Consider the following 60453-nt stretch of genomic DNA (forward strand, 5'->3'; position numbering starts at 1 on the left):
TCGATTTTCATAAATTGCAAAAAACGCCGCTATAGGTCTATAAAACGTCACTATAGGGCTTAAAAACGCCACTATAGGACTCCTTAAGCCTGTACTTATAAAAAAAATTTTTTTTGCAGGAAAACGTCGCTATAGGGTTTTAAAACGTCACTGTAAGTCTTAAAAACGCCACTATAGGTTAAATTTTTTTTGCATGAAACTCGAGTTTTAAAGACTGGAGATATAAAGCGAGTCTTTAAGACTCGAGTTCTAATATGGATCTCGAGTTTCAAAAACTCGAGATGTTAGTTTTCTAAATTGTTTGAAAACGTGCCTAACTAACTAATTTGAATGGTTGAAGGAAGCTGATTTGCACAATACCTCCCTGCCCCTGTACTGAGTTTGTCATTTTCTTCAGGTGTTTTGTGAGGTGTTGAGCGTGAGATCGTCCTCGGCCGCATTCTTGGGCCTTTTTGGAGCTTTCATCATACGTCCTCGGCAATAGGGCTCCTCAGTCTGGGCTTTGGGCCCTGAATGTAAAGTGGGCTAGGATCTCAAATTTCCCGACCCCACAGTTAATAATATTGATCCAAATGAAGAAATAAAGCCTTACAATTCAAAGTTTGAAATCCCAAATAGCCAAATAAAAGTATAAACGTTTACCAAAAATAAAATAAAAATAAAATAAAATAAAAGTATAAACAATATTGTTTGGTACTTAAGATAAGACAAGGATAAAATAATTGTAGACAATCTACAATAAAGACTAAGACTATAAATAGTCCCTTTGAAGCACACCAAAAGTCACTCTAACAACGAAGCTTGGTCTCCTTTTATATTTCAATGTATTGTCTTAGTTTCTTGGAATACAATAAACCATATATTTGTGTTTGTGAAACTATATAGGCAAATCTTAGAGAATATAACAAATGGCTCTTGGAAAAAACATTTTATTGCTCCAAACTGAATTGTTGAGAGTAAATTTGTGTGAGATGATAATGATCATAGTCCACGAATTGTTGTTAAGTGTGCCAAATAGTTGTTGTAGGGTCCCGATTTGAGGCCCAAGCCCAAAGTATATGGAATCTCGGTTCAATGAGCCCAATACAATAGATTTGAAATGAGTCGATCAAAGAATTAGGCCTTAATGATTTGAACAACGGCTAATACAGATCTAAATGATAATCAGGTACAGACAGGATGTATTGATATCAAAAGACTTTCAGTCTGAGAATATTGTAATTATATGTATTGATCACGGTTGAATACAGAAACAATTTGGATTATTACAGTGTTCTCTCCCTCCTTCTTTCTCTTTTCTTTTTTTCTCCTTTTGTTATGAAGAGTTTCCCACCTTATATATCCTCCTTTGGATCATCTTCACCATCCACTTGTTGAATATCCGAACCCTTATTACTTGAGTACTTGTCTCATTAGACACCTTCTCTGGTTTTGTGTAAGTTGTGGTAGCCGAGGTACTACTGTCTAGAGGTCTTTTCCACATAAATGTAGCCAGAAAAGTAGCTGCAGTGTATTTAATGTGGTGGTGGCAGTTTTTCCTTAGATATTTTTAGGTTTCCTTCCTTCTCGTATGTACATGAAGCGTGTCTCTATCATTGGAGTTTCTTGGAGGATTACACTAACAGATGGAGTACATATTGTGAACTGTATTCATCATATCTGAGGAGTAGTTCTTCCTTGGACAACCTCTCATTTGTTCCCCATATTTGAGACTTTAATTGGGAATGTTTAACAACTACTCACTTCTCCTCGGACCTATAGATGTCCTCGAACAAGGCCCAAGGCCCAAAACCCAATATACTATTTCGGGCCCTTATCCCTACAGTTGTATTAGACTTCTAGAATTTTTCATTGTATTTTTTGGTGTCCCAAAAAGACTTTTTTTTTTTTTTTTTTTACAAAACATTTTAGTAATTAATCATGAAAAAAGAATAATTTTCACTAATATTTGAATAAATTAGTATATATTCATGAAATTTAAGAATCACATGCACATATTCAAAGTAAAAACTAAGTCTCAATTTAGTCATTACTCATTTTATCAAAAAAAAAAAAAAATGCTAAGTCTCAACAGATCATAAAATGCATAAAAAAATCTAATCAAATAACTAATTAAAATTAAAATTATTTTATTTTATCTATATGTTATATAATATTTATTTATTTAATAACAAATGCATAGTAGTTTAAAAATCATGATGTTTACCTAGGGAGTAATGGTTAAAAACCATACTCAGTTATTCTTTAGTCTTCACTCTCTTAGATTTGGAGGAAATAGCAAATTCTCTTGAAAATTGTAAAAAAAATATTGGAGATTAAGAAAATTGATGAAGTGAGAGAGAAAGAAAGAAGGGTTTAAAGACTCACCTGTGAGTTGGTGTTATGACTCCTTCTACAAAAGTTTCTCCAATCCGTAGGATTAGAACCCACCTTTTCAAGGTAAGTGTCCAAAATGATGACCAATGGGCTGAACACTTAATACCAATGGAAAACTATTATAACTAGTCGTTAACCTATGCGATGCACGAGATAGTTAAAAAAAATTTATACACATTCACCTTTATTGGTACAATCATTTGAAAACAATTCTAACTAATAACCAAATGTAAGAGACACATTGACTTACTATTTAAAGTAGACTTCTGAAGAATTTACACATATTGTGCAACTGAGCCTTAAAATTTAATTCCTGAACACCACAACTCCATAAAATTCATACTAATAATAATATTTTATGATTGCACAGACTATTTTTTTAGAGTGGTTGATCTCAACATTGGCGTACATTTAATCTTTCACTAAAAGCAAAGGGAAGTAGATCACGTGCATACATCTTTATGAGCAATTTTTTTTTTTCTTTTTTTTTTTCCCCAAAGAAATAAAAGGACTTTAAAGACATGTCCAATTTGTTAAAATGCAAGTGCTTCAAGCCATAGAACGATTTAATGAAAATTGCAACTCCATGAATTGAATTTGCAAATGGTATTAACTATTGGCTATTAATGCGATTATTAAGCCGTACCACATTGAACATGTTTCTCTATCAAAATATATAAACAAACTAACCTTACAAAAGCTGAACTTTATAAGCTAAAATCTATATCATGAGTTGTAGATCTTGAATGCTATACCGTGCATTTAGGGTTTCCTACATCTGGAGAGAGAGAGTTTGCAGAAACCAAAGAAAATCTCTCTATAGCTTAAGAAACACAATATACTAAAATCAAAGAGAAAATTTTTGGAAGACAAAATATTATAGATAATTTAAAAGAATTTTGGTTTAATTTTTGAACACCGCAACTCCATAAAATTCATACTAATAATAATATTTTATGATAGCGCAGTTAGAATTTTGGTTTAATTCTTGAACACTGAATTGGAAATTGATTATATGAGTATTCAATGGTGAACAAAGTACTATGTGTTAATTAATATATAAACAAAACTAACCTTACAAAAGCTGAACTTTATAACCTAAAATCTATACTGTGCGTTGTAGATCTTGAATGCTATAATGAATGCCAAATACATAAGAAGAATGAATTATATATATATATATATATATACATATAAAAATAAAAATAAAAAAAAATAAAAAATAAAAAATAAAGAGCCAAATGCATCTTACCTGCTCATCACTTGCTTGTTTGGTTGTTCCTTAGTACCTGCACTGTTGGCTTTGTCAGGTAAAACTATACTTTCTACGTAAGAATCAACAAAAGTTTATTGAAGAATGATAAATATTCATAATCATATCCAACTTATAATGAAAGCCAAATACATAAGAAGAACGAATTTTATATATATATATATATATATATATATATATAAATATATATATATATATATATATAAATAAAAATAAAAAAAATAAAAAATAAAGAGCCAAATGCATCTTACTTGCTCATCACTTGCTTGTTCGGTTGTTCCTTAGTACCTGCACTGTTGGCTTTGTCGGGTAAAACTATACTTTCTACATAAGAATCAACAAAAGTTTATTGATATCAGGAAATGTCAAGATCGTTAGAGAGCATGAGAGAAAATAAAATGTAGTCATTATATTTCTTAACTTGAGAGAGGGGTAAGGTTGCTAGGGTTTTGAGGAGTTATAATGTTTTTATTTTGAGAGTTTGTAGAAACCGTGGCTTTATATTTCTTAACTTGAGAGAGGGGTAAGGTTGCTAGGGTTTTGAGGAGTTATAATGTTTTTATTTTTATTTTTTATTTTTTAAATATTGTGATGACATGGAAATTTTTTTTTATTTTTTATTTTTTAAATATTGTGCTGACGTGGAAAATTGTGGTACCAGCAAAGGCTTCGGTTATATATATATATATATATATAGATTAAGTATAACGTAACTAATTTGATCAATTAAAATAGTTCATTACACCAACTAATTAATAAAAATTTAAAATACATAAGCTTATACATTACTTTTTTATTATAAATAATATATTTAGAATTAATCATTATGTTTTATAGATGAAAGATACTTAGTCATTCTCATTTGTACAACTTTTTTCCATTTTTGTATTTTTTTTAAAAAAAATTAGTGAGTATAGATTTCTTGTACTTGATCCCAAAACAGATTTGTTTTTTGCTTTGATGAATTCTAGCATGATTAGAGAAGCTCTGGACCATAAGTTTAAAGCTTTTGAGATTATCTTTTCAACAATCAACAATTGATCTTGTAATCCCATAACATCATTGCAAGACACAATATGTCAAAGTTTGAAGTTTTCAATTTTTGCGAAGCTAATTCCGTAACATCAATGAAGTGAGTTTTGGTTGGCAACTTCAAGGAATTCCAAACAGAATCTTGAAACCAAGCAGCTTGCGTAAAAAAGCAATACCACAATAGGTGAGAGGTGGATTCAACCTCGTCATTACATAGAACACAAGTCTAACTAGGAGAAATATTCTAATCTAATAGATTTGTTCAAATAGTTATGTTGTTAGTACAAGCTTAACAAACAAAATATAAACTTTTGAACCCCCCCCACCCCCCTCCAAAAAAAAAAAAATCATAATCTATTACTTGTCCAAACTAGAGAGTCTTGAGGTTTTTCTAACATTAATTCAAAGGGATAGACATGATTATTAAAAAAAAAAAAAAAAAAAAAAAAATCTTAAAACAGGGAGAAAATAGAATTAATGAGAAATTATTTCCCTCTTGGCGAATTGGAGGTTGAATCAATTAAATCAAATATTGTAGCTTCAGCAGGTAGAATCTAGGAAGTATGAATGCTTTATTAAGATGTCGTACCTATATCATATTAGGAAAAGGTTTCTCTCCAAAACTCTTCAAACTCTGCCAATATCTTTTTATTTGATTTGAGCTTTGAAAATCTAACTGTTAGATTGTATGTTCTTAATATATTCTCCATGCTTGTAAAATTCCAAAAAGATCAAAGATCAACAGCTATGTTATCAATCAAATATTTAAATTTTAAGTATTTGTGATTTAAAATTATGTATAGAAAATAAGTTTATTGATCGAATACTAAAAAAAATTAGATTTGAATGAAGTTTTACATGTCTATTAAGGACATAGAGAACATGAAATCCAATGGTTAGCTTTTCAAAATTCACATCCAATAAAAAGATATCAGCAAAGTTTGTAGGGCTTCTCTTTAAACTAGTCTGGAAGGAAACATTTTCCTTCATATTAGGTGTCATTCTAATGTCATACCTGCCGTATCATGTTATACTGCAAATGAAAATTTTAAGAATTCACTATGAGTATGATGATAGATAAATATTATTGTATGAATTTCATCATCAACTTTTATTCTATACTTTTTTAAGATATCAATTTTTTTTTTTTTTTTGGGCACATATCTAATATCAAACTAAACAACATTTATTTAATCATCATATTCTAAAAAATGATAAGTTCCCTTCAACGATATGTGTGTGTGTGTAATGTATCAGTATTATAACTCACTCCCCTAAAGGAAAATTACTAGTTCCACCCTTGTGTGTCATACTCATACCTGTGTCCATGCTTCCTAGGGTAGAATAGAACGTGGGGAGAATACTTTCTGACCATGAGAAAGTGGGAGCCAATTGTCTTCCTAAATATTGATTTCAGTAACTGTTCCAATCCACCACCATCTACACCTAGAGCTAATAGATCATGTCATGTTTGAACACTTATTACCTTGATCAGTGATTGACTACCACTAGATACAAATTGAAGTTCATTTCATGTTTGGACACTTATTACCTTGATCAGTTATTTACTAACACTAGACAAAAATCAATGTTCACCTACCACATGAGTTTCACTTATCAAAATTTGGGCCTAACCTTTAGGCCAATGTCAATGTTTGTAGTCTATTGTCAGTTAACTAAATTTGTTATATATATTAAATACATCTAGATCTCACCATGTTACACTTGGCCTCACTATGGTCGAAATTCATGGCAACAACTCAACAATAAGGACAATGGAGTTTGAATAGTGGAATTTTCCCACCTTCATATAATTATGTTATTATTTATTTTGTATAAGTAATTTTAATCAAAATAATAAAATTATCATACTATTATATTTTTATAATGGCCATCATAAATGGTTTTAATTTCAAAAAACCATAGTTGTACACTCATTTATTATTACCAAAATTGGTTATTCACTATTTAATTTTTTATAAGGTTAATTTAAAACAATATTTTGGAAAAATAATAATAAAAGGAGGTATAAAAAATAGATTTATATTACTCATATTATTAGGATTTTTTTTTAGTTTTTTATTTTTATTGTCAGGATTTTAGACTAATTGTTACGATTGTAGTTAATTCAAAGCTCAATTTTGTTCCATATGTTTTATAGTCTCGAGAGCTAAAATTATTTGCTTTTATCTACATTATCTATATAAAAAAGATAACTTATCTATTTCATGAATGGAAAGTGAAATTATATCATATTATATCATCACATCATATCATCACATCATATATATATATGTGTGTGTGTGTGTGTGTGTGTATAAGTTGGGATTAGAAGTCGTTGTTGCGCTAAGTGGCTACACCAAATTGTAGAATTTTTAAATTGGGCTTAAAACCGTGGTCGAGCCAAGTGGCTACATGCCTACACCAAATTACATAATTTGTTTTTTATAAAACATGAACTTAATTGTTATTATCCACTTTTCCTCTTACCCTTTAGCAATTTTTAGGATACACACAAAAACTTAATTAAAGATAAATAGATGATCCATTCACATATTTATCTTTAATTAAACTCTCATTTTTTTTAAAATTTTTTTTAAAAGCCAACTCCAATATTGTTTGTGTTGTGGAAAATCCATTCATCTTATGAATAGGAAATTAGAAGTGAGGCCTGATGAGGATAATTTTTTATCAATCAACATGGGATGCCAAACGATCCTTGCTTGGTTGTCGGCTTGTACCTATAGTCGATCCCAAGGGAGTTGTTGATCCCAAGGATCGTCGAGTTGGGTAAGATACCAATCCAACCCCATTCCCGACAGTCCAATGCCCTAGTGTTCCACATAGATTAGCGTGGGACCCACTCATATGTCCCTACATGTGGAAATAATTTGCACACCACGACCAAGAGGATCCCCAAGATCTTGGGATTCTTCTCTCTATTAGGAAATTCCCCTATATCAAGAGATTCAGGTCAGCCCTCCGCTACTATATAAACAGCAAACCCTAACCTTCTTGAGGTATGTGAATTCTCCCTAACTTTGGCACTCTTGAGTTCCTGGAGATTCTTCTATCACTGACTTAACCTTCGGAGGGTCTTTGGCCGGCACCCCACCAGTGCTCTCTGTTTGGTTCTTCTCTTTTGTTCTTCAAGTACACCCATTGGCGCGTGTGCGGATGATCAACTCAGTAATGATTTTTGTGCGTCATCAAGGCCAATATGTTGCAAACTGGGATCTATCCCTCCTCTTTTGTTAGTTATATATATATATATATACACCATTGTTATTCTTGACAAATCCTCCTAGTGTTGTGTGATATTGCTATACCATTACCAGTAAAATATTTTCTTTGTAGCAATATTATGTATTGTTGTCTTTTCTTTCTTTTTCTTTTTTATTTTTAGATTTAAAAAAAGAAAAAAGAAAAAAAAAGCCGCCTACTATGATGCTTTTGGGATGGAATACTTAGTGCACAATGCACTTATTAATGGCTTTGCTCATAGGGTTTGGATGCTTTGTTGGTAATTTTGGTTTGGATATGCCAATTAAGTAAATTATCCTTGATCTCCACCTCTTATCATCATCAGACAAAACCACTTCATTTTGATGTCTTATTATTTAGATTTGCATGTCTAACTCCATTGTCATTTTTTTTTGGGTACTGTTTATTTTTTTAATTAAAAACTAAAAAAACACATTATTTAATCCACATAGATTTCCTCATTTGTATACAATCCATGTGAATGATTTTTTCAGGGGTTTGCAATGGTGGAGTTTATACCATTTAGCAAAATTTTAAACATTTTAATATATATTAACTAAGTCATTTATATATTCTAGATGTAAGCATATTTATTGTACAATGACAAATGTGAAAGTGCAATCATTTTTAATAGTTGTTTGACACCCTATTAAGATTGTTGTGGCTTAAACATCTTCATAGTTTAAACCACTAGATAATAGTAGTAATACTATGGTTTGGGGGTATTTTTATCATTTAGTGATTGTAGGGATTTTTTTTTTTTTTGGGTTCATTTTAATCACTCCTAAGGTATTTTGGTAATTTTGAGGTCTTTTTTAGTTCTAGGGGTATTTTTGTCATTTTGAGTATTTAGGGTTATTTTGGTCATTAGGGTGTTAGTTTTCTACATTGGAGTAAAAAATAAAAAATAAAAAAAAAACAAAAAGGACTAAACCAAGTAATTTTGTATTTAGAAAACACCTATAGAAGCCAAAAAAATAAAGGGGGCAGTTGGGAAACCACTACCAAAAAAAAAAAAGAGTATATTGTAGTGGTTACAAAAAAATTGCTGCTACAAAAGGCTTATAGTAGCATTTGAAAATCCACTACAATAAACAAGTGTTACAAAAAAGACCACTGTTATAACTTATCTTTTTTGTAGTTATCTGATTGATTCAAATGAGAGTTCATTCAAAATAACTTTTAGTATGACAGGAGGAGAAAAATGGTAAATACATTTAACCTACTAATCATTCGAAACAACTTGCAAGCTAATATATATGTGTTTCCATAGATTAGATAGATAAAAACTTATACTTTATCCAATGCCTAAATTATATCATCTAAATATGATTTATTTGAGGAAACCAAACTAGAGCCATATTAAAAAAGGTAATTTCAAAACTACTTGCAAATATATTAGAATGGGAAGTAATATAAACTATTACTCATTAGTCTAATATGTACATAGCTTAGTCTAATATACGTCTGATATTTTTCTTACTAGAAAATATATTAGCATTGTCATTTAAAAATAAATAAAAAGTACTCAAAAATGATTTAGGTGGAATCAAGTATAAATGCACCACTAAAAATAAATAAATTCTCAAACTTTTAATTTGATCGAATAAAGAAGTTGTAGTGCCAAAACATATATAGATTAAGTGAAACAACCTTATCATTCCACACATGCCAGGAAGCCTACAAAATTGAACAAGCCGATCTCATAGACCCACATACAAAAAACCACAACTACAACTTTGAGCAATAATATCAATTGCTTATCAAATAAGAGAAAAGCCCAATCAAATTTTATGGCCAAACAAATGTCTATACAAGTTGTACTCATCAAACCAACACAGCTGGAGTTAACAATCATCATCATCGTTACCCAAGGTAGAAGAATAGAACTAAAATGGAAGTAAGGCAGAACTTTGCAAAGTAGTGGTTTGCAAAGTTGTTTTGCCTCTTCTTGATGGTGGGGTGGGAGATTTGGGTCCACACCAGCACTAGCATGCACCACAATAGCCCAACCACCCATATTCTAATAAATCTAAATCTCTCTTGCTCTCTCTCTATGTGAATCTCTCTCCTTGAGGCTTTGCTTTGAAGTTGTTTTCACTGACTACGAGACACTGTATTGACTTGGTGAATTAAATAGGCAAATGCAGACGCCAACTAATTTTAGTGTTGGATTTTAATTCTAATTTGGAATACAGCTCTATATATTTGTGCTCATCTATGATTCTCTATGCCTACTTATTGCGGACTCCTTTTGGGTATATGTGATTTGTGAATTACTTGACATAAACTATTTTATAATAATTTGTTTAAGTTATAAGTTGTAATTATTTTCATTCATTCCCCTCATATTTTTACTTACTAATAATCATTTATCATTAATTTTTTTTTAAAAAAATTATAAAATAGAGTAATATATTGCTTTAATATTACCATGACAAATGCAACAAATTTTCCAATCTATTGTCTTCGGCTAGATATGTAATTTTGTTATTGATAAGATTGTACTTGCCAAACTACTATTTTTTATGTTATTCTCCAATTTCCAGACTTGTTATAAAAATATAATAAAATAAGAAAGAAAAAGAAAAAGATTAAAGTAACCATTGCAGAAATTCGTAGTGGAGAAGAAAATAAAAGAGAAGATAGAAAAACATGAAAGTTTATGTGGTTTGGGTTTTGTGGCCTACATCCATGGGATAAGAGGGGTACAATAGAAAAAAAATGAATTTAAATTGCATATTGATTATCTCAAACCCACGATTTTCTATACCAATCAATCTCATGTTTCTCTTGAAATCAATGTCTTGATTTGCTCTTCAAAAACATGGAAAGTGAATTATACTTTCCAACACTCTTCCTCAAGCTGTGCACTAATCTCTAATGAAATGCAAAACTTGTAGAAATTGAATCCAAAGCTTGATATGTCTCCCAAATTTTCATACTTCCTTTATGTTTTTTTAGTACAAGAAATCAAAAGACAAAATTGAATCTTGGTATGAAAATTTAGGTGCTAATGGCATATGAAAATAATGCCATTAATATATATATATATATATATATATATGTGGGGGCCGGTCAGTCACTAAAGTTGTTAAAGTCAAGTTAATTGGGCCTGTGGCCCATCTGAGGAGGCAAACCTGCCCGAGGAGGCCCATATCAGATTAAAGGGGTAACCAAACGAAGGGAAGAGGGAATATCATGAAAAGGGAGTTCAGTATTCGTCCGAGGACAAAACCCTTCTTGGCAATACGAATCCGAGGACGATCAGGACGCCATCTGGTTACAAACATACCTCGGAGCTACGTCACCACTCAAGGTGGGATAAGGGGCCAAAGGTGGGAGAGAGAGAAGGCAAACAAATATCTACGGTAACAGCTGCCTCCGCATTAATTGCCTCTCAACCAACTCTTTGGCCGCATTAATGTGGAAGTGATGTCTGAACAGTGATGAAGCAGCCTTACAGCTACTAGAAAGAGGTTCTAGAAGGTGTTAGATGGGACAGAAAGAGATCCCCTGAACCCAACCTACACGTGTGTGGTGACGATGGAATAAAGAGGGCGGTATATAACAGGAAAGGAGGGCATGCAGAAGGGAGGCGGAACATAAAAAAGAAAACAAAGAGAACACTTAGGAAGAGAGCTTGAAAACCACAAAACTATATTTGATCCAAAGAAAAACAGATTATTATATCGGCTCTAATCCATCTATAAACGTGAGGTTGAATCTTTTTATTTTTAGAGAAGTTAATCTAGTTCTTGAACACCCACGCTCTACAAATTATATTGTTTGGGCCTTTTAACGTAGGAACCCAATATCATTTTGGGGCCGTTACGGATTGAGTCCTTACAATTGGCGCTGTCTGTGGGAAGAGCTTGTATTAACTTAAGAGACTTCCGGTGCAACGTTTACGATGGAGGAAGCAGGTCCACATCATTACGTGGCGGGACCGCATTAGGAGGATGCCAACCCGCACCAGGCAGAGTCAAGGGGCTCCCAGCATGGTGATCCCCATAGGAGTCCCGAACGGAGAGAAGGCCGTGAGGGGAGTGTACGCACAACTCGTACTACAAAAAGTCACTCTCGTGGGAAGAGTCATGTCTCCCACGCAAAGCATGACGGGAATCTGTAACGTGAGATTGCCGATTTGAAGAGTGAGTTGCGTCATGCCCGGCGGGAACGCTCTCCACCTTGCTCTGAACCATCATCCGAGGAGTCGGATGGAGTTAGTTATAGGCGGAGATCAAGAACTCCGCCAAGCGAGACTTTCTCCTATGAGGAGGAGCGCGGCCATCGACGTAGGCACAGAAGTCCACCTGGTAGGGGCTTGGGTAACGATGCCATGAACAAAGCCTTGAGCCAAATTTCCAAATCACCCTTTATGAGGAATATAGACGATGCAGTTCTTCCCCGGTGATTCTATCTGCCTACGTTCTCCCTATATGATGGCCGGTCGGACCCGGTTGAACATGTAAGCTATTTTAGCTAGAAAATGGCTATCTACTCCAGGGATGAGGCTTTGATGTGCAAGTTCTTTCCATTGAGTTTGGGTCCGGTGGCGATGAGATGGTTCAACGGCTTAAGGGCCAACTCTATTGAATCTTTCAAAACACTGACCCGGGCTTTTGGCGCTTGCTTTATTACATGCAGCAGGGTTCCTCGGCCTTTGGGATCTTTGTTGGCTATGTCTATGCGAGAGGGCGAGACTTTCAAGACTTATTCGGATAGATACTGGGAAATGTTTAATGAGATAGAAGGAAAGAACGATGGTGTGGCCATAACCACTTTCAAAGTTGGCCTCCCAGCCGATCACGATTTAAGGAAATCCCTGACGGGTAAACCTGTTACCAGTGTACACCAGTTGATGGACAGGATAGATAAGTATAGAAGGGTAGAGGAGGATCAACTTCAGGGAAAGGGGAAGGCCAAGGTAATCCCTCAGGAGAGGAGGGATTTTAGGTCGGACCGTTACAACAATAACCGACCCCGGAAGGACTTTGTTGGGCAGTCGGGTTCTGCGGACACCTAGGTGGTCCATGCGATATTTCGGGAGCCAGTGCAGCAGGTTTTGGAGAAGGTAGAGAATGAACCCTTTTTCAAATGGCTGAACAAGATGGCGAGAGAGCCTAGGAAACGCAACCCGAACTTATATTGCCACTATCATCAGGACCATGGGCACACGACGGAAAATTGCAAGAATTTATGGGACCACTTGGAACAGTTGGTCCGAGAGGGGAAATTAAAGCAACTCTTGCATCACTCCAGCGGTAGGGCAAGTCAAGCAGGCTCAGAGATGCGTGGGGACGCTTCTTCAAGACTTCCCCTGGGCACGATTAACGTTATTTTTGCAGCCCCAGGGAGGACTGGATCTTGCCCCTCCAGGGTACTGTCAGTGTTCCGACCCTCGGCCGAGGAGCATTCCCAAGCATCGAAGAGAGCCAGGGTGGGTGTCCCCCTGATTCTAGGCTTTTCGGAGGAGGACATGATTGGAACCATACAGCTCCATGATGATGCATTGGTGGTCACGCTGAGAATTGGTGGGTACGATGTCAGAAGGGTGATGGTAGACCAAGGTAGCGCTGTGGATATAATGTATCCAGACTTGTACAGGGGGCTAGGTCTGAAGCAAGAGGATTTAACAACCTACAACTCCCCTTTAGTAAGTTTTGAGGGAAGGATGGTCGCTCCCAAAGGATTGATCAGATTGCCCGTGCAAGCAGGTACAGATGTGGTGGAGGTGGACTTTATTGTTGTAGACGTTTTCTCTCCATACACGGCTATTATGGGCAGACCTTAGCTTCATACCCTTAAAGCGGTCTCGTCTACTTTGCATCAGAAAGTGAAGTATCCATCCGGAGGCCAAGTGTTGGAAATAGTAGGGAGCCAGGCGGCTGTTCGGCAATGCCTAGTAGCGGCTATACAGCATCGGCCAGAAGGAGAAACCTTGGCTACGGCCGACAATGAATTATAGCAATTAAAGCCCCCAGCATTACACTTGGATGTACCAGCCGATGAGGTAAAGTGTGAAGATTTGGAGAGGGTAATTGTTGCTGGTGACCTGAAAAAATTCTTCCAGGTTGGGGCTAAGTTGCCCTTGCAAGAGAAGGAGAGGTTGCTGGAATTCCTCCGAGCAAATGTAGACGTGTTTGCATGGAATCCGTATGAAGCCCTAGGGGTGGACCCAAATTTCATTTGTCATCGACTCAATGTGAATCCCGCCGTTATTCCCAGGAGGCAGCCTCCTCGACGACCATCGAAGGAGCACGCCGAGGCAGTTAGGAGTGAAGTGGCCAAGCTCAAACAGGCTGGGGCTATCAAGGAAGTTTTTTATTCTCAATGGTTGGCCAATACGGTGGTGGTAAAAAAGAAGACTGGAAAGTGGCGGGTGTGCGTGGACTTCACGGACCTCAATAAGGCTTGCCTAAAGGATCCATTTCCCATGCCGAAGATAGACCAGCTGGTGGATGCAACCGTGGGTCATCCTAGGATGAGTTTCTTGGATGCCTTCCAAGGATATCACCAAATACTTCTGGCCGCGGATGATCAGGAAAAGACTGCTTTTGTCACCCCAATTGGGAACTACCATTACAAGGTGATGCCTTTCGGTTTGAAAAATGCCGGATCTACCTACCAACACATGATGACGAAAATGTTTGAACCACAACTTGGTAGAAGTATTGAGGTTTATATCAACGACATGGTTGTGAAGAGTAAAGTGGTGTCTGAGCATGTGGAAGATCTCACGAGTATCTTTGCGATACTGAGAAAACGCAAGTTACGCTTGAATGCTTCAAAATGCTCCTTTGGTGTGGGTTCTGGAAAGTTCTTGGGGTACATGGTGACCCATAGAAGAATTGAAGTTAACCCAGATCAGATTAAGGCCATTAACGATTTACAAGCACCTCGGAATCCAAAAGAAGTGCAGAAACTGACTGGAATGACTGCTGCTTTGAACCGGTTCATCTCCAGGTCAGCTGAGAGGTGTCGTCCTTTTTTCCCCCTATTGCATAAGTGGCAAGGATTTGAATGGACCGAGGAGTGTGCTGTGGCATTCCAACAGTTGAAAGAATACCTGTTCCGGCCGCCTATCATGTCTAGTCCTGAGGTGGATGAGGTATTGTTTGCTTATCTGGCGGTTGCCCCTCATGCAGTTAGTTTCGTCTTGATACGAGAAGACAATGGCGTCCAAAAGCCAGTGTACTATGTAAGTAAATCCCTTCATGAGGCCGAGATGAGATACTTGTCATTAGAAAAGGTCATCTTGGTTGTGGTCCATGCAACGCGCAAACTTCCACATTACTTTCAAGCCCATACTGTGGTTATCTTGACCCAGCTACCCCTCAAGTCCATACTAAGAAGTGTGGACTACACCGGAAGAATTGCTAAGTGGGGCATGATTCTGGGTGCCTTCGATATCAAGTACCTGCCTCGTACCTCTGTGAAAGGCCAAGTCCTTGCCGATCTGGTGGTCGAGTTCACCGAGTACCCAGAAGAAGTTAACATGAAGCAAGACCACATGGATGAAAAATCGGTCAGCCTAATATCCACACAAGGCGGTTCCTCTTGGAGGGTGTACGTGGACGGGGCAGCGAGCCAACGGGGAGTAGGATTGGGATTAGTATTGATATCCCCCGAAGAGGTCATCATCGAGAAGTCATTAAGGTTAGGGTTCTCGGCAACTAACTACGAATCAGAATACGAAGCTTTGTTAATGGGAATGAGTATGGTCCAAAAAATGGGCGGAAAGGTAGTGGAATTATTCTCGGACTCGAGATTGGTAGTCGGCCAGGTGAGAGGAGAATTGGAGGCCCGGGATCCAAGGATGCAAAGGTATCTGAGCAGGGTTAGGCGTATGCAAACGAAGTTTGAGTCTTTCGACTTATCGCATATTCCCCGAGGTGAAAATACTCACGCTGATTCCTTGGCAACCCTTGCCACCTCCTCGGTACGGAATTTTCCTCGGGTGATCATTGTTGAAGACCTGTGTACCCCCACCTTACCAGAAAAGGATGTTTGCTAAGTCTATCAAACCAATCTACCGCCGAACTGGATGGATCCCATATTGAAATTCCTGGAAAGTGACATATTGCCCAAAGAGAAGGTAGAAGTTGAGAAAATACGCAGGAAAGCTCCTCGGTATTGGTTATCTGAGGATAAAAAGTTATACAAACGGTCCTTCTCTGGGCCATACCTGCTCTGTGTGCCTCCTGAGACTACAGAATCAATTCTAGAAGAATTGCATGAGGGCATTTGTGGAAGTCATACAGGGGGAAAGTCTCTATCATGCCGAGCCATCACACAAGGATATTGGTGGCCAAATATGCAGAAGGAAGCGCAGGAGTATGTAAAGAAATGTGATCAGTGCCAAAGATTCGCTCCAAATATCCATCAACTAGGAGGATTTCTTAACCCTCTATCCAGCCCTTGGCCTTTTGCTCAATGGGGGCTGGATATTGTCGGCCTTTTTCCTAAAGCCCTAGGAAACAAGAAGTATCTGTTGGTCGGCATAGATTACTTCACTAAATGGGTCGAAGCTGAGCCCTTGCCGAACATCAGAGACGTAGATGTTAAGAAGTTTATTTGGAGGAACATTGTCACGCGATTTGGAACTCCACGCACTCTTGTCTCGGATAATTGGCTTCAATTTGATAGCAATGCCTTTAGGCAATACTATTCGGACCTGGGTATAAGAAACAGATATTCCACTCCGGCTTATCCTCAAGGGAACGAGCAGGCTGAAGCTGTTAACAAAGTAATAGTCAATGGGCTTAAGAAGAGGCTGGATGACACAAAAGGGAAGTGGGTGGAAGAATTGCCGCATGTTCTCTGGACATATCGAACAACACCTTGACGTTCAACGGGGGAAACTCCCTTTTCCATGACCTATGGGGCCGAGGCCGTCATCCCCCTGGAAACTGGATTCCTAATGTTAAGGACCAGTACATTCTCTTCGGACAGTAATGATGCGATGTTGGAGAAAAGTTTGGACCTGATTGAAGAGCGAAGGGAGAGCGTGATGGTTCAACTAGCTTACTACCAGCATAAACTCAAGCAAGGCTATGATAGTAATGTGAAGCTGAGGCCGTTAGCCGTAGGAGATCTGGTGCTGAGAAAAGTTCTGGAGACCACCAAGAATCCAAATTGGGGAAAATTGGGACCTAATTGGGAGGGGCCTTATCGGATCACTTCTGTAGCCGGAATAGGAGCCTATTATCTGGAAGACCTAGATGAAAAAGCTGTACTTCATCCTTGGAATGTAAATAATCTCAAGAGGTATTATTATTAATAAAAGTATTTCAATTCAAGTTTTTCTTTTAATTTACGTTAGCCATACATCCTGTGTTCCTACATCCTATGATGTATATTGAAATGTTAAATAGAAACTAATTTATGTCAGGTCCTCGGATCACAAACTTGGTGGAAATTAATGTCCTATAATGTATATTGAAATGTTAAACAGAAACTAAGTTATGTTAGGTCCTCAGATCACAAACTTGGTGGAAATTAACGTCCTATGATGTATATTGAAATGTTAAACAAAAACTAAGTTATGTCAGGTCCTCCGATCACAAACTTGGTGGAAATTAACGTCCTATGATGCGTATTGAAATGTTAAACAGAAACTAAGTTATGTCAGGTTCTCGGATTACAAACTTGGTGGAAATTAACGTCCTATGATGTGTATTGAAATGTTAAATAGAAACTAAGTTATGTCAGGTCCTCGGATCACAAGCTTGGTGGAAATTAACATCCTATGATAGGTATTGAAGTGTTGAACAGTAACTAAGTTGTGGCAGGTCCTCGGATCACAAACTTAGTGGAAATTAACGCCCTATAACATCTATTAAAGTATTAAAGAGGAATCTATGAACGTCATTTAATGTACAATCGAAATACTGGAGGCATAATTGTATTTAGTTTTTGAACTTTTATAAAAAGTTGCAGTTGATTGGAAAGAATACGTGTGTATCTAAAACGTCTTCCTAAGACCCCGTTGTATTAATGTTCATCATCTATTTTTAATTGCCAATTGACGATGTTTATAAATAGAATTGCCCCATGTAAACAAAAGATAGTTGAAATGAACCCATCCAGATTACAGTAACACAGGGAACAAGTACAAGAATAACATAAAGTAGCAAGAGCGATAAGAAAATAAATATGAGAGTCCTTACTAAATTTCTAGTTAGACTACAAAACAATTCCTACTTTTTCAATTTGAATTGGATCTTCGGGTCCTGGCTGGCAGATTTGTCTGCCTCCGAAGTAGTGATTTCCCCTTTATCCCTAATAACGCCCCCAGTTGGCAAGACTGTGGAAGCCAAATCCTGTTGAAAATTTTGGGAGGCCGTCCCTGCCTCCGAAGCAGTTGCGGTCTTGTCCGAGGAAGCTCATGGAGGGGCAACTCCCCCTTTAGCTGATTCTGGCTGGCCAGAGGGAGGGAAACTGTAAGGCAAAACCTCCTCATTGGGGTTAACGATTGAAGGAGGAGCTTCAGCTTGATGGGGTAGAAGAACTGAGGGACGGATCACCTCAGGATAGAATACGTTCTCTGGCTTACGTAACTCAGATGAAGCCTCCACCCCAGCACGGTTAAGGGCCTCATCCCAAGTTTTTGCGCAGTAGATACGGCACACCGCCGGAACCTCGGCCTTCAAAGCCTCCTTAGTCTCAGCTATACCAACCTCATAGCCTCTCTGCTCAGCTTCATTCATTGCCCGTTCGGCCTCGGTTTTTGCTTTCTTGGCTTCCTCCCTGGACTTTTCAGCTCGCTCCCTTAGCTTTTGGGTTTCCTTCGAGTGCTTCTTAAGAACTAGGACTTGTTCCTGAGCCTTCTTTAGTTTGGCATTCGTCTCACGCAAGTGGTTCCCTTGGTCCTTGGCTTGCTTTTGATAACCTTCTAGTGCCGACTCGGCGCTCTTGCAAGCTTGCTCTTCAGCACGTAACTTTTTCTTTACATCGGCCAAGTCCTGTTCAAATTTGGACAAGGTCTGTACAACCGTTGTCCATCTCTTTCTTTCATCCTCTAGCTGATCGGAGCAAATATTGAGCATCTCATCCACCTTGAAAGTATTTTGGATAATCTGTAGAAAAGAGGTTAACACTATAGTCAGGGAAAAGTACATATTGGTGACTAACGATCGTGAAAGGAAAGAGCAAAAAAGTCAACCTCTTACCATGCCCAAGTATCTTTTATTGTCGAGGATGAGTTCATTCTTCCTCATATTCTTTAGTTCGGCCATATCTTTTGGGAGCAATAAGGCTTCCTCTATGGCCGAGGCTACGTGGTACCCTATGCCGCCGTTGAAGTCCCTTATAGATGCATCATCTCGCAGGGGCTCCCCACCGTGCATAGGTGCTGGCAACCATGCTTATGGCTTTGAAAGTTGGGAATCAGATCTTTCTTGGCCCCGCGTAACTTGGTGCCTGGTTTTTTGCTGCTTTGTAGCTCGTTAGGTATCCTCCTCGCGAGTAGGACGAGACTTGCCGATGTCCGCCACCTCCTTCCCCTTTTGCTCCCTGCGCCTTTTTAACTCAGCAGTGTCTGGACAAACTGGCTGAGGGGGTTGACGAGGAGGCTGGCGAGGAGCAAGAGGAGGAGACCTAGCGGGAAGAGATGGAGCCTAGGATTGTGTTGATTTTGCCGGCGCACTCTTCCCCGGCTGACCTTCCATCAACTCCAGCAAGCTTCTTTGAGGTTTTCTCTATATCCCCATCTCGTCAGGATCTTCCCCGGAGTTTATGGATTGACCAAAAATCCCAAAGTCGTCCGAGGTTTCAGAGACCTCTACAACTTCTTCCTCGTCTTTTTCCTCTTCCTTTCTCTCTTCTACTTCCTCTTCTCGGGGGGTAAGCTGGGATGAAGAGGGTCCTGCCGAGACTTTGGCCACGAAAAGAGGCCCGGTACGGGATGTATACTGGGGAAGTGGAATACCTTCTGGGACTATGAACCCTGTATAGGCAACACTGATACGGTGAAGCTGAGGATCGCGGGCTCTAATAACGTACTTCGGCGCCTGGAAAGCGGATGATAGGGGGGTATAGCCAAGGATCAAATGTCCTGCCCGGAGCTGGCCGTTAGCTTCGTTCACGTGTATCTCGGCTCTCAATACCTTATCCAAGCTCGCCTTATTGACTAACCTAAGGTTAGGCTTTGTGTAACGTCTGTCTGCAGAACCATTGAATTGAAGCAGAGCGTCGTTAGAGGTAGGAATCACGAGACAAAAAAAAAAAAAGAGCGTATATAGAAACCAAATGTTATGAATCTCTAACTATGCTCCCACCTGGTACTCCTTCCACCGTGGGGCATGGCAGACCATTATGCCATTCCCCGGAGAAGATAAGGAAATACTCCTTTAGGTTCTTGTTTGAAGTGAGAAGGCACTGGATTAGCCTCACCTCGGGATATCTCGATCTAAGATAATACCCCTGCCCTTTGAGGTGGTGGAGATTGTACACCCAATTCACATCATGGTGGGTCAGTTTTAGGTCCATCCTTTCGTTCAAAGCATCTATGCTTCCCAGAACTCTAAACATATTTGGGGCACACTAGGTAGGGGATAGCCTAAAGAAACTAAGGTAGCTCCTAGTAATACTACCCATGGGGATGGTCATCCCGCCTTCTATGAAGGCAATCATGGAAATAACCACTTTCCCTGTTTGCCTAGCGTCAACCCATTCCCCTTGAGCTGCGTATCTCATACCCACCGTGGAGGGAATCCCGTACTTAGAGCGGAAATTTCTGATACCTTCCTCGGACTCAACTAGACACCGAAATGGACTTTTCTTCTTCCCCATTTTTCTAAAGGATTTAGAAGAGAACTTAATGAATTTAAGATAAAAGTGGTAAAGATTTTAAGAAGACTTACAGGTTTAAAAGAGGGACCTCGGACAAGATGTGATTATTTGTAGGAGCCAGGAAAATGATAAAAAAGGAGAAAGGCAGGTTTAGTGTATGAGCTCTGGAGTTGTGTGGTCACCGAAGGTAAGAAAGAGAATTGATTTGAGAACGCCTTTATAGTCGTGTAGAAATTATGAGCGGTAAAATTCTCGCTCACGAAACGAGACAGGCCCTCCACCGTTTGATTTGCATCTCACCATCGAACGTGGGAGACAAGGGCGTTGCCAAAATTTAATGCTGCCAGAATCGGGATGTTGAAGTGTTAGAAGCATGCCTCCAAACATAACTGGGTGTGGGCTTATGACGTCAAAATCTATCTTTTCTCCCAAGGAGTCGAAAAGCAAGATTTTGAGGGGCTATTGTGGGGGCCGGTCAGTCACTAAAGTTGTTAAAGTCAAGTTAATTGGGCCTATGGCCCATCCGAGGAGGCAAACCTGCCCGAGGAGGCCCATATCAGATTAAAGGGGTAACCAAACGAAGGGAAGAGGGAATATCATGAAAGGGGAGTTCAGTATTCGTCCGAGGACAAAACCCTTCTCGGCAATATGAGTCCAAGGACGATCAGGGCGCCATTTGGTTACAAACATACCTCGGAGCTACGTCACCACTCAAGGTGGGATAAGGGGCCAAAGGTGGGAGAGAGAGAAGGCAAACAAATATCTACGGTAACAGCTGCCTCCGCATTAATTGCCTCTCAACCAACTCTCTGGCCGCATTAATGTGGAAGTGATGCCTGAACAGTGATGAAGCAGCCTTACAGCTACTAGAAAGAGGTTCCAGAAGGTGTTAGATGGGACAGAAAGAGATCTCCTAAACCCAACCTACACGTGTGTGGTGAAGATGGAATAAAGAGGGTGGTATATAACAGGAAAGGAGGGCATGCAGAAGGGAGGCGGAACATAAAAAAGAAAACAAAGAGAACACTCAGGAAGAGAGCTTGAAAACCACAAAACTGTATTTGATCCAAAGAAAAACAGATTGTTATATCGGCTCTAATCCATCTATAAACGTGAGGTTGAATCTTTTTACTTTTAGAGAAGTTAATCTAGTTCTTGAACACCCACGCTCTACATATTGTTTGGGCCTTTTAACGTAGGAACCCAATATCATTTTGGGGCCGTTACGGATTGAGCCCTTACAATATATATATATATATATATATATATATATATATATATATTCATCGCTACAATGCAAGGTATTAGAAGTAAGAATTGAATAGGTAAAATTACCAATATGCAAGAAAATACACAAGAAAATACGTTAATTTTCAATAGGTATAAATAGAAAGGCAATAAAGGGTGTGGTTGATAATACATGATAAGCAAGGTCTAATCGACCCACTTTGACACCACTTGTTGGAGAGATAACATTTTAGGAAGACTTCAATTGAGTAGTTAATATACCATATGTAGACACCGTATTTTGTACCCTTTACGACTTGGGTCCCTGTTCCCTAATAATGCTTAAACTCTAAGGCCTAAGGCCAGTTTAGAGCCCAATCAGATATGAAATTGACTTTAAGAGTGTTAAAATGGAAAATATAACTTTTTAAATGAGCAATAATCTATTTTTGGAAATAAAATACCAAAGTGGCCCTCGATCCACGTACGTGGACCAAAGCATGTGTACATCGGCACACTCTTGCGTATGCAACTAGGGTTTCAGAAGCATGGAAAATGCAAGTTTTCTGCAATAATTGCTGAGGTTTGGAATGAATCCCACATCGTCTGGGAGCCGTTCCAAACCCCTTTTTTTTTTTCACTATATAAAGCTTTATATGGTACATTTTCAAAACACATGGAATTCCACAAGGAAAAACCTAAAATTCACTAGAAAATAGTGAATCTAAAGGGAGTTTTTCACAAAATACCCTCAAGTCATATTTTATTTGATTGGGACCTTTTCTGGCCCCAATCCTTTGAGTTTAAGATAACTAATTGCTTGTTTAATGAGTTGTGATAGATTTGACTAAGAGGAATGGTAAAAAATAAAGCTTGGGAAATTCCTTTTTAGGTATTAAGTTTCAACCTTTCTTTTCTGTTTTTAGTAATTCTTTTACTATTTAATCTGTTCTTCTTGCTTTATTTATGTTATAACCTGTTTGTTTAGAATAGGTTTATGTTTTCTTGTATATTCTGAGCATGTTTGGCTGCTAGAATCAGGGTTTTCATTTTTGCTCTGTTTTTCTGCTTGTTTGTTTTTGGGTTAGGGTTCAGGCATGTTTGCGTACACATACTTTTGTATGTGCACGCAAGCTCGAAGTATGCGTACGCATACAACTAGCCTGTGTACGAAGACCTATGTATACATACGAATATTAGTGCCCATATCTTGGGTGCCTAATACCTTCCCAAGAACGTACCTAAACTTTGAACCCATATCTTTGGTAGTAAGATCAATGATCCTTCTTTGAGAGGACGCTATATATATGATTCATAAACCATTGCAAAAACTAGGTGATGACTCCAAAAACCCCTTGTGCCCACACCATTTAGGGACATTACTTTATCCAAAAGCTTCAGTTATGGGTTTAGGCCCTATTATGCTATATTAAACACTCACTATTGTCATTATTAGCCAATGTGGGATTTCACCACTTAATTAATCATACCATTCACATGTGAACATTCTAACAAATGTAATGTATTATCAAGAAAAAGTGTATGAGATAATGTAGTTCTTTAGGCTTTTGCACTATGATTGTAGGCAATAAGGTTGAAACATATAAACTCTCATGTTTGCTCTCCTCTGTTATCTTCTCCTTCATCATAAATTTTTACATGGTATCAAAGTCGATGGTTTGAAGGTAAGTGTTTGTTAGTGGATCCCACCAAGTATAACACGGAAGACTCTTGTAGTGGGTAAAATTCAACTCAATACGATAATTTTGTAAAGTTTAATAAAACCACATGCATGACCAAAATGACAATATCCCAATAATATAATACAAGAAAAACACTTCAATATCCCACCGTTCCAATCCCAAGAATTGAGCCTATTTGGTGGAAGTCTTTGAGTATTATTGTTCAAAATGATGTGAAAACTGTGGTTAAAAAGTGTTTTGAAAACACGTATTTAAAGTACTCATAATGCAAAAATTGTGTTTGGTACTATATTTCTAATAACATCTTTTCAAAAGTGAAAAAACATAATTGTGTGTGTGTTTGTGTTTGTGTGTTTTTTTTTTTTTTTTTTTAAGTGATGACATGTAGTCTAATTAGTGAGACCTATAATTTTTAAAATATTTACAAAAGTGTCATTGAGCAATGTTTTTTTAAAATTTGAAAATTGGTAAGAGGAGTTTTCTAAATTCAGTGTTTAAACACCCTAAGATGAGCAACGTAATTCAAACACTCCTAAAAAAACATCATTATCAAATGCGTTATTTTTTTAACAACCACAGTTTTCAGTGTTTAAACACTAAAAACTGTTCTTTGGAATCACATACAAACAGGACCGCCTGTTTGGTAGAGGTGTTTGAGTATTGTTGTTCAAAATGATGTGAAAACTATAATTTAAAAAGTGTTGTGAAAACACGTATTTAAAGTACTTATAATGCAAAAAAATTGTGTTTGGTACTATATTTTTAATAACATCTTTTCAAAAGTGAAAAAAATATAATTGTGTATTTGGTATGTGTGTGTGTGTGTGTGTGTGTTTTTTAAAGGTGATGACATGTAGCCTAATAAGTGGGACCTACAATTTTTTACTTATTTACAAAAATGTCATTGAGCAACTTATTTGGGAACTGAAAACTGATAAGAGGAGTTTTCTAAATTCAGTGTTTAAAACACCTTAAAATGAGAAACGTAACTCAAATACTCCTAAAAAAAAATATCTTACCAAACACATTGTTTTTTTTTAGGCCCACAATTTTTAATGTTTAAATACTGAAAACTGTTGTTTGAATTACCTTACCAAACAGGTATGAAACTCCCTTCACTTAAGGATTTTGGTTAGAAGTAAAGCTTTGTCTTCGTTGACTCTCTTTAGTTGATTTCAAAAGAATTCTCTTCTCATTTTGGGAAGGGGGTATCTATAGGAGGATATGGAACTCTTCCCCCAAGGAGATGTGGAATGTGAGTCACAGGTTCTATATGATGGAAAATTATTAGGTACTTTTGGAGTACCATAAATGCGTATTCCTCCCTCTCACATGAAAGGTAGTTCCCACCATGAATTTAATTAGTGGGACCTACCATTCATGTGAGAGGAGGGAGTACGCATTTATGATACTCTGGGAGTACATAATAATTTCTCCTGTCTGATCTCCCTCTCTTAATGTTATGATAAAGGATGGGTTTGGACATAATCCACCTTCCTTATTGTTCAAACGGTTCATTTAGTATTTAATTCATAGAAGTTGTCAATTGGTGGCAATAATAATGCAAAGGTGACAGCTAACTTTCCTAAGATGTTTCTTGAAGACCAAACAGATGCTAGCAGAATCTATCCAAAGCTTTATTTGGGAGAGAGTCTCACAAAACTAACTAGAAGGGGGTGTCTGACATGAATCTAGTCTACTCTGATGATCTTCAATTTGAGTTTTGCTCATCATAATGTGGGGGCAGCTTGACCACCTATTGGATATTCGACCTTATCCTGTATCTAGACCAAGCTTGGCCAAGGGGCCCCTTGGTGCCTTCTTGAGGTGAGGGTGGGTTTAAAGGCCTATGTCATCTCCACCCTTGGTTGAGTAAAAGTTCTACTAGGTACTTATTGGTGACTCTCATAATTGTGTAAGGAAGACTCCCATGTTCATTGCCCCAGTGATTGAATAAATGGCACTCTATGGGTGATGGTAATGGGATTGATAAGGAAAAATATTCTATTCAAGAGGGAGACTATCTTTAGTGTCACAAGTGACTTTGTAGAAGACTCACATGTGAAGGTGAGATTTGTCGGCATATTCACATTTTGGTTAATTAAGTGTTAAAGTCCATATTGAATAATAATGATAAGAGTGAGTGGTTAATATAACATAATTGAATCTAACCTCATAGTTTTAAGCTTTTGGATAAAGTTATATTCCTTTATATTATATCGATTACTCAATTAAAGTCTTCTGAAAGTGATATCTACCCAACAACCATTTTATTTTCTAAATTCTTTTAATCAGTTTTCAATTATAGAGGGCCAAATATATATATATATATATATATATATATTTTTTTTTTTTTTTTTAATCTCAATTTTCAATATACATATATAAAAATAAATAGAATTAAAAAATAAATAAAAATCAGGGGGAGCCATAATCTCCTTGATCTCTACATGACTCTGACCTTTGTATTATATTGGCAGCTGCTAAATTGCCCCGTTCGTAATCATAGAATTGTTCATAAAAATTATTAAAAAGAAAATGGAATCATAATCAATTAATCCAGATGCACTTTCAATAAACAATCCCCAGCACTTCTACAATTGGGGAATAATACAAAAGCTCCCTTTTGATTTTGTGCAACTTTTGGAAAACTAATAAATATTGTTTATCGGCATCTGATCTGACCAAAGCCATTGAATGCGTGGTGTATGTTTGGCATGGATGCATATCTTAGGACAGTAAACTACGCCAAAAGAGGTCTTCTGTTGAGTTTGGACACAAGGAAAGCAAAGGATACCCTGCTGGAAAACTACGTAGTCCCCAGCACACAAAATTTAATAATCCAACTGGAGAAAGTTTGGAATAAAGATGCATGTTACCACTTACCACAAGAAAAGTCATCTGAATTTGAATGAAAAATGTGAACTCGATTAGCCCATCATTTTTATGTTCTATAAATAAGATATGCATTTCAGCATTACAGCATCACTATTAGCCCAACATCCATCGTCTCCAAACAAAGTTCAGTTTTAATTTGTGGATCATCCATGGCTATGGAAAATGTTAGACGTAGAGGTATTGGAGGGAGAGCACCCTCGCGGGACCATATTGTTGAAGAATTTGTACCTTATTCAGGGTGGACAGAGGAGTTAAATGGTCGTTATCTTCTCATCGATCTGCCTTGTAATGAGTCTTGTCACTATTTCAATCTGATATCTGAATATTCTTTATGTAGAAAAAACCTTTTTTTAACGAGATGTTTAAAGAGGAAAACCTTCACTTCACTTTCCATAATGTTAGGCTAACTGTGCCCATCAAAAGTCGCATCAATGATTCTTTCAAGGATAAATTTAATTATTAAGGCAAAGTTTACTGTCTTCATCATGGAAAACATTTAGATTTTTCTCCATTGAAAGATGAGAATACCTTTTGAATCAATTGTTTAGTGAAATTTAACATGCATCTTGATCATGGAAACTAGATGATCTTGTGGATTTACAGATAACATGCAACTCCTTCAGACAGCCTTTATAATTATAAAATGGGACATCCATTCTTGTTAGGCGTTTGAATTTCAGACAGGCATCCAAACTTATGAAGCACACAAGCATTTACCCTTTCAATTTCAAAGGGAATTTTTGCAATTTCCCTACAAAAGTTGTCCCATTTATATGTAGAATTTACATAGAAATAAATTAGTTTTTGGCTAATTAAAAAGTTTATGATTTTTTTAATTTTTAATTTTTATTTTAACAGTTAATTTTCCTCATTTTTGTTTTAGGTTTCAAAAAGGAAGATATTAAGCTTAGTATTGATGGATCAGGCAATATGACGGCCACGGGACAAAGGCAAGTAAATGAGGACAAAATGGTTTATTTTGACCAATCCTTTAAATTGCCAGAAAATTCATATGTTGATAAGATATCCGGAAGATTTGAAGGTGAGATTTTTTATGTAACTGTCCCATAGCAAGCAGTAGAAGAAAAGAGAGAACATGAGACTGTGAAAGAAAATGTCAGTGATAGAGCAAAACAAATAGAACATGAAAGAAAGGGAAAAAATGGTCACACTGCAAGTTGCAACATCATGCACTTACCTAAAATTGAGATTATAAACAAACCGGACTTGTTCTGAATTCTTTTCTAGGGGCAGAAGACTCAAAATATCATTTGAGTGAAAATAAAGGGTAATAAGAATTAGTAATCAGGCATTTGTTTCAATTATAAACATAATGGCGGAAACACAAAAGTAAAGACTATGAATCATTCTTTTCTTCTCTCTAATTATAGTGGCCTCGCTCTTTGTCTAAGATTATACTAAAGGTAACAAACCAATACAATTATCTTCTTTGTCTCCCTTGTTTCTTATCTTGAACAATTACCCAAACGTAAAAGGAATAACATCCGACCTGTTCCCATAATAGAATTGCCTCACAAACATCATATGTGTACTCCAAAGGTTCATATATTTTAAACTGCTCATTATACTGCAATTATTATAACTAAAACTATCAACACTCAGCAGCTTATAAAAAAAATACATCATAGAGACTGAGAGTAGGGGAGAGTAGAAGAAACACACCCAGGTGCTGTTAGTGCCTTCGGGGAACTTAAGAATCAATTTGCAGTGGTCTATTTTATGTGCAGTGAGTCCAAGCCCCCTGTTTGCCTACACCCAATTTCAAGTTGAGTACAAAACTGGCCTACTAGCAAATACAATAAATAATCATACAAGAAGAATTAAAGTATCACATAGAAGAAACTAATGAGCAAAGTACAACAACAAACCCTTAGTCCCAAATTTGTTGGGGTTGGCTATGGATCCTTAACAAATCCGTTAATATTTATTCTTTACCTTTTTCATTTTTTTATTCCTTCAACTTGGATCAACTCTTCCTTTCTTACCATACCAGTGCATTAATCGCTCTACTCTAAACACACCTAATTGTACTGGTTTGATAATTGTTCAAGATAAGAAACTAGTACAATTATCTTCAACTTGAATCATTCTTTTCTTCTCTTTGATTATAGTGGCCTTGCTCTTTGTCTAAGATTATACTAAAGGTAACAAACTAGTACAAATATCTTCTTTGTTTGCTATGTTTCTTATCTTGAACAATTATCAAACACCTTGCAAGCAGAGGGTAGCCCCAAAAAGACACAGTCTTTCTTGAGCAATCAGTAAACAGTTTTGCAGTAGTGAAATTGCAAAACAACAAAAATCTAATATCAAGCATAGGTATGAAATAAAGAAACGACAAAAAAGAAGAAGAAGAAGAAGAAAGGAAGAAACTAGTAGTCAGTAGATAATAGATAATAGACAATAGACAGAGATCAAAGGCTAGAGAGAGAGTAAGATAGCTGATATACCTGCCTCCATTGGGCTTTCAATGGTCATCCATGGACAATTTGAAGGGATTAAGTTGGATGGATCCATCATTTGTAATATCCATGGACAATTTGAAGGGATTAAGCTGGATGGATCCATCATTTGTAATTGAAAGTATTGAAAATTCCAAGGATGTAGGAGAGTTGTAAAAGAAAGTTGGTTTTCTTCTTGAACTATTTTGCCCAGGAGTGTCTTTTGGATTCAGATGGGAAAATGGTGGGAGTAATTTGTGGGTTGATGAATTTCCCAAGTTTGAGATTTGTTCCATCAAAAAAAAAAAAAAAAAAGAAGGTTAGATCCATTTGCTAACGTTAAGGATCACAGCTGCTTCCTAAACTTATCCCCTTTTTTGTGTTTTTTAAAAAGTAAGTTAATAGATTGATGATGTGATAGCATTTTAAACCATTAATTTTAAATGAGAGATAAGGATTTAAAGAAATTTACTTGATAGAATACCCTAAGAACTCTAGAAGATCTTAATCCAAGGTAACGTGAGATAATGTTTAAAAAAGAGATAGAAAAAAAAAAAAAAAAGGAAGATAGAAGTAATGTCCTAAGTTTTAGGTTGAATGGAGAAAATAAAGGAAAAAACCTAAAATTTAGGAATAGTAAATTACTCTTTTAATTAAATTGTGTTTTTTAATTTAAAATTATTTAACTAAAAGATAGGGGTGTTTTAGAGAGTTTAAGAATTTGTGTGAGGATATTTTAGTATGCCAAAAGTGATGAAATAAGGAATCCGTATAGATTACAAAAATATTTTTTTATTAAATTTTCCCTGAAAATTAGTAATATAACATGTTTGGAATGTTATTAAAATCCACAATTTCAAAACTCAAACTGATAAAATAATTGTAAAAAGTTAATAATATTGATCCAAATGAAGAAATAAAGCCTTACAATTCAAAGTTTTTTGAAAAATAATTACAACATGCTGCTAACTCCACAGTTTGAACCCTTTCTCCCCTAGACCCCCATGCACAAAGAGGTGTAAATTCAGTTATAAGGCCTTTGGCCTTACAATTCAAAGTTTGAAATCCCAAATAGCCAAATAAAAGTATAAACAATATGTAGACAATCTAAGATAGGGGTGTTTTAGAGAGTTTAAGAATTTGTGTGAGGGTATTTTAGTACACCAAAAGTTGAAGACGAAACAAGGAATCCGTATAGATTACAAAAATATTTATTTATTAAATTTTCCCTGAAAATTAGTAATATAACATGTTTGGAATGTTATTAAAATCCACAATTTCAAAAATCAAAGTGATAAAAATAATTGTAAAAAGTTAATAATATTGATCCAAATGAAGAAATAAAGCCTTACAATTCAAAGTTTGAAATCCCAAATAGCCAAATAAAAGTATAAACAATATTGTTTGGTACTTAAGATTTGTAGACAATCTACAATAAAAACTAAGACTATAAATATTCCCTTTGAAGCACGCCAAAAGTCACTCCAACAACGAAACTTGGTCTCCTTTTATATTCTAATGTATTGCCTTAGTTTCCTGGAATACAATAAACCATTTATTTGCATTAGTGAAACTATATAGGCAAATCTTAGAGAATATATCAAATGACTCTTGGAAAAAAAAAAAAAAAAAAAAAAAACTAATTCCTCCAAACTGAATTGTTAAGAGTAAATTTGTGTGAGATGATAATGATCATAGTCTAAGAATTATTGGTAAGTGTGCCAAATAGTTGTATTAGACTCCTAAAATTTTTCATTGTATTTTTTGGTGTACCAAAAAGACTTTTTTTTTTTTTTTAATGTTTTACAAAACATTTTTGAAATTAATCAAGAAAAAGAATAATTTTCACTAATATTTGAATAAATTAGTATATATTCAAGAAATTTAAGAATCACATGCACATATTCGAAGTAAAAACTAAGTCTCAATTCAGTCATTATTCATTTTATCCACCAAAAAAAAAAAAAAAAAATGCTAAGTCTCAATAGATCATAAAATGCATAAAAAAAAATCCAATCAAATAACTAATTAAAATTATTTTATTTTATCTATATGTTATATAATATTTATTTATTTTTTAATAACAAATGCATTTTAGTTTAAAATCATAATGTTTACCTAGGGAGTAATGGTTAAAAATCATACATTCAGTTATTCTTTAGTCTTCACTCTCTTAGATTTGGAGGAAATAGCAAATTCTCTTGAAAACTGTAAAAAATACTGGAGATTAAGAAAATTGACTCCTTCTACAAGAGTGTTCTCTCTCTCTCTCTCTCTCTCTCTTAAGCAGACTAAAAACTTCTTGTTTTCTCTTTTGTTTCTTTTTAAGTGATTAGAAACTCTTTTAATTTTTTCAAAGTATTATGAGCGGCTACGTGCAGGTATTATTTTTAACATGGCGGCAAATACAATTTCGAGATAAAGATAACTAGAAAGTAGAAATAACCAAGATAAGATAATTCACACACTTTTATTAGGAAAAATAAAATAAAAAGGAAGTTGAAAAACTTCCAACACACGTTTATTTGGAAAAAAATAAAAAAGGAAGATCAGAAAAATTGATAAGATAATTCACACACTTTTATTTGGAAAAATAAATGAATAAATAAAAAGGAAGTTCAAAAAATTGAAAAAAAAATAAAAAGGAAGTTCAAAAAAATTCAATTGGCAGGATTAGAACCCACCTTTTCAAGGTAAGTGTCCAAAATGATGACCAATGGGCTGAACACTTAGTACCCACGGAAAACTATTATAATTAAGTATAACGTAAATATATATATTTTTTTTTTGAGAAACTATAACGTAAATAATTTGATCAATTAAAATAGTTCATGACACCAACTAATTAATAAAAATATAAAATACATAAGCATATACATTACTTTTTTTATTATAAATAATATATTTAGAATTAATCATTATGTTTAATTTATAGATGAAAGATACTTAGCCATTCTCATTATAACCAATATTCCTGAAGGATTAATTATAATTTTAATGTTTTTAATATGCTTTATTATTCTATATTTTTATAAAATAAAATTAATAAAATTATTTTTAAAAATTATTTTATTTCTTTATATTTTTAATCAAGATTGGTCATTTGTACAACTTTTTTCCATTTTTGTATTTTTTTAATTAGTGAGTACAGATTTCTTGTACTTGATCCCAAAATAGATTTGTTTTTTGCTTCGATGAATTCTAGCATGTATAGAGAAGCTCCGAACCATAAGTTCAAAGCTTTTGAGATTATCTTTTCAACAATTAACAGTTGATCTTGTAATCACATAACATTCATATCAAAAGACACAATATGTCAAAGTTTGAAGTTTTCAATATTTGCAAAGTTAATTCCATAACATCAATCAAGTGAGTTTTGGTTGGCAACTGCAAGGAATTCCAAACAAAATCTTGAAACTAAGCAGCTTGCGTAAAAGAGCAACACCACAATAGGTGAGAGGGGAATTCAGCCTCTTCATTACATAGAACACAAGTCTAACTAGGAGAAATATTTTGATCAAATAGATTTGTTCAAGTAGTTATGTAGTTAGTACAAGCTTGCCAAACAAAATATGCACTTTTGACATCCAAAAAAAACTCATGATCTATATTACTTGTCCAAACTAGAGAGTCTTGAGGTTTTCTAGCATTCAAAGGGATAGACATGATAACTAAATCTTAAAACAGAGAGAAAATAGAATCAATGAGAAATTATTTCCCTCTTGGTGAATTGTAAGTTGAATCAATTAAATCAAATATTGTAGCTTTAGTAGGTAGAATCTAGGAAGCACGAATGCTTCATTTAGAGTGTGGTACCCGACTACATGTACCATATTAAGAAAATGTTTCTCTCCAAACTAGTTTAGAGAGAAACCCTTCAAACTCCACCAATACCTTTTTATTTGATTTGAGTTTTGAAAATCTAACCGTTGAATTACATGTTCTTATTATATTCTCCATACTTGCAAAATTCCAAAAAGATCAAAGATCAATAGCTATGCCATCAATCAAATATTTAAATCTCAATTGTTTGTGATTTAAAACTATGTATAGAAAATAAGTTTATTGATCGAATACTAAATAAAATTAGATTTGAATGAAATTTTACATGTCTATTAAGGATATAAAAAATATGAAATTCAACAGTTACATTTTCAAAATTCACATCCAATAAAAAGATATCGACAAAGTTTGTAGAGTTTCTCTTTAAACTAGTTTGGAAAGAAACTTTTTTCCACCGTATTAGGTGTCATTCCAGTGTCGTACCTGCCGTATCATGTTATACTGTAAATGAAAATTTTAAGAATTCACTATGAATATGATGATAGATAAATATTTTTGTATGAATTTCATCATCAACTTTTATTCTATATTTTTTAAGATATCAAGTCTTTTTTTTTTTTTTTTTGGGAACATATCTAATATCTGACTAAATAACATTTATTTATTCATCAAATTCTAAAAGATGATAAGTTCTCTTCAACGATATGTGTATGTGTGTAATGTATCAGTATTATAACTCGCCCCTCCCCCCCCCCCCCCCCCCCCACCCAAAAAGGAAAATTACTAGTTTTGCCCTTGTGTGTTGTACCCATATCTATATCCATGCTTCCTAGGGTAGAATGTGGGGAAAATACTCTTTGACCATGAGAAAGTGGGAGCCAATTGTCTTCCCAAATATTGATTTCAGTAACTGTTCCAATCCACCATCTACACCCAGAGCTAATAGATCATGACATGTTTGGACACTTATTACCTTGATCAGTGATTGACTTCCACTAGATACAAATTGAAGTTCATTTCATGTTTGGACACTTGTTACCTTGATCAGTTATTTATTACCACTAGACAAAAATCAAAGTTCACTTACCACATGAGTTTCACTTATCAAATTTTGGGCCTGGCCTCTAGGCCATTGTCGATGTTTGTAGTCTATTGTCAGTTAACTAAATTTGTTATATATATATATATATAAATACATCTAGATCCCTCACTATGGTCGCTCATGGCAACAACTCAACAATAAGGACAATGGAGTTTGAATGCCCACCTCCATATAATTATGTTATTATTTATTTTGTATAAGTAATTTTAATCAAAATAATAAAATTATCATATTATTAGAAGTCATTGATGCATCAAGTGACTGTACCAAATTGTAGAATTTTGAAATTGGACTTAAAAACCATGGTTGAGTCAAGTGGCTACATGCCTATGCCGAATTACATAATTTGTTTTTGATAAAACATGAACTTAATTGTTATTATCAACTTTTTCTCTTACCCTTTAGCAATTTCTAGGATAGACACAAAAACTTTTTTTTTTTTTTTTGAGAAACAAATAGACACAAAAACTTAATTAAAGATAAATGGATATCTATTCACGTATTTATCTTTAATTAAACTCTCATATTTTTTTTTAAAGCCAACTTTCATATTGTTTGTGTTGTGGAAAATATCCATTCATCTTATGATGCCTTTTATCTTTTAATATTGGATAAATATGGATTTGTTGTTGATAGACTAGGAAATTAGAAGTGAGGCCAATATGTTGCAAACTGGGATCTGTCCCTCCCCTTTTGTTAGTTATATATGATAGGGTTGACGAAATCGTCTACAGACGAGATAAACCTTATTGACGAGACCATTCCCCAGTGAAGAGCCTAACCCTTACTCATGCCACTGACGAAGACAGCTGGATCATTCAATGCCATCAATAACGCCTTGGACAGTTATAGGACCAACTGGACAGACCGTTGAGAGTACATTAAAAGCACCATTACAAGGCAGGAGACGTTACCAAAAGAAGACATTAACATCACAATGCCAAGCACAACGGCTAGAATCCAGAGCAACATATATAAAGCTCCCTACACTGCCATCACAAGGTACAAAAAAACACATAGATACTTCGAAACAATATCGATTGCCATTTTACTATTTTATTTCATTTTACAATATATACTCTTCCATTCTGACTTTGGCATCGGAGGCGCTGTGGCAGGCATCACACCGGTGACCATCGTTACGGAAGCAGTCTCGTCAACTTCACAGGCATCCAGGCGAGGAATTGGATCCATCTGGGCACGTTCGATTCAACTGTCGAAGTCACGCTTCATCAATATATATACACACACCATTGTTATTCTTGACAAATGCTCCCAGTGTTGTGTGATACTGTTATACCATTACCATGTGGGCACATCCCATGGCATGGTAAAATATTTTCTTTGTAGCAATATTATGTACTGTTGTCTTTTCTTTCTTTTTTTTTAAATTTTTTCAAATTTTTATTTTTTTATGTCATTAACGTTCACTTCACGTGCGTTAGATAAAAAAAAAATCCGCCTACTATGATGCTTTTGGGATGGAATACTTGGTGCACAATGCACTTATTAATGCCTTTGCTCAAATGGTTTGGATGCTTTGTTGGTAATTTTGGTTTGGATATGCCAATTAAGTAAATTATCCTTGATCTCTACCTCTTATCATCGTCATACAAAACCGCTTCTTTTTGATGTCTCATTATTTAGATTTGCATGTCTAACTCCATTGTCATTTTTTTTGGGTACTGTCGAGAGTTTTTTTTTTTTTTTTTTTTTTTTTTTTTTTTTTTTTTTAATTAAAAACTTAAAAAACACATTATTTAGTGTTCGTTTGGAACAACTTATTTAGTTGAAATTGAAAATTTTTTGCTAAAAATGTAGAAAAAATGTTAAAAAATAAGCTGAATAGTACAGTGAGACTCATGAATAGTATCAAAAAGTGCAGTATTACCCATGAATAGTAACAAAAATATGTTGAAAGTGGAGATAGCTCATCCCAAACGCACACTTAATCCACATGGGTTTCTTCATTTGTATATAATCCATGTGAATGATTTTTCTAGGGGTTTGCAATGGTGGAGTTTATACTGTTATAGCAAAATTTTAAACATTTTAATATATATTAACTAAGTCATTTATATATTCTAGATGTAAGCATGTTTATTGTACAATGACAAATGTGAAAGTGCAACCATTTTTAATAGTTGTTTGACACCATACTAAGATTGTTGAGGCTTAAACATCTTCACAGTTTAAACCACTAGATAATAGTAGTAATACTATGGTTTGGGGGGTATTTTTATCATTTAGTGATTGTAGGGATTTTTTTTTTTTTTTTTGGGTTCATTTTAATCACTCCTAAGGTATTTTGGTAATTTTGAGGTCTAGGGGCATATTGGACATTTTGGGGATATTTTGGTCCTTTTTTTTGTTTTAGGGGTATTTGTGTCATTTTGAGTATTTAGGGGTATTTTGGTCATTAGGGTGTTAGTTTTCTACACTAGACTATTGGAGTATAAATTAAAAAGAAAACAAAAATGACTAAACTTTGTAATTTTGTATTTAGAAAACACCTGTAAAAGCAATAAAAAAGAGAGCATATTGTAGCATTTGGGAAACCGCTACAACAAAAAAAGTACATTGTAGCGATTACCAAAAAAAAAAAAAAAACCATTGCTACAGAAAGACTTATAGTAGCATTTGAAAATCCGCTACAATAAACCTTTTCTAATAGCATTTTTTGTAAGTGCTACAAAAAAGACCACTGTTATAACTCATCTTTTTTGTAGTTATACGATTGATTCAAATGAGAGGTCATTCAAAATAACTTTAGTATGGTAGGAGGAGAAAATGTTAAATACATTTAACCTACTAATCATGCAAAACAAATTGCAAGCTAATGTATATGTGTTTCCATAGATTAGATGGATAAAAACTTATACTTTATCCAATGCCTAAATTATATCATCTAAATATGATTTATTGGAGGAAACCAAACTAGAGCCCTATTAAATAAGGTAATTTCAAAACTATTTACAAATATATTAGGAAGGGAAGTAATAAACTATTACTTCCACTGAAGGGAGAAACAAAATACACAGTAGCATTACAAAAGACCAACTGGAAACGATAGCAATAGTGAAGTGCCAAACGTGTTGCCACTTTAGCTACAGACCAAATATCTTTCACAATAACATGAGGAACCCAAAAAAGATCACAAAACAAGCCATTCTGATTCAGGAAGTAGTAGTCCGCGAGCCTAGTGTTGTCCATCCAATCCGTGGCACATAGCTTAGTCTAATATACATCTGATATTTTTCTTACTAAAATTTTATTAGCATTGTCATTTAAAAATAAATAAAAAGTAATAAAAAATGAATTAGATGGTACCAATAATAAATACACCACTAAAAAAAATAAATTCTTAAACTTTTTAATTTGATCGAATAAAGAAGTTGCAGTGCCAAACATATATAGATAAAGTGAAACAACCTTATCATTCCACACACGTGCCAGGCAGCCTACAAAATTGAACAAGCCGATCTCATAGACCCACACACAAAAAACCACAACTACAACTTTGAGCAATAATGACAATTGCTTATCAAATAAGAGAAAAGCCCAATATAATTTTATGGCCAAACAGATGTCCATATAAGTTGTACTCATCAAACCAACACTGCTGGAGTTAACAATCATCATCATCATCACCCAGTCCCAGAGTAGAAGAATAGAACCAAAATGGAAGCAAGGCAGAACATTGTTGTAGTGGTTTGCAAAATAGTGTCAAGATTTGTTCTTAGCATAACAAACAATGCAACAAATTTTCCAATCCACTGTTTTTGGCTAGATATATAATTTTGTTATTGATAAGATTCTACTTTGCCTACTATTTTTTTATGTTATTATCCAATTTCCAGACTTATTATAAAAAAATAAAATAAAATAAGAAAGAATAAGAAAAAGATTACCACCGGGCCTTGTAGCCTGAGTGGTACCCGGTTCCTCTTGTAACCGCTAGTGCGGGGTTCTATCCCTCGCAATAAACAATTACCCAGCAAAAAAAAAAAAAAAAAAGATTAAGTGACCATTTCAGAAATTCATAGTGGGAAAGAAGATAAGAGAGAAGATAGAACAACCTAAAAGTTTATGTGGTTTGGGCTTTGTGGCCTACATCCAAGGGATAAGAGGCGTACAATAGAAAAAAAATAATTGAATTTAAATTTCATATTGATTGTCTCAATCCCACAATTTTCTCTACCAATCAATCTCATGGTTTCTCTTGAAATTAATGTCTTGATTTGGTCTTCATTGACATGAAAAGTGAATTATACTTTCCAACACTCTCCCTCAAGTTGTGCACTAATCTCTAATGAAATGCACAACTTGTAGAAATTGAATCCAAAGCTTGATAGGTCTTCCAAATTTTCGTCCTTCCTCTTTGTTTTTTTAGTACAAGAAATCAAACGACAAAATTGAATCTTGGTATGAACATTTAGGTGCTTAATGGCATATGAAAATACCGCCATTAAAATGGAAAGTCTCCCTTAATAAGAAACAACAAGAAACCCTTCTATGGAAATGTTACTATAATATTGATGTGACAAAATTCATCGCTACAGTGCAAGGTATTAGGAGCAAGAATCGAATAGGTAAAATTACCAATATGCAAGAAAATACGTTTATTTGGGAGAGTCTCACAAAACTAACTAGAGAGGGGTGTCAACATGAATCTAGTCGACTCTGACGATCTTCAACTTGAGTTTTGCTCATCATACTGTGGGGGCAGCTCGACTACCTTTTGGATATTCGACCTTATCCTGTATCTAGACCAAGCTTGGCCAAGGGACCCCTTAGTGCCTTCTTGAGGGTGGGTTTAAAGGCCTATGTCATCTCTGCCATTAGTTGAGTAAAAGTTCTACTAGGTGCTTGTTGGTGACTCCCATAATTGTGCAAGGAAGACTCCCATGTTTATTGCCCCAATAATTGAGTAAAGGGCACTCTATGGGTGATGATAATGGGATTGATAAGGAAAAATCTTCTATTCAAGAGAGAGACTATCCTTAGTGCCACAAGTGACTTTGTAGAAGACTCACACGTGAAAGTGAGATTTGTCAGCATATTCACATTTGACTGGTGTGGTTAATTAAGTGATAAAGTTCATATTGGATAATAATGATAAGAGTGAGTGGTTAATATAACATAATTAAATCTAACCTCATAGTTTTAAGCTTTTAGATAAAGTTATATCCCTATATATTATATTGATTACTCAATTGAAGTCTCCTCAAAGTGATATCTACCCAACAACCATTTTATATTCTAAATTCTTTTAGTCAGTTTTCAATTTCAGAGGGCCAAATATAATTTTCTTTTAATCTTAACTTTCAATTTACATATATAAAAAAAATAGAATTAAAAAATAAATAAAAATCAGGGGGCTATAATTTCTTGTATTATATTGGCAGCTGCTAAATTGCCCCGTTCGTAATCATAGAATTGTTCATAAAAATTATTAAAAAGGCAAATGGAATCATAATCAATTAATCCAGATGCACTTTCAATAAACAATCCCCAGCACTTCTACAATTGGGGAATAACACAAAAGCTCTCTTTGCGATTTTGTGTAACTTCTGGAAAACTAATAAATATTGTTTATGGGCATCTGATCTGACCAAAGCCATTGAATGCGTGGTGTATGTATGGCATGGAAGCATATCTTAGGACAGTGAACTACGCCAAAAGAGGTCTTCTGTTGAGTTTGGACACAAGGAAAGCAAAGCATACCCTGTTGGAAAACTACGTAGTCCCCAGCACACAAAATTTAATAATCCAACAGGAGAAAGTTTGGAATAAAGATGCATGTTACCACTTACCACAAGAAAAGTCATCTGAATTTGAATGAAAAATGTGAACTTGATTAGCTCATCATTTTTATGTCCTATAAATAAGATATGCATTTCGGCATTACTAAGCATCACTATTAGCCCAACATCCATCGTATCCAACAAAGTTCAGTTTTATTTTGTGGATCATCCATGGCTATGGAAAATGTTAGACGTAGGGGTATCGGAGGGAGAGCACCCTCGCGCGACCATATTTTTGAAGAATTTGTACCTTATTCAGGGTGGACAGAGGATGTAAATGGTCGTTATCTTCTCATCGATCTGCCTGGTAATGAATCTTGTCACTATTTCAATCTGATATCTGAATATTCTTTATGTAGAAAAAACCTTTTTTTAACTAGATGTTTAAAGAGGAAAACCTTCACTTCACTTTCCATAATGTTCGGCTAATTGTGCCCATCAATAGTCGCATCAATGATTCTTTCAAGGATAAATTTAATTATTAAGGCAAAGTTTACTGTCTTCATCATGGAAAAAATTTAGATTTTTCTCCATTGAAAGATGAGAATACCTTTTGAATCAATTGTTCAGTGAAATTTTAACATGCATCTTGATCATGGAAACTAGATGATCTTTGTGGATTTACAGATAAAATGCAACTCCTTCAGACGGCCTTCATAATTGATAAAATGGGACATCCATTTTTGTTAGGCATTTGAATTTCAGACAGGCATCCAAACTTATGAAGAACACAAGCATTTACCCTTTCAATTTCAAAGGGAATTTTTGCAATTTCCCTACAAAAGTTGCCGCATGTATCTATAGAATTCACATAGAAATGAATTAGTTTCCAGCTAATTAAAAAGTTTATGATTTTTTTATTTCTTTTATTTTAACAGTTGATTTTATTCATGGATGAAAACGAGGACCATGGAATTAATTTTCCTCATTTTTGTTTTAGGTTTCAAAAGGGAAGAGGTTAAGCTTAGTATTGATGGATCAGGCAATATGACGGCCACTGGACAAAGGCAAGTAAATGAGGACAAAATGGTTTATTTTGACCAATCATTTAAATTGCCAGAAAATTCAGATGTTGATAAGATATCCGGAAGATTTGAAGGTGAGATTCTTTATGTAACTGTCCCAAAGCAAGCAGTAGAAGAAAAGAGAGAACATGAGACTGTGAAAGAAAATGTCAGTGATAAAGCAAAACAAATAGAACATGAAAAGCCTATCAATGATGAAAGTTTGAATAGAGATGACCACCACCACCACCACCACCACCGCGACAAGCCTGGTAGTATCCATGGCCACGATAGTGAGATGGAGAAAAGAAGCAACACTGGTAATATTCATGGCCACGATAGTGAGACAGAGAAAAGGAGCAGCAGAAATGCCCCCATGTGTTTCTCCAAAGAGACAATAGAGGGATGGGAGAATGAATCTGGTCTTTTGGGAAGTGCTGTGAAGTTGCTTAAAAGGAACAAGGGGATTGTTATGGCAGCTGTATTAGCGTTTTCACTAGGGGTATTGGTAACACGTAAGTTGGAATCACCTGGATATTGAGGAAGCTCTCGACCCTGCACTGTATGCAGTGTCTGCCCTCATATCATTATTATGTTGTCTGCACTGCAGATTTGTAATTACAGTAGCCTAAATCTACCTATGTACAGAATAAAAATGCTTTGCAAATATCCAAATAAATGAGAACCATACAATTTCTCCTTTCTCTATTCTTTCTTGAATTTTCTAGACTATATGATTTTTCTCTCTTTGAGCCTTACTTAAGAGATAAATCTTTACAAGAGGTATTAGAATGACCACAAAGTGCTTACCATGAGCAAAATTTGTGCTTGATTATATTTTGCAATTAGAAAAGAAGGCTCAAATTACAAAGCCAAGGGCAGAGTCATAGAATGCATATAGGCACTGTTTGAGTTTTCTTATCAAAGATTAAAAGACCTGTAGGATTTAAGCCAAGGGCAGAGTCAACTGCTAACAAGAATGTCACTAACAACCTTTAAAATGTCTATGTGAGAAGCAGACTTCCTTGGATTTTAAATCAAGAGCCTCTTACTAAATTATATGAGCTAAATCTGTCACATGATGATTTGAAATTAAAAGAAGCAGTTATTACATTAGTAATGAGACTCTACAATATATACCAAATGCTAGCACTGATGGTTTATGATGAGAACTTTCATGTTAGAATCTTTGACGCATAAATTTAACAATATATATACGAGGCACCTACCATGGACAAGAAATCATATGGAGAGGACATAAATCAGATCATGCACAATATGCTTCATCTGAATGTCAAGTATCATATAATATTGAGATTATTAATTATAATATCTTACAATTAATAATACCCTCACATATTGGCTGACATAGAGTAGATATATAAAATATCAAAAACACTTTACAGCTTATGAAAATTAATTAAAATCTCAGTCAATAAGAATGCATGCTGATAGGACATTGTTGGCTAATTACTATCCTGAATCTATCATTATTTGAGCATCATGTCTAGATCAATGTTGATGACAGAAGAGTCCTCACTATTTAGTGTCCGTTTGGCATGATTAATTTTGTCAACTTTTTTTACTATTCAACTTATTTTTGCTACTATTCATGAGTCCCGTTGTACTATTTCAACTAACTTTTACATTTATTTATAGTACTTTTAGCAAAAAGTTTTTAGGTTTAGCAAAATAAGAAGATCCCGAATGGACCCTTAAAATAGCAATCTAAGGTTACTGTTAGCTCACCAAGTAAGCCTTCAAGTTGATATTAAAACAATATTGATTTGAACATAATATTATGTCATTTGAATATGCTCTGTGTAATATAGAATGCTGGAGCATCCAAAAAAATTGATACTATCTCAATCTAGATGTTATTTATGAACGCATATTAACAAAAACACATTTACATATAATTATATATGGGCAACGGAGAATAACAACTTGATTCTTAATGATGAAAACAGAATTGATTTGGAAGGATCTAGATTTATAAGTGATTGCATAGATATATAGTAGGATTTGAAAGATAAAATATCTTAGAAGATATGCAATGAACAAAATAAAAGGCATCAAATTGTTATGCTTGTTTGGCAAAGATTATTTTTGCCAACTTATTTTACTATTCAGCTTATTTTTGCTACTATTCATGCGTCTCATTGCATTTTTTTGTATTATTCATGGGTTCTATTGTACTATTTTAGCTAACTTTTACCTTTATTTACAGTACTTTCAGTAAAAAGTTTTCAGTTTTTGAAAAATAAGCAAATCCCAAATCGACTCATATATACAGTGCCAAAACATATAACGCATCAAACTAACAGATGGTTACTTTATACTGTGATAAAGGGAAATCTAAATGGACACATCTTTGAATATTATTAACCATGAAGTTTTGAACAAAAGAAGGCGTAATAATTAACAAGTAAATCCTAGGTTCCCTAGAATTTTCTCTTCCTCTCTTGGATGTGCTCTCCCCTAACCCAAGTTTCTCTTTCCCCAAAATCTTTTTGCCGGTTGAGCCAGATAAATTAGAACTCAAAGAAATAAAGCCAAAATTCAAAGTAGTCCAGATTCCTAATATAAAATTCTTTCAAGAAATAAAAATAAAAACAGTTCGATTCCTGCTAATTTTAGTTAAAGGCTGCATAATTTCAGATATGGTAGAATTTGATTAGGTAAAAATTAAGAATGCCATAGGGAAAAAAGATTGTCTTTTGACAGTCCTTCCACTTTTAGCTAATATTCTTGGAGGCTTACAAGCTTCACACTGATCTCATCCACTATAATCCCCCATAAGAATATGCCAAAAATAGAGCAGCATCAATTTAAAATTTACTTTATCTTGTAGGATCTGATTCCACAGGCAGTCCACCAAAAAAAGTCATAAAGACAACCTAAATATGATGCGGGAGAGGGACGTGGCAAAAGTTATGACCTATGTCCTGTACAAGAATGTTTAGCAGCATAGGAAAATTTTCTATTCTTGAGCAAAGTATTGGAAAATTGTGAATGTTATCAGGATGTCCTATTTCTTATGTTGGATGAAATTCAACTCCAAATTAGATCCTGAAGAGTTTACCATACTTTTTTTAGGTGTGTCTACTTTATTTTAGTTCTTTACTCTCTTTCTTAAGATCAAAATTTTAAATAGGAACACAAAATCCAAGGGCAATAAAAAAAAAAGAAATGAAACTACCATTTTTAGTTTTATTGATATAAATTTCACTTTCACTAACTACATAAATTGTTGAGACTCGGAGCTTCCTGAACACGGTTGGGTTCAGGTTTGCTTAATGTTAAAAAGGAAAGCACTTTGTCTTTCTGATTGTTGACAAGGCATGATGTATGGAAGAATAAGAGAACCCAAGAAGAAATAAATAAAGGTGATGCTTTTGTTTTTTAAACTTTATTCAAAATGTGGGTGCTTTTGACAAAAAGGAGAGGGCCATAGTTGGGAAGTGGAATCATGTGCCTTCTTGCAGAGGCATCTCAGATATTGGGTACGACTATGAAACATGAATGCTGGGCTTTTTATCAATGTACCATGATTCTAAAGAAAATTAAACTGCAGAGTTTGACAAAATTCACCTATACAATTTTATAATAATAGGTGCAAAATGGATTGGTATAGAATTTTCAGAGCCCATTTTTTTAATATTGGCCCAAGTATTATTACAGTCTAAACTCTAAAACTTTATCTATATGGGGGCTTCTAAGCTAACTTCCAAGTCGCAAATTTTAAAGTTGCTAAAAATTAGAACATTATTCATATTTGATTAAAATTATGATGAATGGAAACTATTAACTCTTAAAAAAAAAAAAATAAATAAATAAATAGAAGAGTCTATAAACATGCGTTCAAAGACGAGTAGAATGGTATGACAAGCAATTGTAAAACAAAGTGGATGTGAAATGGCATGTCAGCCAAAAATCCTTAATGCATTCCGTATCATAGATGAGGTGAGGAGTGGAGGGCAAATGACACATGTCAATCTCTTTTTAACTGAATATTGATTTTCTCAAACACTTCAATCAAATAACAATATAATACAGAACGTGATCAATAGTCTAGAGTCTAAACCAAACTATAATATTAATGCAGAACATGCTTTACCAAAAGGATTAAAGGAGCTAGAAATTGAGGAATGACTAAGACCAACCCAACCAATTTGCACCCCTGACCCCTTCAACATTTCTAGAAATTTAGAACCCTATCCTGAAAAGAAAAAAAAAAGCAAGAGCACCCTATAAAATATTTTTTATATATTGATTGCCTTTTATTATTACTATTATTATTTTTCCTATTAAGATCTAGTTCTATGTATGAAAAAAAAAAAGGAATAAAAAAAGCAAGAAAGATTATTCAATTCGTGTTACATGGGCATGAATATAGTAAAAGAAGTGAAATAAAAAGACAAAAGAATGACGTGGATAACGAACCCGTAAAGGAGGGAAAAAACCGGGAAAAAGCAAGGACAAACCTTGACGAGAGGGCATGGAATCAAAAAACAAAAATTCTCTCCTCCCACTATCACTGCAAAAACAAAAACACAAAAATCAAAATCAAAAACCCAAATAGTAATAACAAACTGTACACTATTACAAAAATTTCAAAAACCGCACTCACCTCAAAAAGCAAACAAACCGTATCGCTCCATTATAACAACACAATTAACCAGCCTCAAAAAATCTTCGTTTCTCTTTACACCGCTATCAACGGCAGCAAACTCATTTTTTTGTCCAAACCCACCCCCAAAGCTGTCATAAATCACAAAATGTTGACAACATGAATCCGGCGTCGTCTCATCCAAATCCACCTCCGCCGGCGGTGCAAACAGTGAGGAAGCTAATTATAGACGTGGTGGACGCACGTGACCTTCTTCCTAAAGATGGGCAAGGCAGTTCCAGCCCCTACGTGGTGGTGGATTTCGACGGCCAGAAGAAGCGGACCTCCACCAAGTACCGTGACCTCAACCCGACTTGGAACGAGTCGATCGAGTTCGAGGTTTCCGACCCGGAACACATGGACTCGGAGGAGATTGAGATTGAGGTTTTTAACGACAAGAGGTATGGAGCTAACAGTGGCAGTGGCCGTAAAAACCATTTCTTGGGGAGGGTGAAGTTGTACGGGAGCCAGTTTGCTAAGCGAGGTGAGGAGGGTTTGTTTTACGTACCGTTGGAGAAGAAGAGTGTGTTTAGTTGGATTAGGGGTGAGATTGGGTTGAGAATTTACTATTTTGACCAGCAGGTTGTTGCTGAGGAGCCACAAGCGCAAGGCGGTGGAGGTGGTGGTGGCGGTGGTCCACCGCCGCCTCCGGAGGAACCGGTGCCGATTCAGGAGAGGCCGAGGCAGGTTATGGTGGTTGAGGAAGGTAGGGTTTTTGAAGTTCCTGCTCCGACGGAGAATGTTCACGATGGCTGTCACTCGCCGCCGGTTGTGGTTATTGAAGAGTCTCACCCTCAACATCATCATCATTACCCTCAGAATCCTCCGCTGCAGCCTCAGGCGGTTCATTATCATCATTCGGAGCATCCTCCGCCGCAGCAGCAGCAGCAGCAGCATGAAGATTCTCACTCTCATCAGCACCCGCCGCCGCCGGAGGAGCAGTTTCTGCCGTCGATTAGGAAGATGCAGATGGGGAGAGGTGGAAGCAGTGGCTGTGGAGAGAGAGTTAGGGTTTTGAGGAGGCCGAATGGAGATTACTCTCCGAGAGTGATTTCTGGTAAATTTGGTGCGGATCAGAGTGAGAGAGTTCATCCGTACGATCTGGTGGAGCCGATGCAGTATTTGTTTGTGAGGATCGTGAAGGCGCGTGGTTTAGAGCACAACGAAAGCCCTTACGTGAAGATCAAGACGACGAGTCATTACGTGAAATCGAAGCCGGCGAGTCATAGACCTGGTGAACCGACGGACTCGCCGGATTGGCACCAGGTCTTCGCGATTGCTCATAACAGACCTGACTCGGCGAGCTCGACCTTGGAGATCTCCGTTTGGGACTTGCATTCCGACCGTTTTCTCGGCGGCGTTTGCTTCGACCTCTCCGACGTGCCTGTACGCGATCCTCCCGATAGTCCATTAGCACCACAGTGGTACAGACTCGAAGGCGGTGCCGCCGATCAACATCCCGGCGGAGTCTCCGGTGACATTCAGCTCGCTGTTTGGATTGGCACTCAAGCCGACGATGCATTCCCAGAAGCTTGGCACTCAGACGCGCCGTATTTAGCGCACACACGCTCGAAGGTGTACCAATCTCCAAAGCTATGGTATCTGAGAGTCACAGTAATCGAAGCTCAGGACCTTCACATTGCTCCGAATCTCCCTCCATTGACGGCACCAGAAATCAGAGTAAAAGCTCAGATAGGATTTCAATCATTCAAAACAAGGCGAGCCTCCATGAACAATCACAGCGCGTCGCTGCACTTCAACGAGGACTTGCTCTTCGTCGCCGGAGAACCACTGGAAGACTCGCTGATCATTCTCGTCGAGGACCGTACAAACAGAGATCCCCAACTCCTCGGCCACATAGTGATTCCCGTGAGCGCGATCGAGCAACGGTTAGATGAGCGCCACGTTGCATCAAAATGGTTCCCATTGGAATGCCGTGGTGGTGATGGTTGTGTACCACCTGGAAGAGGAGGTGGGTCCTACTGTGGACGAATCCATCTACGTCTTTGCTTGGAGGGTGGGTATCACGTGCTGGATGAAGCGGCGCACGTGTGCAGTGATTTTAGACCCACGGCTAAGCAGCTGTGGAAGCCAGCTATTGGGATTTTAGAGCTTGGAATCCTCGGGGCTCGTGGCTTGCTCCCAATGAAAGCCCAAGGTCCAGGCAAAGGCTCAACCGACGCGTACTGCGTAGCCAAGTACGGCAAAAAGTGGGTCCGGACTCGAACCATCACAGACAGCTTCGATCCACGCTGGAACGAACAGTACACGTGGCAAGTCTACGACCCTTGCACAGTCCTCACCATTGGAGTTTTTGACAACTGGCGCATGTTTGCTGACATGTCAGATGATAAAACAACAGACTGCCGAATCGGGAAGGTGCGCATACGAGTCTCCACTTTAGAAAGCAACAGAGTGTACACAAATTCGTACCCTTTGCTGGTTTTGCTAAGAACCGGGTTCAAAAAAATGGGCGAGATCGAATTGGCGGTTCGGTTCGCGTGTCCTGCTTTGCTGCCCGACACGTGTGCGGTTTACGGGCAGCCGCTGCTTCCGAGAATGCATTACTTGCGGCCGCTTGGTGTGTCTCAACAGGAAGCGTTACGTGGAGCCGCGACTAAAATGGTCGCGGCGTGGCTTGCAAGGTCGGAGCCTCCGTTGGGTCACGAAGTGGTTCGGTACATGTTGGATGCGGATTCACACACATGGAGCATGAGAAAGAGTAAAGCTAATTGGTTTCGGATCGTGGCGGTTCTAGCTTGGGCGGTCGGGTTAGCAAAATGGTTGGATGATATAAGAAGGTGGAGGAACCCAGTGACAACTGTGCTAGTCCATGTTTTATATTTGGTGCTTGTTTGGTTTCCTGATTTGATTGTCCCAACTGGGTTTCTATACGTGTTCTTGATTGGAGTTTGGTATTATCGGTTTAAGCCCAAGATACCAGCGGGTATGGATATCCGATTATCACATGCGGATGCAGTTGACCCGGATGAACTGGATGAGGAATTTGATACAATACCAAGCTCGAGACCATCTGATTTGGTTAGAGCAAGGTATGACCGGTTGAGAATGTTGGCTGCAAGGGTCCAAACAGTTTTGGGTGATTTTGCAACCCAAGGTGAAAGGGTCCAAGCCTTGGTGAGCTGGAGGGACCCTAGAGCTACTAAGTTATTCATATTTGTGTGCCTGCTTATCACTGTGGTTCTCTATGTGGTGCCACCAAAGATGGTTGCTGTGGCCTTAGGATTCTACTACTTGCGCCACCCCATGTTTAGGGACCCCATGCCACCATCTAGCTTAAATTTCTTCAGAAGGCTTCCAAGTTTGTCAGATCGATTAATGTAGAGTAGAAGAGAATATTTTTTTGTTTTTTTCGTTTGGGTTTTTTAACAATTTTTTAGGGGGATGAAAATATGGGACTGGTGGGGAAAGGTTGAGGCAATCAGAGACAACTGTCCGTGTTGAAAAAGTTGTCCTAAAATAACATTTTTTCAGGAGTGAAAAGGGTGAGGCTATGAAGGAAAGTGGCAAATTGGCATGATTTCACTCCTTTTTTTTTTTTTTTTAAGAAGGTGGGCGATTTGAAGTGATTGACTTATAACTATTGAAATCTTGAAATAAGAGAAAGGAAATGGGAGGCAAAAAGACAGATTAGAGGGAAGAAAAATTGAGTGCTATAGTGCAGGCTATAGTTGAATAGCAGTGACAGTTTGTAATGGTGTCCTGAAAAGTAATTGCATTCTAATTTATAAAATTGAGCTGACATCTTTTTTTCAACTATGTTAGTATGATGATAGATTTACCTCTAGTGAGCTGTGCTCATGATCACTGTTTTTCACTTTGCACTGTGAAATATTGAAATCTGTCTAGATTAAATTTTACTGCTGTAGCACTGCATTAAAGTATAGGCCATGATTTTTTCAGATTTGAAAAAAAGAGGAGGTTGGAGCAGATATTATGTAGGGCTATGACATTACCAAAAAAAAAAAAAATCATGGCAAAACTTAAGATGCTGGGATATTTCATTTGGAGTTTCGTATTCATATTGTAACAGTGTTTTATTTATCATATCATGTTATAATTTTTTTTAAATTATTTGTGTTGTTGTATCGTACTATATCCATGTCCGAATTTGTGCATGATCAAAACTTTGTTCACGAGACTGGCAGATATGAAGTAAATGTAAATGTGAATTTTCTAAAGGGCTAGTAAAATCAAAGAAAGGATACGACAAAAAGCTAACAGATAAAAAAAGGGCTAGCAACTTTAAACGCGTCTTGCTAAAGCCTCTGATGTGGAGGAGATAGTGCTTTACAATTCACAGATAAAAAGATCTCTAGCTAGGAGAACATTTTTTTAGCCCAATACATATTCTTGATAAACAATTTTTTTTTTTTTTTTTTGCTACTTATTTGAAAAACATGCTGAATGCATTGTTGGCAGCCTTTGGACACAATTTTCAGAATATGTCTATTGCACCCAACTTAAATCTTCCACATTCATTGCTTTAGCACAGATATTTATGTGCACTTGAGGTTGAAAATGGTGGTCATGCTCCAACTATTTATTCTCTGGGTGATTATTTTTATTAAAAAAAAAAGGGGGTAGAAAAGGATAATATTATTAGGCCCGAATAAATTAGGAAGTCATTGCATCGGGGAATCAAATTGGAAAATAGATTCACTTTCTAGAGGACTTTTATTCATTTATTTATATAAAAAAATAAATACGTCCCTTTTCAGGATAGACCAATAAAATTGATGTTTCACTTCCTCAACTGTCTTATCTGGACCAAAATGTCGAGCAAGGCCTATGACATGAATTGCCCATGCTAGAAAATCTCATTGAAGTCCATGAGATGCATGACTTTTTTTGTTGGCCTTTTGAACAAATAACCATTTTGAAGAATGTATTCATTCATGCTAGGGCATAATGCAGTACACATGTTACCATAGATCTCTCCAAAGTTTGGAAATGAGTCATAGTCCTATTTGAGTCTCTCAAATCTTGTAACCTTAATGCTTATGACTAATAGCAATGATACTCCACAACTATAAGTGCATCAAAGTCCTTATCAATTCATGCACTGTGTTTTACAACAAAGGAGTACCGTTGTAGGAATTTAACCCTAGGGCCAAAGCTCAACTTCTTTTAAGAGTTGAAGTAGAGGCTTCATTTCATCAAAAAAAGAAAAAAAAAAAAAAAGAAAAAGAAAAGAAAGATGACACATTCTTGTGATAATAGATAATGGCGACAGTGAGATAGGTTGAGTATCTTTGTTCTATGTCATTCATCTTTTGGCTAAAATAAGCTATCGGGTGATGCTCTTGACCAAGTAATCCTTCTATGCCAATACCTTAAGCATCACATTCCAGTAAGAGGGAGTTTGGTTCGCTTAATTTTACATCAAAGTGTAATATTACATTCTTGTAATCTTAGATTCATGTGATTACATTACTTTAATGTGATATTAAGGTGCTTGGCTTATTCTAATCATAATCCAAGAATGCAACATTCATATAATTGATGTATAAACATTCTTAGAATTAATTAAAATGATTATAATAACAAATTGATTAAACATAGCCTCAACACCAAAATAAAATGCCAAAATTACCCTTGAACCAAAAAATACCCTTGGAAGCCCAAAATGACCAAATTGCCCCTAAAACCTAAAAAATAAAAAATAAACACACACACACACACACTTGAAATCTAATAAGATGACCAAAATACTCATGTAGCCTCTAAAATTACCAAAAATACTCTAAATCCAATGAAAATGACCAAAATACCTCCCAAAACCCCAAAATGAACAAAATAATCCCAAAATCTCTAAAATGACAAAAATACTCCCAAAATCACTAGAATGGCCAAAATAGCATCAAAATCTCTAAAATAACCAAAATAACCCCTAAAACTTGTAAAATTACCAAAATACCTCAAAACCTCTAAAATGACCAAAATACCCTTAAAAACCACTAGAATGAGCAAAAAAAAACTTTGAAACCTCATAAATGACCAAAATACCCCAAAATATCTAAAATAATTAAAATACACCCCGAAAATCACTAAAATTACCAAAATACCCTTAAATCCTCTTGAATGAACAAAAAAACTTGAAACCTCTAAAATGACTAAAATACCCCCCAAAATCTCAAAAATGACCAAAATACTCCTATAACCTCAAAAATGAACAAAATACCTCTGAAACATCAAAATGACCAAAACGCCCATGAAAACCAATTTTTGGTTGTTTTGAAGTTTTGGAAGTATTTTGGTCATTTTAATGGTTTTAAGGGTATTTTGGCCATTCTAGTGATTTTTTGGGGGGTATTTTGGTTATTATAGTAGTTTCGAGATTATTTTCGTCATTTTAGAGATTTCAAAAGTATTTTGGTCATTTCAGAGGTCTCAAAGGTATTTTGGTCATGCTAGTGGTTTCAGGGTATTTTTCATCATTTTAGAGGTTTTAGGGTATTTTAGTCATTCTAGAGATTTTGAGATTATTTTGGTCATTTTAGAGGTTTCGAGATTTTTTTTTTTGGGTCATTTTCTGAGGTTTCGGGGTATTTTTCTTCATTTTAGAGGTTTCAAGGTATTTTTGCTCATTTTAGAGGTTTTGGTGTATTTTGATCATTTTAGAGGTTTCGAGGTATTTTGGTCATTTGAGAGCTTTTGGGGTTATTTTAGTAAATTTTTAGGTTTGGGGTATTTTGGTCATTTTAGAGGTTTCATGGGTGTTTTGGTTATTTTGGAGGTTTCAAGGGTATTTTCATCAACTTAGAGGTTTCAAGGGTATTTGGTCATTGTTTAGGTTTCAAAGTATTTTGATCATTTTTAGAGGTTTTGAGGGTATTTTGGTAATTTTGGAGGTTTCAAGAGTATTTTGGTCATTTTCAGAAGTTTTGAGGGTATTTTTTTTAGAGGTTTCAAGGGTATTTTGGTCATTTAAAAATTTTTGGGGGGTATTGTGGAGGTTTTTGGGATATTTTGGACGTTCGTGATGCGTTTTAGTAATTTTGGTGGTTCCAAGGGTATTTTGGTCATTTTAGACGTTTAAGAGTATTTTTGAGATATTTTTTTTTTATATTTTAGTAAATTCTCATTAGTAAAATAAATTTTTTTAGTATGGGCAATTTTGGTCAATTCAATAAATTATTACATCCTCACCAATAAGTAATGTAAGATCACCCTTATTTAAGAAGGTAACATGATTAAGGTGATGTGATATGATGAAGCTTGAGTTCGTCAGTCGAAGTAGGCAAATGGAACCAGCCTCCGGTCTGTATGAATGTATCCTTAGAGATGGTCACCGGTGTGGTGCCTGCCACGACGCCTCCGATGCCAAAGTTAGAATAGGCAAATGCTCTATGAAACAAAATAGATAAATAAGACAATAACAAGTGTTTTCCAGAGTAGCTATGTACCTTCTGTTGACAGTATAGGGGCTTTATATGTGTGGCTTTGGTTGCTAGCCGTTGTGGTCGTTAATGCATTTCTTAGTAATGCCTCTTGCCTAATAATGGGGCTTTTAATAAGTTCCCAATGGTCTGCCTGGTTGGTTTTGTAACTGCCCAAGTCATCGATTGACTATATTGAATGATTCCCTATCATCATCAGTGGTGACTGGTTTCTTCGTTGTTCAGGACGACTTCGTCATGAGTGTTGGCTTCGTCTAGGAGACATAATCTCGTCATTCCCATTAGTTGCCCCCCAGGTTCTGTGGTCGTCTGTGACGTGTCATGAGGACCATAGAAGATGAAAAGTTTTCCCGAGCTGTCTATGACTCTTGGGGTTCTGCCCCGAATTTAATGTATAGTGGCGGCGCTACACGCAATGTGACCACGTGCTGATCGATGGCATTAATGGCATGACCCTTGGGTTTTCCGCTATTTTTCAGTTTCCTTGGGTCTTGGTTTCAAAACTTTCTTTTCTTTCACTTTAATCATTTGCTCTGAGTTTTATTTTTACCGTTTATTCCTGCGACCGTTCCGACCCTGCTCCGGCGACATTTTTCGAATTTTTCTGGATTCATTCGTTTATTCTCCAAGGTACGTTCCTCTTTTCTTCCTCTTTTATTCTCTTTTCCTTCACAATCTATTATGAGTTCCTGATTTTTCTTTTCCCTTTGCTTTGCTGTGGTTGTGTTTGTTTTTCGGGTCTTTAGGATTTTGTTCCCCTTTTCATGGTCAGTTCCTTTGAGGTTAGGGTAGCTTGCCCCTCGGTCTCTTTCTTTTTTGCTCGCTTAGGGGCGGCTTTAGGTGTTTCTGGTGATTTTTTTCCTTTGGTTGGGGATTTTGTTTTTGAAGGTTGTGGGTTAAGTGTGGTGTTAGGGGAGCTATCTCCAATATTAGGCCAATCACTTGCTTGGTTTGAGGGTGAAGCGAAGAGGATGTCGAAGGTGAGATCTAGTGAACTTGAAACTGGGTTGTCGTCTAGCGATGGCCTAGTGGAGGGTGATACGGCCGTCTCTGCCCCTCACCCAGTTAGGGCTTTCTACGCCCTCGGGGAGGCATGCGGGCTGGACGCTGATACCATAGCTAGGTTTAAGGATAGATTCCAATTCTCTGAACGGGTTCGTGTTCGTCGGCCCAGTAGTGAGGATCGGGCATGCCACTTCTTCCCTGGTGAGGTATGCTTCTACGAGGTTGCTTTCACTTGTGGGCTTAGGCTTCCCGTCCATCCGTTGGTGATGGAGCTTTTAGGTTATTTTGGCATTGCTCCCGGGCAGCTTATGCCCAATTCATGGAGGATAGTGATCAACTGTATGGAAATATGGTTGGCCGCTAACGGGGATATGATCAAGGTGAGTGAGCTCGTCTACCTTTACCGTTTAAAAGAGTCAAAATAGTATAGATATTATGAGTTAGTACCTTGGGCAAGGAGGACTAGGATCGTCAAGGGTTTACCCTCGTCATTCAGGTATTGGAAGTCCCGTTTCTTTTTCGTGTCAGGGGACGATTTTGAGACCTCTTCTAGCGAGGGTTGAGGTGATATCCCAAGGTTGCTCCGTCGGTCAGGAACCCCGAACTTAGGTGCGTCAATGTTTCTCCTCGTCTGTTAATTTTCATTCTGCTTATGTGGCCGTCTTTAACTCTTGTAGTTATCTCTTTGGCAGTTAAGAGACGTCCTAAGTTAAAGAGCAAATACCAAGATCGCGTTGAAAAGGCGATAGAGTACGCCAGGACGATTGAAAGCTGGGAGGACCTTGTAGATCCACAGACGCTTTCATTCTATTGCTTAAGCCCGGACCCATCTCCCTACGTCTTGCGCAACATCGACATCGAGGGAAAAAAGAGTAAGTATTGACTTTGTCAGTGTTAACTTCCCTTTAAGCACCATTTTTTTTTAAGTGTTTTCCTTCTTACAGAGATGACGACTAAATTCAACAAAGACATGTATGCCAAGATGAGGTCAAAGAAGGAAGAGCCTTTGTCCAGTATCGGGAAGAAGGGAGTGCGCATGACTGGGAAAGGTCCGTCCGCTACTCTAGTTGTTTCAGTTACTCCCGTCATTTTTGGTGTTGAGACAGTGAGGACGACCTCTCCAGCCGTTTCGGTTGAAGAGATTCCCACTCCTTCGTCGAAGAGGCAGCGCATATCAGGCCAGGAAAAGGAGAAGGCGGATTCTCATTCGTCCACTATATGGGGAGATCAAGGTCTGGCTATGGACAGGGCACATGGAGTTGTTACGGCCGAGGACTTAAAGGTTTTTGACGGCGTGCCTTTTAACGTGGTCGCTAATCAACAAGTTCATAAGCTCGTCCAGGTAATCTGTCCGTGTGTTTTTTGTATTTATCCGTCTTTTATTGACGACGTTAGCTTTCTTTTCAGGTGTTGGGGGAGAGTCTTCACATTACTTCTGAGTACCTTACTCAGGAGGCCAAGGTGGCGTCACTAACGTCCAGAATGGAGGCCCTAGACGAGGAGAATTCTACAATGAAGAAAAAGCTCATTGATTCCATGCACAAGGTCAATACCTTGAAGGAAAGTACCAAGGCTTTATCCGACGATCTTCGTGCTGAGCGTCAGTTGACCTTGGAGAAGGACGAACAGCTTCTAGTAGCCAAGGAAAAGCTCAAGACTATTGCTGTAAGGTCCGTCGAGGCTTTCCAGCAGATTGATGAGTACAACACTATACTTTTCAGTTGGTACTTCAAAGGCTTTGAGCTTTTAAGGCGGTATCTCGTCAAGCATCCCACCGGAGTTGATTTGCAAAACTTGGATCTTGAGGTGGAGGACCAGGAGATGGCGACTGACGAGGCGGCCCAATCTTCTGTTCCTGAAAGTGATGTCCCTGACAGGACTACTGCTGACGATGCTGATGCTGCCGGGAATGACGCTCCTATGGGTGATGACGCTGTTGCTGGCCCCTGAACCTTTATACTTATGGAAATTTCTTCTTCTTTTGTTAGCCCGTCATGTTTTGGGCTTTTTTGTAAATCTAATTTTAGAACAATTTAATCTGTCCTGAGAACAATTTTCTTGTGTTGCCTAGTGTTTATGGGTTTTTTGGGGTATAACAACAATGGTAATTTGCCCTTGGTTTTTGGGCTTTTTAATTAAATTTGCAATATACTTATTTGTTTGTCAAATGCTTGTGCTGTTTTACATTCATCCATACCTTGTACTTAGCATAAATTTCTTGGCTGTGACCTCTCCATTCGTCAATGTTTTGCTACTTACTCACAATCTTTCAGAGGGGGTTGGATACAACTTGAGTTTTGTTCTGATTTGTTGCAACTTGTCCCCCTTTTTTTTTTTTTTTTTTTTTTGGTGGATTCATCGGTAACCTGAATCCGTCAAGCGGGATCTTGTCACTGGCGGCTACTAAAGGATTGTGCCTGCGTTAGTGGCTTGCACCCGTCGAGGTGGAGCCTTGTTACTTTACTTATACCCATTCAAGCAAGGTTGTCAAAATCGGGATCTTACGTAGGATCGTTGAAGGTAGGTGGGATCGTAAATCGTAGGATCGGATCGTGAATCGTAAAATCCTACATATTTTCATATTTAAAGCAAAAAACACATTGATAATGACTTTGTATGTTGAATAATCACGTAAATTATAAATTCATCCATAAAAAAAATTTAGATTTGCATCATATGATGTAATTTGCATGTCATATATCACTAAGTCTATACTAACAAAACAAATATATTTAAGTCTTGACTTAATGTATCTAAAAAGTTCAATAAATATTTAATTAGTAACCAAATACCAAAATATTTATCAAAACATAAGGAAAATATTTTTAAGTTATAAGTTCCAAATTTGAAATCCAAAATAAGTTAGCAAATGGAAATTAGCTAACTACAATATGAAATCCAAAAGTAAGATGAATATTAAGGTGAAGTGAACATTTAATTATTCCCATTCTAAGGTTCTTATAACCACCGTCCTAAATTCCTAATCATCATCATCCATTCCATCATCTATGTAGACATTATATATTTGTATACTAGAGTTGTAAAAGATATCAAGATACAATTTCACACTCAACTATTCAAGTTATACCACTTAGTAACAATTAAAGAGTATACTCAAAAAAATCAATCAATCAATATACAATACAAGCATAGTTGATAAAATTATATATAAAAAAAATATATATATATATTTTAGTAATATTAGAACACAAATTAGTATATTGATCAAACAAATTTAACAATATTATAGCTTAAAATGCAGCAAAGTCAAGTCAAATTCTTCATTTAGAAATGATGAAACATTCTTTCATTTTGATTACAAGTGAACTAGAAACTAGAAAACATTTGCTTAGGTTGACATAATTTTATAAAATAAAAAATAAAAAGTCATACCATCACAACATGAAAAAATAAAAATCCTTAAAGCTTCATCAAAGCAAAAAATTTATCCAAAAAAAAAAAAAAACAAAAAAAACAAAAAAACAAAAAAAATTATGTTTTTGGTAGGATCGGTAGAATCCCATACGATCTTATGATCCTATACGATCCTACACGATTCTACGTACGATCCTAACATTTTTACGATCCTAGTGCGATTCTAATCGTTTTGGTGAGGTGGGATTGTAAAATTGTGCGATCCTACGATCCAAATTGCGATTTTGACAACCATGCATTCAAGGGATGTTTGTTGCGTTTATGGCTTCGTCAGTGACTTACATCCATCAAGGCGGAATCTTGTCACTTAACTTTTTGATTTACACCCTTTCTAGGGATTTTGTCATGTTTTCGGCTTCATTAGTAACTTACACTCGTCCAGACGGAATCTTGTTACTTAGCCGTTCTGTGGCTTACACCCGTTGGAGGGATCGTCAGTAACTTACATCCGTCAAGGCAGAATCTTGTTACTTAGCCATTCTGTGGCTTGCACCCATTAGGGAGATCACCAGTAACTTAAATCCGTCAAGGCGGAATCTTGTTACTTAGTCATTCTGTGGCTTACACCCGTTGGAGGGATCTTCAGTAACTTACATCCGTCAAGGCGGAATCTTGTTACTTAACTATTATATGCCGTACGGCTAACTAAACCTACTTACAAAAAGACACTAGATGAATAATTCTTTCATTAATTTCAGGAATGAATATATTTGTTTGTTACATCTATTGGTGATACTTTTTTAAATACTCAATGTTCCATGGTCGAGGAAGTCTCTATCCGTCCAAGGTTTCCAGGTGGTAACTACCTTATCTTGAGTAGTGACCAACTCAATAAGGTCCTTCCCATATGGGACCCAGCTTTCCTTGGGCAGGGTCTTTAGTTGCGGTGGTGATCTTGAGCAAGATGAGGTCACCTATGTCCAGTCGTCTGAGTTTAACCCTCTTGTTGTAGTATTCGGCCATCTTCAGCTGGTACTTCATCATCTTGCTGAAGGCTTTATCTCTTACTTCGTCCAAACAGTCCAGGTTGAGTCATAGTTCATCGTCATTGCATTCTTCGTTGAACGTCTCTCGCCCGACGCTCGTTACTCCTACTTCGACCAGGATTAAGGCTTCGGTGCCATAGGTAAGCTTGAAGGGGGTTTCTCCTATTGGGGTTCTCGCCGTGATACTGTAAGCCCACAGGACATTTGGTAATTCTTCTGGCCAGGCACCCTTCGCATCGTCCAGCTTGGCCTTGATAATCTTGAGTAGCGTTCGATTCGTTACCTCCGCCTGTCCGTTTGCCTGGGGGTGCCCTAGGGACGAGAACTGGTTCTTAATTCCAAGATTTGAACAGAAGTCTCTGAAGTCTTGGCTGTCGAACTGCCTCCCATTATCTGATATAATCGTCAAGGGAATCCCGAACTTGCAGATTATGTTCTTCCACACAAAGCTCCGAATTCTTGCCTCGGTGATCGTTGCTAGAGCCTCTGCTTCAACCCATTTCGTGAAGTAATCAATAGCAACTAGTATGAATTTTACCTGACCTTTATCTTGGGGGAGTGGACTGACGATGTCGATTCCCCATTGCGCGAATGGCCACAGGGATGCTATCGTCGTTAGTCTTTCTGCTGGAAGTCGTTGTACATTCCTATATCGTTGGCACTTGTCGCACTTCTTGACAATTTCAACAGCGTCCACCTGCATAGTAGGCCAGAAATAACCTGTTCGTATTACCTTGTTTACCAGGGATCTGGGGCTGGCGTGGTCGCCGCAAACTCCTCCATGGATTTCTTCCAGTATGTATCTGACTTCTTCTTCATCGACACACTTCAGGTAAGGCATGGAAAATCCTCTCTTGTACAAGGCGTCATTGAGGATCATGAACCTAGCTGCCCTCTTCTTAATCTTTTTAGCTTCTTTTGTATTTTGAGGGAGGTGTCCGTCCTGGAGGAAAGACATTATTGGTGTCATCCAGCTATTTGCGCTCTGGATGGTGAATGTTGGGGCCTCTTCAATGCTGGGGTACTTCTGGACTTCCATCGCTAAGTCTATGGTAATCTCCCTTTTTTCTGACGATGCTAGTTTCCAGACTTCATCTGCCCCCATATTCTGACTTCTTGGGATTTGTACGAATTCCATTGCATCGAACTCTCGATTCAGATGCTTTGTCAGCCTGAGGTATTTCTGCATTCTCTCTTCTTTTGCTTCGTACTCCCCCTTGATCTGCCCGATCATTAGCTTCGAATCATTTTGGACTAACAGGTTCTTAGCTCCAAGTGCCTTTCCAAGCCTCAATCCCGTCAGTATCCCTTCATATTCAGCTTCGTTGTTGGTAGCCGAAAATTTTAGTTGAACTCCGTACTTAAACATTTCTCTGTCGGGGGTGGTTATGAAGACCCCTATTCCCCCCCTCATTTGGGCTGACGAACCATCAGTCTGTATCGTCCATCGCTCGACTTCATTGGTGAGGCTGTCTTCGTCCGGAAAGGTGAACTCTGTGATGAAGTCTGCCAACGCTTGCGCCTTGATTGCTGTTCTGGGATAATATTCAATGTCAAATTGACTGAGTTCAATCGCCCACTGGACCATTCTTCCAGCTGCCTCAGGTTTGTTCATCGACTTCTTGATTGGTTGGTCCATCATCACAAGGATGGGATTTGCCTGAAAGTATTGCCTTAGCTTGCGCGAGGCTACTGTTTCTTGCCTTCTTCTCTAATCAAGGCCGCACTCACTGCTGAAGCTGATACTGCAAGGTATAAATATAGGTCTTCCCCTTCTTTGGACGGGTTTAAGAAGGGTGGATTACTCAGGTAACGTTTGAGTTCTTGGAACACTGCTTCACATTCATCGGTCCAGTCGAAAGCTTGTTTCAAGGTCTTGAAAAAGGGTAGACACTTGTCCGTAGCTCTAGAGACGAACCTGTTTAAAGTTGCGATCCTCCCTGTGAGCTTCTAGACTTCCTTGACGGTCCTGGGCGATGCCATGTTGATTATGGCTTGTACTTTCTCTGGGTTTGCCTCTATTCCTCTTTGGGACACCATGAATCCCAAGAATTTTCCTGAAGCTACCCCAAAAACACACTTACTAAGATTCAACCTCATTTGGTATCTCTTGAGGGTGGCGAACGTCTCCTTCAGGTCGTCCAGATGTGTGAGCTCTTCCTTACTCTTGACGAGCATATCATCCACGTATACTTCCATGTT

At 36.7% G+C, this 60453-nt stretch overlaps 7 protein-coding genes and 1 long non-coding RNA gene across 8 annotated transcripts; 6 read left to right on the forward strand and 2 right to left on the reverse strand.

Moving 5' to 3' along the window:
• Window positions 1-12437: 12437 nt before the first annotated feature.
• On the forward strand, window positions 12438-12974 carry LOC126704179 (uncharacterized). The gene has a single exon (XM_050403203.1). It carries the CDS (start codon window positions 12438-12440, stop codon window positions 12972-12974), a length of 537 nt encoding a protein of 178 aa, XP_050259160.1.
• An 84-nt stretch (window positions 12975-13058) lies between these two features.
• Window positions 13059-13742, forward strand: LOC126704180 (uncharacterized). Its single transcript, XM_050403205.1, has one exon. It carries the CDS (start codon window positions 13059-13061, stop codon window positions 13740-13742), a length of 684 nt encoding a protein of 227 aa, XP_050259162.1.
• An 852-nt stretch (window positions 13743-14594) lies between these two features.
• On the forward strand, window positions 14595-15965 carry LOC126704181 (uncharacterized). The gene is made up of 2 exons (XM_050403206.1): window positions 14595-14776; window positions 14915-15965. Exons 1-2 carry the CDS (start codon window positions 14595-14597, stop codon window positions 15963-15965), a joined length of 1233 nt encoding a protein of 410 aa, XP_050259163.1.
• Window positions 15966-26644: 10679 nt separating this feature from the next.
• LOC126703304 (inactive protein RESTRICTED TEV MOVEMENT 2-like) lies at window positions 26645-27737 on the forward strand. Its single transcript, XM_050402266.1, has 2 exons — window positions 26645-26856; window positions 27455-27737. Exons 1-2 carry the CDS (start codon window positions 26721-26723, stop codon window positions 27640-27642), a joined length of 324 nt encoding a protein of 107 aa, XP_050258223.1. The 5' UTR covers window positions 26645-26720; the 3' UTR covers window positions 27643-27737.
• Window positions 27738-28090: 353 nt separating this feature from the next.
• Window positions 28091-29409, reverse strand: LOC126703305 (uncharacterized). The gene is made up of 2 exons (XR_007648009.1): window positions 29043-29409; window positions 28091-28341 (listed from the first exon to the last, which is right to left on the reverse strand). It is a non-coding gene; the product is annotated as an uncharacterized LOC126703305 (long non-coding RNA).
• A 10378-nt stretch (window positions 29410-39787) lies between these two features.
• Window positions 39788-41433, forward strand: LOC126703085 (inactive protein RESTRICTED TEV MOVEMENT 2-like). Its single transcript, XM_050401991.1, has 2 exons — window positions 39788-40032; window positions 40666-41433. Exons 1-2 carry the CDS (start codon window positions 39897-39899, stop codon window positions 41268-41270), a joined length of 741 nt encoding a protein of 246 aa, XP_050257948.1. The 5' UTR covers window positions 39788-39896; the 3' UTR covers window positions 41271-41433.
• A 3800-nt stretch (window positions 41434-45233) lies between these two features.
• On the forward strand, window positions 45234-49178 carry LOC126702139 (protein QUIRKY). The gene has a single exon (XM_050400786.1). The coding sequence runs from the start codon at window positions 45522-45524 to the stop codon at window positions 48744-48746; it is 3225 nt and encodes a 1074-aa protein (XP_050256743.1). The 5' UTR covers window positions 45234-45521; the 3' UTR covers window positions 48747-49178.
• A 9119-nt stretch (window positions 49179-58297) lies between these two features.
• Window positions 58298-59890, reverse strand: LOC126704182 (uncharacterized). Its single transcript, XM_050403207.1, has 2 exons — window positions 58795-59890; window positions 58298-58737 (listed from the first exon to the last, which is right to left on the reverse strand). Exons 1-2 carry the CDS (start codon window positions 59888-59890, stop codon window positions 58298-58300), a joined length of 1536 nt encoding a protein of 511 aa, XP_050259164.1.
• Between the last annotated feature and the right edge of the window lie 563 nt (window positions 59891-60453).

The sequence above is a fragment of the Quercus robur genome, chromosome 10, assembly GCF_932294415.1.
Source record: "Quercus robur chromosome 10, dhQueRobu3.1, whole genome shotgun sequence".
Classification (NCBI taxonomy): domain Eukaryota; kingdom Viridiplantae; phylum Streptophyta; class Magnoliopsida; order Fagales; family Fagaceae; genus Quercus; species Quercus robur.

What these genes read in the sequence shown, in the direction of transcription:
- LOC126704182 (XM_050403207.1), bottom strand. Translation starts at nt 59,890, where the DNA reads ATGGACCAACCAATCAAGAAGTCGATGAACAAACCTGAGGCAGCTGGA. An exon ending in TCCACTCCCCCAAGATAAAG is followed by an intron (nt 58,738 to 58,794) that starts GTCAGGTAAAAT and finishes GGGTTGAAGCAG; the next exon opens with AGGCTCTAGCAACGATCACC.
- LOC126704180 (XM_050403205.1), top strand. Translation starts at nt 13,059, where the DNA reads ATGGCGAGAGAGCCTAGGAAACGCAACCCGAACTTATATTGCCACTAT.
- LOC126702139 (XM_050400786.1), top strand. Translation starts at nt 45,522, where the DNA reads ATGAATCCGGCGTCGTCTCATCCAAATCCACCTCCGCCGGCGGTGCAA.
- LOC126703304 (XM_050402266.1), top strand. Translation starts at nt 26,721, where the DNA reads ATGGCTATGGAAAATGTTAGACGTAGAGGTATTGGAGGGAGAGCACCC. An exon ending in TCTTCTCATCGATCTGCCTT is followed by an intron (nt 26,857 to 27,454) that starts GTAATGAGTCTT and finishes TTTTTGTTTTAG; the next exon opens with GTTTCAAAAAGGAAGATATT.
- LOC126704179 (XM_050403203.1), top strand. Translation starts at nt 12,438, where the DNA reads ATGGCTATCTACTCCAGGGATGAGGCTTTGATGTGCAAGTTCTTTCCA.
- LOC126704181 (XM_050403206.1), top strand. Translation starts at nt 14,595, where the DNA reads ATGTTTGAACCACAACTTGGTAGAAGTATTGAGGTTTATATCAACGAC. An exon ending in GGTTCTGGAAAGTTCTTGGG is followed by an intron (nt 14,777 to 14,914) that starts GTACATGGTGAC and finishes GTTCATCTCCAG; the next exon opens with GTCAGCTGAGAGGTGTCGTC.
- LOC126703085 (XM_050401991.1), top strand. Translation starts at nt 39,897, where the DNA reads ATGGCTATGGAAAATGTTAGACGTAGGGGTATCGGAGGGAGAGCACCC. An exon ending in TCTTCTCATCGATCTGCCTG is followed by an intron (nt 40,033 to 40,665) that starts GTAATGAATCTT and finishes TTTTTGTTTTAG; the next exon opens with GTTTCAAAAGGGAAGAGGTT.